This window comes from Sylvia atricapilla, chromosome 3, assembly GCF_009819655.1.
Source record: "Sylvia atricapilla isolate bSylAtr1 chromosome 3, bSylAtr1.pri, whole genome shotgun sequence".
In the NCBI taxonomy this organism is placed as follows: Eukaryota; Metazoa; Chordata; class Aves; order Passeriformes; family Sylviidae; genus Sylvia; species Sylvia atricapilla.
In genome coordinates, this window is record NC_089142.1 from 94,596,023 (window position 1) to 94,668,111 (window position 72,089).

At 38.4% G+C, this 72,089-nt stretch overlaps 1 protein-coding gene across 1 annotated transcript; it reads left to right on the top strand.

Moving 5' to 3' along the window:
* The first annotated feature begins 18,254 nt into the window (after positions 1-18,254).
* Positions 18,255-45,108, top strand: LYPLAL1 (lysophospholipase like 1). Its single transcript, XM_066316214.1, is given in 7 exon segments — positions 18,255-18,401; positions 23,079-23,192; positions 24,009-24,015; positions 34,013-34,157; position 34,772; positions 44,138-44,253; positions 44,854-45,108. Coding segments are annotated over 7 exon segments (708 nt in total). The 5' UTR covers positions 18,255-18,316; the 3' UTR covers positions 45,094-45,108.
* The last annotated feature ends 26,981 nt before the right edge of the window (positions 45,109-72,089 follow it).

Genomic DNA, 72,089 nt, shown 5'->3' on the forward strand with positions numbered 1-72,089 from the left:
CCACATTGTGCCTTCAGAACAGATAAATGCTCCAAAGCACCATCCAAAATACCATCACCAAAACACCATATTCCCCAATCACCAGCACATCAGAGAGAAGGAAGCATCTGGAGGCAGAAAAGGAAAACACCTGAAGATGGAACATTTCTTTACCTAGAAGGTGATGAGAGTTTACATCTTCAGTTTAGGTGAAGGCTTGTTCTCCTCTTTGCTGGCAGTCTCCATCCCATTACATAGAAAAAAATATCAGTAGTTCTCAGGAACAGGAGGTCTACCTGAGAAAATCAGGTTGCAAACTGAATATTAAAACATGTTCTTGGTGTGTTGTGCATGTCAGAGACAGAAAATGTGTAAATATTCTGAACTTGAACCTATGAAAACAATAAAGAATCAATCTAACTGCTTTCCACAGAGAATCTCGTCTTATGATTTACTCTCCCAGCTGGAGATAACTGAAAGAGGACTGATTTTTAATAAATGAAAAATTTAATAATTTTTTTAAGTATCTGCCCTGGCTGTAGTCAGATTACAACACAGCACTCAGGTTGGGATTCACAGAACTGTGACTTGTTAGGCTGGTTCATGGTTAAGTCCAGTGAAATAAAGTGATGTTCAAACACTACACTCATTTAGACACATTTAATGCTTTCCTGAGGGAATTTCTGATCAGTTAGTGTTAGAGGACCTTGAATAAGCTGAGATTTGCTTCACTCTTTTTGGAAAATGAGCAGGTTTTATCTGTTCAGGTTGACAAAACAATCTGGCTCAAATGCCTGGCTCTTAGTCATAGTTTCTCCTTTCTTCTATTTCATGATTTATTTCTTGAAGTAGGATCTGTAACCATCAATAAAAGGTAGCCTGGGGTGTTTTTCTTCCTGTAGGCAGAGCATCCCATAATGAACTGATCCACCAGTAGATCAGAGTATCTGATCTACTCTCTAGGTACAGCATCTGACCTCCTCTTTAAATACAGACACATTCTCCCATCTATCTATATTCAGCTCTTTACCTGTACTATTTACACATATGTATCAACTTCTGCATGTGTTATTTAGAAGAATAATATACAATTTATGGTATATTGAAATTGTCATTCCACAGTATCCTTAGATTTGTAATGGAAAAATCCAGATCCAAAGGGAAACCTAAGAAGTTGATTAATACCAGAAAAGGAATAAATAAGATTTGAAACAGAGTAGATGCTTGAAAATCTTACTTGCTTCTACCCAGGGTCACTAATTTAATTTTCTCCTACCGTCCATGTGGTTTTTGTTTTTTAATTTCCAGGAATTCCTGACTGTTTATTCTATAGTGAACCAATGGTGGTTTGAGGCCATGCTATGTTGTGGGAAATGTCTCAGTAGTATGTGTTCTTTGTTAAAAGTTGCAGAGGAGTTGCGTTGGTGTAATCAAACAAACACTAACTATCTCACTTTTAAAAGGGAGGATAATCTGCTCATCAATTAAAGCCAAATGTCTGCTTAATGGTTAAGACACTGCTATGTGTCATCCTCCCAGTATTCATCAAAGAAGTGTTCCATAAGTGCCTTGAAAGCTAATTGCCAGTGTTAAGAAAAAAATCTTCAAAAATTTGTGAAGGCAGATGGCTTGTTTATATACAATATTAATATGAACAGGATTTTTCTAATAAAATGTTGTGTGATTTATCCAACATGTACAGCACAACAAAGGCAAACAAGGAGTGGGCTATACACACACACATCACTGGGTTCTGGTTACACAAAGTGCTGCACTCCTTGCCTGAAGCCTGGCCAGGGCTGTGCTGCTTCCCTCCCATCCCAAAACCTCCACTGGATGAGGAGGGGTGCTGGGGCTTCAGCTTCACACCTGGTAAGATGATGGCCACCGTGATCAGTTTTGCCCTTGCCACATCCCTCCCTGCTTCTAATAAAATCAGGAATGAAGTCACGCAAGAAGTAACAGAGGCGCTGCCAGTTGTTAAATGTCCCTGATCTAGGTCCAACCTCACTTGTCCTTCCTTGACTCCTCCCATTGCTAATATTCCTCCCAGTGCTTCACAGATGTTTTCTTATCATGCTGCTGAGCGGTTATTTTTCAAGTGGCTTCTCAGTGCAGATGTTCTACAGACACGTGCTGTTTAGCCTTCTGTTGACGTTATTTCTCTTATAAAAGAAGTGTTACTGCCACATTGCCTTTTTTTAAAAAAAAGAAAAATAAACCCCAGAACTCCAAATAAAGAAACAAATCATTGGGGTTTTTAAACACCTGCTGATAATCTGATACTATTCCAAGAGAAGCCTGGATGCTGCAATTATGACTGTACATTTCACAAAGCAGCTCTTTCAAAATGTATCTTATTCAGAAACGTCTAGTCCTTATCCAGTTGCAGGACAACTCATTTAATACTTAGCAATAAAGATTGCATCAAAACCAAAATGCAGCACAGGTATGTTTAGACATACACTATTGCACAATTATATTTTATTTATTTTTTTAACACACAGCCCCAACCAAAAAAAAAGGGTCCCAAAACAAACTATGCATAATTTGGTTTTATGACAGCAAGTGAACCCATCCATACTCTGTGAATTTTATCTCTATCTCTTCTATCAAGTTCATATACCAGAGCATGTTCTAGTTACTTAGTCCTAGCATCTTTCTATTCCCCTTTTTATAATGTGTTTCCTTCCCATTACTATTACAGATATATTTACTTGCTGCAGCTCTGCTCAGGTTTTCAAAGGGTGTTTGGGAATGCTGCACTTGCAACCCACTAGTTCTCAGGTCAACACTTGCAAATTCTATGGAACAACTCATTGTAGAGAAGTATTGTTGGAGACTGATTTTCAAAGAGAAATGTGCATCACAGCAGTCATGTGGAAATAAAGCTACATTGGAGACACTATCTGGGTGGAGAAAATAAACAAATATTATACAAGTCTGGGAACTGTAACCAGTGTCCAGATTTTCCCCAACAAGTATAAAACTGGAATTGCTCCATGAATTAAAACTTGGTTTCATGGGAGCTGTGCCAGTTCAAGCCAGCTGAAGATCTAGCCCACAGCCCACAGCTTTTGGCTTTGACCAAACTGCACATCCCTTCACTACATGCCCTTGATGTGGAAGCACTGCCTTAAAGAATGAGCACAAGAGCAGAAAATCTTTACTCGAGCCTCCTCATGCCCCTGCTCCAGTTGGCCTTTCTATACAACCAGCTCATTAAACAATACTTCAAGTGCCTGATTCATCCTCTTTTCTGTCAGTGAAATTGTTGGATCCAAGCCAGCATAAAACTGGAGCCACGCAGAGCTCAATTAAGCCCAAAGGTTTTGAAAGGGGTGATCAGCTAAAGCTTTTACAGTTCCTGTTAATACTAAGCACAAAATGTGTTTAACCTGCAGAAATTTTTTTGACTTCCAGAAATTCGGGACATGAAGCGGTGGGATAGTGGCAGTATGACAGTGACAGGTAACTCAGTGAATGGGTTTTCAGTCAATCCACCAGGCAGCTTTTTGTAACTCTCTGACTTCTGCTCTTAAAAGGCAGCTTCAGTTCTGCACTCATCTGTTTAGGAAAAGCACATCCAATGTTTTCTGTTTACAGTCTCTCCCTCCTTAGCTCAACATCACTCCCTCCTCACTGTCCTACATACTACTAAAACATCTGGGGTGGTGGCCTGTGCCAGAACTCACACCAAGTTGTCCAATTAGTCAGATATCCCCAGGGTTTGGACAAATGCCTTGTATCAGATGTCTCTCCATCCCACTAACAGTTCTTGCTACACAAAAAAAATAGTGCCATGGTTAAAAAAAAAATCCATCCCAAAACACAACAGTGGAATATAAAAAGTTTGGAAGCTGAGGTGAGGAAAGAAAAGATAAAAAAAAGAGTTAAATATAGTTTCCTGTGCGCATGCATGTGCACAAATATGCAAGTGCATATTTACTCACACACATACATGCAATGTAACATTTTTTCCAAACCTATGATGGCTGAGAAATGTCAAGGGTGGGCATGAAATATTACCAGAAAGCATAAGAGAAATAAAGTAGCTAATTTCAAAAAGAGTGGAAAGTACTTTTGATTGGAGTTCTACTAACTGTGGGAAAGCAACTAGAGGAAAAGTGGGAAATGTTTAAGCAACTGTTGGAAGGAGTGCAGCTGAAATTCTTCCCACTTCAACCTAAACAGGGAAAAGTGCAACATAGGACATTGTGGTTAGGTAAGGAATGAAATGCAAAGAGTTTTACAAGCAGAAAGCTGAAAGCTTTTTAAAAAGATAAACAAATCTGGTGCAGAGGATTTGGAGGCACTGTATGTAAAAATAAGCAGAAGTAAGTTAAAGGATCAAATTAAAGGAGCAAATGGAATTACTGAATGCTAAACTACATAAATATTTCAAGTGACAACAATGAGCTCTTTAGACCTTCTCACATTAAAGAAAAGGAAAATATAATAGTGGTCTCCTAAAAATGCACAAAAAAAATGAGAAACAGGGACAAAGGAAATGGTTTAATAATAATACAGTGGAGGAAGGGAAAAAACAAGAATTATATTACTTTTCCTGATTCAGAGCCCAGTCCTACAGGAATTGAAATGCAACTCTTTACTCTTATTGGCAGATATTCATCTGCACCAGGTAGACAAGACAGAAAAGGCAAGATAAAGCACACCAATTTCTCCACCTTTTCTCCCAATTGTGATTATGGGTCAGGCTTAGGCTCTCATGCTTTTAAGAGAAGACATGAAACTCCTACAAATTTCACCTGGCCACAATGATCCTAAAGATGCCTTTCTGGTATTTGTGAATCACTGGGACTCACTCTTTTCTGATGACTTACAAAATTCAGCCCAAATTGATGCCAAATAGCAGGGCACATACTATAAAGCCATTACGTGATTTAACAACCTGTACTCCAGAGAAATCCCAAGGCAGCTCAGGAACACTTAGGTAACTCCCCACTTATTTTGTTTACACCTAGTGTCCATGAAAGGAAAAAAAAATAAACCTAAGCATTAAGAAACTATTAAATATCAGTATAACAGGTTGTGCAGAGCTATGAATGGCAGACAGTCAGCGCCACAGAATTTTTGGAGCTGGAAGACTTTCTACTTTACATTACTCTCTTCTGCCATATGGACATTTAAAGCAAAGCATTTCTGAACATTTACAGAGGGAATGGGGTCTGAAGATGATTGTCCCTCCTTTGCATCAGTATATGCTCGTGCTGTTTGATGGAGACACACTCTGCACTGAAGTGGATAAACCAGTTGATTTTCCCTTCACTTTTTCTCTCCCCATCTGGCTCCACACCTGTTGTGTGTTAAGTATATTTCCAGTGAAGACAAAAAACATTTAGGATGACCTAATAGATGTATACAAAATAATGAAGGGAGTGATAATGATGTATATAGCAAAACATCCTCCCATCCAAGAAGCCCAACAGCCATGAAATGTGGCAGAAGCATCCTAAACACAAACACAAATAAAATCCAGTAACAACCTGGTTCACAAAGATAATGAAACACCTGGAATAAATGGTGGCACTGGACAATAAGAAATTGCAACAGTGTTCTAAGTATTTTTGTATTGCAAATAAAAATGTAAACCACTGAAAAGCAGGAATGAGATAAATATAACAAGAAAATGAAAACACTTTGGGCACATCCATGAGCAGGCTGCATACGTAATAAAAGCAACTGTGAAAAAGCAACTGTTCATTATTATTGTATTCATTCTCCTCATACAAAAAGTATATGAAGCCAAAGCCAGATACTTACAGTGGAATCAAGTACATCCATGCTTACAAGGTCTGCAGAAACAAGTCCTGATTTTCCTTTGAGCTATCACTGTTGAAGGTGTTAGCATTCACATATTATGCCACTCAGGAAGGATGATAATCTCCCAGAAATAAGACCACTGTTTTCAAGAATATTTCCTGGTTTGAAAAACCTGACTGACCTCTCAAAACTGATTTGCTCTTTTTAAAGTTAGCTCTGAACCCCAAATCCAAAACCTTGAAGGAGTAGTTCTGTCATTAGTTTTGAAGCTTAGCCCCTCCTGTGAGCCTGGTTCTCAATTGCTTTATTGGAGCCACATTGATTTACACTTGCTAAGTGTGTGAAGTTCTCTAAAGATGAGCTGAAAAAGCACATGTATCCCATCCCCAATATACACGCATTTTGACACAGCTTTTGAAAGGAGTGTTAAATCCTTAATATCACTAAAATTATATTTGATTTCTTTTTCTTCAATACTCTAGGCTCTCTCAGTTCTCCTAATTTCCACCCTGAGGCACAGCGCTCACACGTTCAGATACTGCCCAAACACACTGGATGAGAGCCCTTTGTTTACACACAGGACAATCCTCAGCCCAAGTTTCCCTTTCCAGTCTTCAGAAGATATTTTCATGTTGTTCTCAACAAAGTGTGTCTCGGGGCAAGAAGCAACAGGGTTTCATTAGTGCTTTGCTTGGAAGACTGTTGATTACCGCCCACTGTGGATGTGGGGGTTTGGGCTGTGTTTTGGCCCCAGTGTGCTCCAGCTCTGGCCCCATGCTCAGCAGCCAAACCAGTAGAAGATGGTGATGTTTGTCACTCCCCACTGCCCTCTGCCAGCTTGGAAACCATCCACTGAGAAGCTGCATCTCATTACTGCTGCTGGACAGTGCTGGGCCGCATTCACCCACAGTGATTAATTCAGTGAATTTGGCATGCAGAAAAGAAATCTCTCAAAATTGCATTATTCCAGCGAAAACACCTGGATACCCTTAGGAAACAAATATAATAACAACACTAGTATTGAGAAAAAAAATTGCTAAGGATTTTAAGAGGGGGAAATAATTTGCAGTCAGAGATTTCATGGATCAGAACCAGCTTGGTAAAACAGATCCCTTTGTGGAGTTATCAAATGTTCTGGTACATGGAGACATGCAAACTGCAGGTTTCCTGTTCTGCTAAAATATTAGGGTGTGACTTCAACAACCAAAGGTTTTATTTATTATTAAAAATGTCAATAGGTGATTTCTATGCCATACATAGAAAAAAGTTATACTTTTATCCTCCATAAAGTAGATCAAAACATACAGTTTTGACTCACAGTACATTATGTTCCTTTCCCCCTTTCTCCCCCCTCTTTTTAACAAGAGAAGGCAGCAGAGAATTTGAGCACCACTCAGTTTTTGGTTTTTTTTTTTGCTTTTCCATTAATAAAACCTAGTAAAATTGAAAGCTTTAGTAAATTTACATGCCCATCTTCATGTATGAAAATGTGCTGGCAAAACTCGGAAATCAGGGTGTCTGAAACAGTAACTCTCCTATATTTTTATCAAAAAGGCTCTAATATTGATCACTTCAGCTGATTCAAAAGTATAATGATTTAACTGTGGCCCAGATTTTTGGAGCCTTTCTAAACTTAAAGTTCAGAATTACAAAGGGTCATAAAATGCCAGAATCAGCACAAAACCTTTGCCAAACAGTCCCACTTAGATTTTAAAATATTTCCCATAAGGAATGATAGTGACCAGGATAGAGAAAAGAGAATTTCACTCTGAAATCTATCAGACAGGACTTTAGTTATTGTTTCAATTAAAAAGAATAACAAACAATGATGGTGTGTACTCAAGATCCCCACTCTGTATCTCTCAGTTACCCATTTGAGGACAATACCCATTTGAGGACAATCTAATTTCAGCATTCTGAGCTAATTGAATCAGGGTCAGAGAGACAAGTGTTTCCAGTACTTTTCTGCGGAAATGTCTCACAGCCCATTCTATCGAAAAAGAAAGATTGCATTTACATCTTTAATTCCTCCATTCAGTCAGCAGAGTTAAGTTCACACATGATGTCATGGAACAAAAGTAAGCAAAAGTGATGATGTGAGACAGGTACTTTTTTCCATGTTCCATTGCTGTGAAATCCTATCTTCTCAGCTCACTGCCTATAATATCAATTTAAATGACATATAACAGGACACTTCATTCTTATTCTGCAGCTTTTACCCAATTTTTAAAATCCTTTGATTTTCAAATTCAAATTCCTTATTTACTTTTCTGAAATATTTTTTAATTCATCTGTTTCATGAGAAGACCATTGTCTTCACACCATTTGTCTTCAAAGGTCTCTAGATTACTTCTCTACTCATCAACCAATTACCACCAACCATCTATAATAAAATTACAAAAAATTCAAAACAGTGGGTTTTTAAGTGAAGTATAAGGAAAATTTGCACTTACAGTCACTGTGTTATGTGTACATAGTATGTGTACAAAATACACCAGAATCGGAGTTGAACCAGTCTTGCCAACACAAGATAAATGCTTGCACCATCTTATGGGCCTCAGGACTTTTTCATTCTTTGTATTTGAATAGCAAAACATGTAATATAAAAGCCACATGATGAAAAGAAACCAAATTAAACCAAAAAGTAACCAAAGTAAATTGAAATCCTTACAAATTCAAACCAACATTCGAGCAATTGTAAATCAGGATTTGGTAGTGCAAGATGTTACTGCAATATTTTGGGTGAGACTCTTCACCACAAAATACTGGTTTTATTAATTATAATACAAGACTATGACAAAAATCTCTTACTTGATCCTGTACTGAACTTTTGCTTAGTTTAAAATGTTACAGCAGCCACATCTGTTTCCACAGTATCTCCAATAAACAGATACACTATTTTAAAAAAATTCACCCCAAGTTCATCTTGGTCCTCTTCTTAAAAATTAAAAAAAAAAAAAAAAAAAAAAAAAAAAAAAAAAAAAAAAAAAAAAAAAAAAAAAAAAAAAAAGCAGCTTTTTTTTTCCTGACCTTTTTCCTAGAAAAGACAGATAGAGTGTGTGCAGAGTTTATTACGAGATCGATCAAGATAATTGAGGTATAATTTTCTCAGCTATTTCTGTCATCATTTTTAAAGGCAGAGATGATTATGTTTCTCTTTCACCCATCTGGGAAAGCACACTGTGTTCCCATGTAATTTGAACGTTTCAGCAAGGATGTGAGACCATCTTTTGGATGCAGCTAATAGCTCTGCCATTAGGCCATCCTCTCTTGAGACTTAATTTTTCCTATTAATAATTGTCAACACTATCTCTTTTTCAGAAAAAAAACAACCACACCTAAGTCTTTGCTTCCTCCCTGGCACAACGCCAGCCAATATAAAGTTCAAAATGTTGTTACAGTTTTCTGAGGCTCTTTACAGATTCACTTGCTCCTTATGAGAACCTTCACTGACAAAACCTTTCGTACAGCGCACTTTTTTCAAGAATGATAGCTGAGCATTTATGTGATAAGAAGCACGCTTTTTTATACAGTCACCCAAAAACTAAACTCCAAGTCTCTTATTTTTGCAGAAGTGACCATGCACAAATTCTCTTCTTATTTGTGCCAATCTTCCAATTCCATAATTTAAGTGAATTACTTTTAATTGCATCTAACCTTTCAGAAAACAAGATCCTGTCTGTCTGCTATGTTAGTTCCGCCCCCCGCCCCATGGTTTGCCATTCCATTATTCCATTTCTGGTAACACTGATATCAGTTACCACAAGAAACATTCCTGCTGTGAAATGCATTTTTTTGTATCCAATATTAGATAATTTTTCCAGTCTGCAATGATAATGCACTGTTTCACTGTGATCTCTTATATTTCAATCTCCTTCAACCACCTGTATTCTACCCTATATTTGTACAGGTATTTTCCAGCAGTCACGTTCGGTCATTAATGCTTGACTAGTTAAGACTTCAAGTCAAAGTTTTTGCTTCTGTTCACCATTAAGGCAAAACCAAGACATTAAATAGTGTGTATTACTGCATATGTTGTTTGTATTAGTGGCTTGAACCCTGACTCTGCTGTTTTTCTAGAAGTCGAGAGAGATAAAATGTTCTTACTGCATTTAATCCCAGTGATTTTCAACTATGTTGGTGACATAAAAATATCTGTGCTTCAGTGTCCACACCATATAAGAGCATCTATTCCCAAAGATTCTTGTTTATATATATATACAGAATCTTTGATGTACCTTTTACACCAAATATAGTAACTCTAGTCACAGAGCTGCCTGCTCTACATTTGACTGAGAGTAATAATATTACTCAATTTATACTGTTCCATCTTAGTCTTTCACAAGGTTCTTTTTTCCTTTATTACCAAAAATAAGGTATCTGAGTTGAATTGTTTGGCTGAAATAGTTATGAAACTAAAGAATCAGATCGAACTAAATAGTAAGCTTTGAAAATTTGGATCTTAACGGTGGATTTGGTCAAGCAGGACTTTTTCCAGGACTACCAAAATCTCTTTGAATAGGAATCACAAATTATTCATCATCTATCTGGGAAGTTCAAAGAACTTTAACATTTTATCCAAGAGTTTGCCTGCTCTGAGTAGCCACAAAGTAAATACAATGGGTGGTCTGTTTAAGGCACCTGTCCAAGCCCAATCACATTACATTTCCACAGTATCAACATTTGAAAACACTATAGCTGTTGCATCAACAAAAATGCATGGGAATATCTCCAAAGCAGATGGCAACTAGCACATCACAAAAACATGCAGATTCCTGAGCCAGTTTGTATAGCAAAACAGTATCTACCACAGAGCAAAGGGAAGAATAATTAGCATATTTAAACACTCAGAACTTCCCAACATCCCATGGTTTGGGCAACGGACAACGAAAAGTAATTGTTCTCATGTAATACTGGCTTTCACTTGGACAGGACCTATTTACAGCAGGATTTATTCAACTGAGTAATTCCCTTTGAATCTGAAAGAATACACAATTAATTTGAAAATATTGGCTAAATTTTGCATAATGGAAAACACAGGAATCCAAAGAAGGAACTTTTTAATGAGAACATTTCATTATTTCTGAGTCAGTTCTTATAAACTAATGTGGTTCTAATGTCATGAATATATCAAATTTTATTGTAACTCACAGGTATCTAATATAGTCCACATTTCAATACAACATTTAGCAATCTGCACCCATATAAAAGAGAACACTTTGTGCCAGATTTGTTCATATATTCCATGCCTAGGTCTCTTTGCAATTGTTTCTAAAAACACTGATAATGTTATGCAAACATAACCTACAATGTTTCCCATTGTCTGAAAATCTAATTATATCATTTTCTACATAATTCTCTCTGTGTTAATTGACTCAGAATGGAGTTATCCAGAGGTGGCTGATTTTGCAGATTTCACGTGTGAGAATTCATTCAGATGCGTAATGGAAAATCTGCCCTACTGCTAGGCATGCTTAGAGCAGATCCAACACCCTGTGGATAACCTTTCTACAGTGACCTGTTCATATTTTTCATACTCCAATTCCATAGTTCCTCTGCTTCAGGAAACAAAACAAATCCCTGTTATTGCTAGCTTGATGGTGCTGATTTGAAAAATGTAGGTACATTTCAGATACAACAGAACTGGCTTTTAACTATTTTGTGGCCACTCAGCCACCATACTCACCCAAGAGTGTTTACAGATCCACACTGGGACCCAATTAAATTTCTGAGTGACATGATTTTCAGTGGCCTGCTGATAATGCTATGCCTATGACATGGAATCCAACAATACAAAATAAAACCTGAAATTTAGGATGTGTTTAATTTAATCTCACATAACTTGAGACATCCAGATTTCAGGCAGATGTAGCTGAAACCAGGACTCTTTACAGACCACAGAAAAGACTCACTGCCTCTAGTGACTACAGAAGAAGGACAAGGTTACAGATTCCTAATAAGATACATGGGTCCTTGAAGGCCAACTAAACAAAAGAGTAAGGACCAGCCACAGATTTTATCCTCAGCGCACAGAAAAACTGTACACACAGAACTTGTTTACAGAGGTTACAGAACTACTCTTTTGGGATATTTAGTTTTATGAAATTAAATAAAACATAAAAAAATGTATATATCATCATCATTCTGCACCCTGCTTTCATATTCAAGCATAAAATCATCTGTAGGAAAAACGTATTGATGCAAAGTGCATGTCCTTCTGCCACCTCTGGTCTATGACAAAAAAGAGTCACCAGAGTGTTTTACTCTAAGGTACCATAAACATCACCTTAAAAACCTGGAGCACAATATTGTACTTTTCATCCTACCCTAGTATTATATACGCATTTGTTTATAAACAAGCTGCACACTGCTTTGGAAGAACTTTGTGCAGTGACACGAAAGTTATTTAAACCACAGCACATTCAATGTAAAGAAATGGGAGTTCCATTAATGCGCTGTCTGAAAGTGGAACAATATCTTTAGGACACCCTCTGGTTTCCAGTCTTCCAAAGGTCTTGGTGGTTGAGCTTGTCAAATAGGCACAACACAGTACTGGAAATGTGAACAAAATATCAATTTTCCCAAATGAAATGCTACAAATTTAGGCCAGTGTAAACCCATCAGAATCCCTCTATAAGTTTCACCCCAGGGTGTGGTGCTGCACAGCTGAGGAGCTGAGCTAATATGTGTTGAAAAAAAAGGAAAATGCTGCTTTATGGCATCATGTAAATTGGCACTGAAAATTGCCTGCACCTACGCCCCAATCTTGACCTATAACAGCCAAAATGTGGAAGCCATACAAAGTCCCACTGGTATGAAAACAGTGAGAAAGAAATGAACAGCTCTGTCAGGGAGTTCTGTATTATATGTTTTCAGTGCACATATAAATTTCTACATTTCACCTGCTCAGGCTCAGAAAAGGTAAATTAACCAAAACCAACGTGAACACAATTACTTTCTAGTTGCATATTAAAAAAGCACCTCCTGCCATTTCCGTGTTCTAGTGGCATCACAAGACTGTGAGCCCAAAGGACCTTTGTTGCATTCAACTTACCTTTGGATCAACCAGACAGTTACTCTAGACTGACAGTAATGTAACCCAAACCAGATTTTAACATTAAGAAAGCAAATGTCTATTTTGTTGTGACTGTATTAAGTCTTGCCAACATATTTATATGAGCAAAGCTCTCTTTCAGACTTCCAATTTATACTGGCAAAAGCACTCTACATTGGCACAAGATGCTTCAGTTGGATAGACTGCATTTCTGTGGAGAAAAGGAGAGAGCTTTCTCGCCTAGCTGTTATTTGAGAGCGTGGCATGTTCAATATGCTTGATTCACGTACAGATGAAAGCAGAACAGTGCAGCAGCATTCTAGGCACATCCCTTTATGAACTCCAGTGCAGAAGTGTCACTAGAATATTCCTATTAATTTCAAGAATTTCTGTTTTGAAAATCAGAACTTAAAAAATTGAATCAAAATTTTAAGAGTTTTAAAATAGCAGTCTTGGGAGTATTTTCATGCATGTCTGGATTTTAAGGCTCATGTTTGCACAGATTCCTTCTCCATTTATAGTACCTATGTCCTTTCAAGGCAACAAGTAGCTGAGATTTGTCTTCAGTAACATATATTCAAGAACACTGGTCCTCGAGAGAAATACCAAAACACAACAAAATTATGAGGTGTAACCAACTTGCCACATAAACAGGATAAACTGATGAAGGATCTTTCCTTTTCCCTTGGAGCACTTCCCTTCCATAGCACTTTAATCTTCTGCAGAAGATCGCCCATGCTCAAGTGAGTTCACTACCAAGGAGAAGAGTATTTGAAATAGTCTGATACATAAAGCAGCCCTATACTGGCAACTTTCAAACCCATGTAAAACCAGTCACACCAACATATTAAATAAAAGGCAGACTACCTCTAGTCCACATATTGATAGAAAGTAGCTTCACTATCTGCTGAGAATACTGTTAATACAATTTTCGGCAAGTCCTAAGCATATCTGTGAAATTCTTTGGGGAATTCTCCCCAAAAAAATTCTCCCTCTTTGGGGAGGTCTGGTCAAGGAACATCCCAGCAGGCTCTGAGCTAAACAAGATGAGCCAAGGAGCTTGCCTGGAAGGTGCCTGCAGATGCAGCAGCTGAGTGGACATCCAAATGGCTCAGAAATAGCAACCTGCTGTGAAGAACAAGCAGAAGAAACACACAGGCACCACAAACATAGTCAAGCCTGAGTTTCTTTTGGCAGCTTGTTGGCTAGGTGCAGGCCCAGATTCCTGAAGAAGCGAATTGCCTCCTGTTGCCCCTGGGACAGAGTTCTTGTTTGTTTTTAACAAATTGGACAGCCTTCAGTAAATATCTGGCTCCTGCGAGCAAAATTATCCACAAGACCCTAAATACTGATTGTCTCTTGGGCCAAGAAGACCATGATGTGTTTACTTATTACCTGTTCCGGTAACTAGAAACATTGGGTCAAGATCCCATGCTGCCAGACAGTATTCATACTTGCTTTTCTCTTGTGGACCGATATCCCTTACACAGCTCCACACTAAATCCTACCTATGATGCACAATATTATTGATGTCGCCCAACCAGGGGTCTTTTTTTTTTCTACTAAGGAACAGGAGAATGCAGCCCCAAAACTTACTTCTCACTGGACAGAAAACAACTTTTCAAAATCCACATATTTTGAAAGTTGATCATTTGCTAAAGACTCAACTGTTCAACTAAAAAGTATGAATGGAATAACATTTTTGTTTGGCTTGGTTTGAGTATGACTAGTTTTGCATGATAAATGGACCAGCAGGTTGTGTGCCTGTAGTAATTTCTGTGGCACTTCCTACCTGTACTGTGGCAGCTGTGCAAAGAGCTCTTGATAAGAACTTTCAAGAATAAACTATGCCAAGATATATACTGAAAGCAGAAACATAATATATAAATTCATTGTCATAGCACTGCCACTGAATTGCAATACATGAAACCACCTGAAAATTAGAGGACAGTTTCTTGCTTTTATCAGACCACACTAACTGGCATGAGGTCTAAAAAATAGGGGACAGACCCTTAAGCCCTGGAAGAAGGGTAGGAGAGGGAAGAAATGTACAGAAGAGTGAAATTCAGCATTTAATTTTAACACTCAATAACAAGAAAACAAGTATAGGATAGCTTCACTCAATTATGCCATCTCCTGATACGGTGATGATAATGCCACACTACTGAGAAAGAAATAAAGGGGGAATGTGAAAAGTTTCAAACACCTGATGTTTTTATTTCCACACTAAGATCCCTGCTTCTGTCAAAATCACCTATATATAATAATTACATAGTAATAGAATCATAAATCTTATACAATACAATCAATTAGAAATCAGATAAATCACCAGTGAAGCATCTGTGCATTAACTCACCTACTAAAAAACCCCAACAGTAACTGTACAATACCTGAAAACTATTTTTCAGTATCAAGTGCAGGACCCTTAGCTCTGCATATACAGCTGGAGCAGCGTTTCTGGACGTTATATATGTACACATGCTGAATATAAAAATTACTCTGCAACATAGTGCTTTTATCTAAAATCAATTTTAAAGTGCAAAGCCATTTTAAATGAGAAAAAGTATCAAAATGATTTCAAGTAAATTAAAGTCTTCTGTTTATTTCTGAGCAGAGTCAGTGTGAGACAACAGACCCAAATCACTTAGAGCACTTAGAGCAAGGGCTTATACTAAGGCACATAGCAAACCTCACAATTAACATTTAATTTCCTTGGAAAACTTAAATATGGCCATATATTTATATTTCCATATTTATTTAACATTTAAGTCACAATGTAATCCATTTATTTCATTAAGACCAGAAAAAAATAAAAGGAGAAGCAATTGCAACAGAATATGTTTTTAAGGGTGTAGGATCACGTTTTATTAATGCTGTGAAATGTAATAAATTCCTTTTGGAGATGTTACATGTCAGCAGTGAAAGACTCATAAAACACCACAAGCATTAGAACTTAAGCACATGTTAGTTTTAACAAAATTTGCAAGGTATTTCCATATTGCCTATAATCTTCTACAGTTATTAACATACTATTAATTTTATCCAGGACAGTCCTTTCAGTTAGTAAAGTCTTAGGAGCCATGATTTCTATGGGCTACATCTCTCGCTTCACTGGCTCTACAGCTTTGGCTCAGGAAAAGTTATAACCCTTTCCTAGCTCTTACTCCAGGCAGGTTTCCTCCTTCCCCTCCTTTAGGTAGAAGGCAAAACTGGCAGGGAAGAGGACTCTTATACCTCTAACAACAGAAAACTCCCAGAAACAATAGAATCATGTAATGGCCAAGTCCGAGAACTTGATTTCATACTCATTACAGTATGAAGGGTTTTTGCTGAGGGGCTGGTTTAAAAAATTTAACTAAATTTCATAAAGCATTAAATGTCATGTAATATCTTTAATAATCAATATAATTAATACATTTCAAAAGCAACCCAAGAAAACATTTTCCTTGGCTATAAATAACAAGTTATTACAGTATATTTGTTGTCATTTGAATTGTAAGGCATCGCTCTTCCAATTATGTTTGTTCAGGGCTCCTAGTCTATCACAAGTTTCTATGTAGCTGTCTGTTTTGTCCTTTTTTAAAAAATATTAGTCTTTCCCCTGAAGCCAGCCCTGTAGTCAGGGAAAGATAAAGTTAGCTTTTTCTTTGTTTTCTGGAAAAAAAAAAATCTTATGCTTGGACTGTTTCTCTTTATTAAAAAAAAAAATGCAACACACAAAATCCTCCAAACCTTGAGTACTATTTTTACACGGTGTGATATTTTATTCTTTGTTTTGTTCCTGGCATCAAGCTTTATTTGTTGGCACAAAGAAATCTTGTACCTCCAAGCTTGTAACTCAGAGGCAGGGAATGACAATTTATAAGCTTTAAAAAAACTTGATCATGGTTTGTTGCCATAACTGGGCAGAAGAGCGTGTCCAATACCACCCACCACTGATGTACCTTTGTTTAGTAACTCTTCACGTATAATAACCCTCAAAAAATGATATTGCTCATGAAAGATGGCAAGACAAATTAAAATATTGCAAATAAGCATTATTAAATGAGTGATTCTGTTTTATAATAATGACAACTAAATTTTCCTTCTAAGTTAATAAAATAAAGGTTCAAATACCACACTTGTTTTTGTGTACTGGAAGTCAAAGGAAAAGAAAGGTGTGGCTCAGCTACTAAACACCATCAAAACTGACTTGTTCATTTTGGCGCTACATTGCTGAGATTTGGCATTTTTCCAACCGGGCAACCGACACTATAGAAATTTTAGATATACCTTTCATCCCTTCCTACCATGCAATTATTCATTTCCCGAACTACCAGATTTTTTTTCCTTCTCTTTACTTCTTGGCCTCACTCGCAGAATGCTTTCAGATATACTAAAAATACAGCTGCATACCTTCTAGAAGGGCAAAACAACATGCTGTTCGTTAGTCTACATTTAACCAGCGCCCTAAGATTTCATGGCCTAAATAAACAGGAATAGAGTAGTCAGGACAGCATTTGAACAGAAATACAAGCACAGCATGCTCCTCATACTACACACACACTGATGTTTCATCTACTTAACCCACAGGCCATTCTGAAGGTAATAACGTGCTACCTCAAGAGGCTAGGGTTTCATTACATTTTTAAGAACTAGCAGGTGCGTCCCTGCGGCTTGCCAAAACGCCTTGTGATGAACTGAAAAAACTAATCCTTGCTCTCGCCGCTCACCCCGGGTCGCCCTGCACCTGGCCAGCGACACGGCAGCAGCGCGCTTCACGCCGCCCATCCGTGTCCCACTGTCGCCGGCCTCAGAGCGCTATAGCAGGTGGCTAATCTGCACAGCACCAGCGGAAAAAAAATAAAATTATGACCTTGAACGCGCATAAGTTAACTAGAAGTGCGGAAGTAAGCCCGTGCTCCTCACACCCTTATGGCAGTTCAGTAGAGACTAGCAAGAGCAATAGTTCTGCTGAGACATGGATTAAAGTCGGGCAAGTTCTCCAATGTCTGCGGGACGTTTTTCACGGCTCTCCTTGCAGGTCCCTGACTCTCTGAAGGAGCCACCAGCGCCACTGGCCTCCCCTCGGCCCTCCTGCAGCCAGGCCTTGCCCTTAGAGGGCTGCCTCTGAGGGCTGCAGCCCGGCACCTCCCGCACACGGCTGTCAGGAAAATCCACAACCGCCAGAGGTTTATGTCAGAAAGGAGACAGAGGAGTCCTTCAACTTTATCGAATAAAGGGAGAGAGTCCACTGCGGCACACGCCCGCGGGGTTTTCTCTCTCTCACGTGTGACACCAAAGGGGCGGACGGGTCCCTGTCACAGGGCACGGCCTCTGGAGGCGAGTCCGCGTTGCCTGGAAACAAGCTTCGCTAAGCCAGCGCAGAATCCAGAGCGAGAACTTCCCCCAGCCCGGCGCCAGGAGAGCCCGGGCGCCTCAGCAGAGGCGGGGGGCGGAGACAGGGCGGCCGCAGGCCCGGAACCGGCAGGGCTGGCCCGGAGGAGGAGAGCGCTGGGCATGGCGGCGCCCGCAGCGCTGCAGCGGAGCGTGGTGTCCCCCGCGGGCAGGCACACCGCCTCCCTCATCTTCCTGCACGGCTCAGGTGCCTGCCTTCCCTCCCTTCTCTCCCCGCTGCCCCTGGGCACGGGGCGCTCCGGGGAGCAGCTGAAGCAGGGTCGGCCGCTCCGGTGCTGCGGGAGGGCGCGGCGGGACGGGGTGGCCGCGGCGGCCGCCAGCACTGGGGAAGGGCTTTGGGGTGAGGCTGTCCCCGCGGCTCTGCCCTCCTCGGGCCCCGAAGGTGGAGGCGGTGGGCGGCAAAGCCGTGTGCGGGTGCCCGGAGAGTGTCCCACAGGGCCAGCGCCGGCTCACAGCAGAGCGGCTTCCCTGGGAGCGCCCGCCTTCCCGGAGGTCACGGGACGTGCACGCTCGGTTGGAAGGGGCACATCAGGATCATCGCAGGCCCCGCACAGGGCACCCTGAGAGTCACACCCCGTGCTTGAGAGCAGTGTCCAAAGGCTTCTCGGCTCTGCCAGGCTGCCCACTTCCCTGGGGAGTGTGGTCCAGTGCACAGCCTCCCTCTGGGTGAAAAACCTTTTCCTGATGCCCGACCTTTACACTTCACCACCGTTTCCTCGAGTCTCGTTGCTCCCTAAATTGCCTCTCTCAGAGGGATTGCCCCATTCAGAGGATGACTCACAGTTAAAGTGCCTCTTGCTGTTCTGGAATCGGCATGAGAGTACTGTTGGCACCCTTGAAAAGGCAGTGTCATTTACTACTGACCTGTGATTGTTCAGAAGGGCCCTGTCCATGTGCAGACGGGTTCATGGCCACCCACTGCAGAGGGGACTTACCTACATCAGTGACTGGTCTGAGGGCAGGAGGGCGTGGGTTTCCTTGGGTTTAATTCCTTAAAAGTTTTTTAATGATGTAAATAACAACGACAAGGTCCACGTAACATTAAAAAAGAAAAGAAAACCCAGTAATCTTAGGTCTGTACTAGATCAAGGCCTTGAGAATCAGTACTACTGAGCTAGCCATGTGCATATGGCAATATGGACAACACTTTCTCTGTCTTTTGCTTACTTTTGCATTTAGCTGGTGCTTCTGTTTAGTTTAACAAAGATGTGTGTCCTTACTAAATTAGTTTCATTTCTATAATCTAGTTTAATTTTGCTTTGTAAAAATTCTGTGAGTATAAGAATGAAAGCGAAAGAGTTTGTGTTCAGCCCTCTTGTTAAGCTAATGCTTTAATGTTTGAGGAAATAGTTTTCTCTAATGTTGGAGGGAGTAAGGGAAGATTATGGTTAGAGGTTGGTTCCATATGTGGTTTAAAGTACTCTACAATTTTTCTTTTTTTTTTTTTTTTTTTAATATGATTTTGTTCATAATGTTTGTAATGGTGTGGTTTTATTTGGTTTTCTAGCAGTTTCACAGAATAGAATCTAAACCAGAAGTCGCCACAGTGCTGTTGCTGTGGGCTGTCCTGTAAACCTGAGTTGTAAACCTTTGTACAGCACTTGTAATGGAAAGTAGCAGTCAAATGGCATGAATCTATTTTGTTCATCATGCTTGCTGTAGATAAACTATAACAAGTGCAGAATATAATACAAAGTGGTATAGAAAAATATTAGAACCATCCTGGTACTGATTTATTAAAAATATGGATATTGATCTAATACTGATATCCAACTGTGACGGACAAAGACTCTCTAACAGTTTGAAGTTAGAAAGGGTATGTTTATTACGACGCCGGGCAGCGTGAGGGATAGCTCCCAAATACACAGCGCAATTACAGATGCTCACAGGGTCTTTTTACGTACAAAAGTGTTGAATACCCAAAACCAACGCATATTCATAACTCTGGTCCATCCCATTCCCCGCTTCTTATGGTAATTAGCCAAAAAGCAGTTGAGCATGCGTAGTTTGTTCTCTGAATGGGTTGGTGGTCCTTCTTATGGGATGGGGTCTCAAAATGATGAAGTAAGATGGGTCTTCCTCGCTTTGACTTTTTAACCTTTTAGTGTTGGTGACACCTGGATCCTGTTTCTCAAGACTATTTGATTTGTGATCACATTGTATTCTTGGAGTCTATTGATTAGTTGACAGGCCTCCTGATTTATCAGTTCCTTAAATTCGGCTTCTGTTAGCAAAGGGAAGTCTACCTCAGCAATATCTAGTTTAACTAAAGTTCTTAATTCTTCAAAATTAAGTCAGTACTGTGCATCAGATTTAGGCAGAGGTTCCATTTGGTAGCTGGCAGGGAAGGCAAATGGACATAGCAAGTATGTAATAGTTTTTTAGGCTGAGGATTACAACTTTGCATGTTGTAACTAGCACAGAATCATAGGCTGGAAAAGACCTTTTAGAACATCAAGTCCAACCATTTACCAAACGCTGCCAACTCCACCACTAAACCATGTCCTTAAGTGCCACATCTACACATCTTTAAAATACCTCAGGGATGGTGACTCAGTGACTTTCCTGGGCAAGCCTGTTCCAATGCTTGAAAGCCCTTTTGGTGAATAAATTTTTCCTAACGTCCAGTTCTACATGTTGCATGTTGTTAAATTTAAACTGTAGAGAAATGAAAACTTGGAAATACAAAACTATATTTGAAAGCAAAGAAAGTTGTATTTTACTTGAGGAGAGAGAAGAAGATAATATAGCTGCCATCGGCATTTTTCAGTAAACAAAGAAGGATCGCCCATCACTTGCTTCTTTTGGTAGTGTTCAGAACATATAATGCTAAAATTTCAGAAGAGGTTTGTTGGCTTTTGTTTTGATGTCAGTCTCCTCTTTTCCTCCCTCTCCTCCGAGCTCTTTTCCAAGCAAATGAAATACATTATCTAAGCATACAATTGCTCACATGTTTGAGTGGCATTTGGACCATGGCAGTTCTTGACACACAGAAGTTGTAGTTAAATTTTCTCTTACTGAGTTTTCTATGACCTTTTCAAATTGTCTTCAATAACTGTAAATGTTTCTGCAGATCTTTGCGAAGTTTCAGAGGTGGGAATAAACAATAGAATAATGATTTGTTTTACATCATTAAGGAATTTGTAAAGAACGTTAAGTCCCAATTCTGTAATCATTCAGATAGTTGGTTGACTTACTCAAGGGTTCATTCTGTGCAAGTATTTGCAAGGCCTAGACTTGGGCTTTCTAACTGGAAAAAGAGCAGTGTATAGCAAGAAAAAAGTAAGTTCAAACCTCCCTAAGATACATTGTTTATAAGAGAGGTGATAACAGCCTTGAGGAAACCCTTGTATGTCAAGAGTGTCTGTGAAGAATCAGAGGTGTTTGGACTTCAGACCACAGTACTTGCATAAGCAAAGTGCTTGTGGGGTGTGTCTGAAGCATCCAGTTGAGGAGGTAACTTTGATTTTACTGTTTAACTTAGCACAGGGTAAGATTTGTATTAGTTTTGCAACTCTGTTTTTTATTTATTACCTGAAGAGTTTAGGTCAGAGAACAGTTAGTTCTAGTTAGGCTAATTGTGTTTACCAGGAAATAAATTGCTGGCTTTGAGTCCTTCTTGCTTTCTGTTTTAATTTTGAAGATACATTATTTAGGTTTGTAAATAAAACCATTAAACTTTGAGTACTTAAGAGCACATTTTCTCCATTGGGGAATTACAATAATTTTAACAATGAATTGGTATATTCATGTGGCATTGTTCAGATGACCCATACAGTGTGCCAGTAAGCCTGGCTAAGGACAGTGGTGTTTTTTTCTTTCGGTTTGGCCATTTTATTGAAAAGAATGGGATGACTTCTAAAGTCAAAGCAGACAACTTGAGCTGAAGTAATAGAGAGTATTAGCAGTTTGAGTTGATATATGGGAACCTCAACTTCACGCAGAAGTCCTATGGCATGAGTGGCAGTAATGAAATTCCAGTTTGCTGAGCCCCCCTTCAATTTTTTAGGTTGAACATCCTTCCTGCTGTAAACTGTATTCCTTGATGCACCAGTTTCCTTAAGCTGGAAGTATTTGTATTACACTGAGGACTCGTGTGTGGCTGGTCTTCAGAGGGGTGGCAGTGAAGTTATGGCTGAAGATACCAGTGATGCAAAGACAGGCTGGAGACACTGGTGTATATGGATATTTGTTTAAAAGGAGAATGTTATCTACAGAATTCATCCTGTTTGTAGCACTTCAGTCTGCAGGGGGTTTGGCCATAGGCAGTGCTGGTAAGACTAGGAAAAAAACAGATTGGGAGTGAATCTCAACTAGTTTTCAAACAGAACTGTGTGGTTAAGGTTTCTTTAAGAGTCTGCTAGATACTTGAACTGAAATTATCTCTTTACAAATTGTACTTTTCCCTTAAAGCCTATGTGCAATGTTAACATAATTAAATGTGGAGATTATTTTACTGGGTTCTGAAGTGGGTTAACATAAAAATTCTCCAGTAAAAGTAATTAACTTTTGTAAGGGGAAAAGTTAACAGTTATTTTACCTCATTTTTAAGATGTTTCAAGCATCTAAGATTTTTGTTTATCACTTAAGAGCAAATGTGGTAAGCTGCAAGTAAGAGATAAGGCCTTGTGTCTATTTGGGAGATAGTTAAGTCATTGAATGTAGTAAAGTATTTATTTAAATAGTCTTTTTCTGGGAAGTTTTGCATCCATTGGAAAGGGAAGTTGTTCTAGAAAGTTATTTTTTAGTATTTTAGTGTATTCACTTCGTAATTTGAAATGAAGTAAATCTGAAGTTCATTTGACATTGTATAATTTTCTGCTAAATGCACAGAATAATTTTTGTATTCTTCTGTGTCATACAGGTGATACTGGCCAAGGAGCAAGAGCATGGATAAAACAAATTTTGAATCAAGACATGGCATTCCAGCATATAAAAGTAATTTACCCAACGGCTCCTGCCAGGTACCATTTAATATGTTGTAATTGTAGATTAAGTTCCTCTCTTCCGTGCAGTAAAATAGTTCTGAATATTGATACAGATTGTCTTAACAATTCTTCTTCTTTCTCATGTATATGCTTTTTGACAAAACTGAAGCTCAACCATGCATTTTTGTCCAGGAACTGTGATTTTAAGTGATTAAGACTCTAAATGGTTCCCAGGAGTCACAGCCTCTTGTTGAAATTTGGGTATTGTCCTCATTTCCAAGCTTTCCATTTCCTTCATAAAATAGAAGATGATCCTGCAATGTGTGTTATAGTGGCAGTAGAGAGTCATGATCCAGATCCTATCCATAATAACTCCTATATATAACTATTAAAATATGTTGTATTTAATGCCAAGTTTCAGTACTGGAGGTGGTCAGTCTTTTTGGCAAGTAGGATGTCAAAGATCCTCAGGTCCTGGAGAGAGGACTGGGAATTCAAAAACGCGCATTACTTCTTGTTTGAATCCTGGCCCAACTATTTCAAAGAGAATTGAGTTCACATTTGCTGTAAGCTGGAGTCTTGTTATTAAATGACACTGTGTGTTCAGTGGTAGATGGAAATATAGATAAAAAAATTTCCTGTAAGAGTTTGAAAGTTTATGTGGTCAAACCTAGAGGCTAAAAAGCTGGACAGCCCCCCATGCTTAGCTATCCAAAGGTAATATTAATATAGAATATATATATATTGCATATATATTATGTACATATATTAAAATATAATACTAAATTTCAGAGGTGTTTCTTTTTTCTTAATACAATTTTTTAAGGTGTCTGTGGCTCTAAGTTAGGAAAATGTTTCCTTGAAAGGTAATGGGTTGAGTTTCTTTCTGAATTTGTGCATAAGTGCGGATGAATGCTGAATGGAAAAAGGAAATTGTGACAGACTTTTGAGGTACAGAGGTTTCAAAGTCAGAAAAAAATTCTTGGAGGGCATAAACAAGTAATAGCAGATTTTGTCTGGCGCTCACTAGTACATGAGAAAAAAAAATCTTTTCCTTGACCATTTATTTGTTATGGTCTACTTAGGCAGGAAAAGCAACTGAGAGATTGCGGTGTGGATGTACTCACTGTGTTACAGAAAAATCAAGCCCATGAGTGGAGGAAGCATTTGAAGCAGTGTCTTCTGAGTTGGCAGGGAGTGAATGCCATTTTCTATAAATAATAAGCTTGTTGCTTCTCTGATGACAGGCTAAAGTGATGCTAGAGTTACAGCAGCACATCACACATGCTGAGGGGGTCCACTGCTTTCCTACCAGCACAGCAGGTACTGGGGAAATGGAGGAGGAGTTGGTTTCACTGGGAAATAATTTTTCTCCCTATTTAGATGCAGCCAGAGCACCTCAGACCACATCTGCTGGCCCAGTGCTTCACTTTTCCATCCCACTGCACTTCTGAGGTCCAGTCCTTTTCTTATTTGTTCTGGTTTCTTTGGGTAACTGCAGATGTAAACGATGTATGAATGATTAACCAGCAAGACCTCCTGACTCAAATGAAGGAATTTGTTTTTATCTTACCACTTCAAATTTCAGTACTTTGGTAAACAGATGGAAAGATACTGTTATTATTAAAATATGTGAATAAACAGTTTATTTCATTCTCCTTTTTTTTTTTTTTTTTTAAGTCGAGGTTACTCTTGTTCTTTTCTAGAGCAGGTGGAGTCATGCATGAGCTGATTCAGAAGTAGCTTTTAGCAAAACAGAAAAGTTATATATTCAAAGAATGTAAAATACCCACACTGTTTGTCTTTTAACTGGCAAAGCACTCTTGTGTACAGCCCTCTGTTGCTGATAAACAGGCCTAGCTGACACAGTAAGTAAAACAGATGCTCCTAAGCACTGTTTGCCACTGTTTGCAGCAATGCTGACGTTTGTGATGATACATGTCATTGGTTGAAACCAAAATAACAAAGCATTTACAGACCTATTTCATATTGTTTTGGTAATCAAGAACCAACTACACCATGTTTTTTGAAATGGTTTTGTAACAGTTGCCTTCCTTTCCTTTACAGAAGATAAAAGCAAGGCCTAGAACTTCCAAACTTGAATGGCAGACATTAAAGTAATTAATCTTGAATATATATGTTGCTTTATGTATGTGTATATGCATATATGTTTTGATAAGAATTCAAAATGTTTCTGGCAGCAGGGGAGGAATTCAGCATCCTTGTTAATGAGACCTATAGCTGGGTGGTTAAGGGCATGCAGATCTGCTGAGAAGATTCTGAAAGCAGGTTCCTTGTTCACGTAGAGGCTGAGGAATGTGCTGGCTGAAAGTCAGGCTGCTGAGAGAGAGAGCCTCTGTGGGTCTCTAACCTGCCACTGCACCGTCAGTGCAAAACTTGCCTGCAGGTTCTTGTGCTGATGATGAAATCAAAGAAAAGCTTGAAGCTTGGCAACACTCTCCTAGGATTCGCTAATGTGTTCTCCTGGCAAAATACTGTTAGTATGGATGTACTTCATATCCAAGCTCCTGGCTTTTCCAGGATAACTCTGCACATGCACATTGAATGTTCTCTGTCAAAGTAGTTATGCCAGTAAAAGCAGGTTTGATGATATAACTGCAAAGCTGGGGACTTTGGCAGGATAAACTTCAGGTCGGGAATACTTCCTCATATTTGGATGGAAATTATCTGCTGATAGGTGCATAGATATGGTCTTATACATTCTTCACATCTGTTCAACAGTTTTGAAAAGCAGTGGAATTCACATTTTTCAAAACAACATTGATTTTTTTTTTTTTTGGTGAAGGATGGGGTTTGAGTTATATTCACGTTTTGTTTAGATTTTATCCCAGGTACTAAACATGCATATTTTTAATTTGTACAGCATCAGGTTCAGGCATGTTTTGATTCAAGAGTCACTGTATTTGAAAATTATTTTGGAAAACCAGTCCAGCATATAATCAGGAAGAATTCTGAAATATGTTCTTTGGGTTCACTAGCATTGATATCAGCAAACACTAGAGAAGATTATGGGTAAAAACAGTGGAATGTTACTGAACTACATTTTATAAAACTGTACTTTGTAGGTCTCTGAAAAAGTCACACTTCTTTTTTTACAAGAGATTTACTTTTCTTTAATAATTTTTGTGATATTCGGTGTTTGTACAAAAAGCAATCACCTGATGCCCCCTCAATAACCAGTTTGCAGCATTTTGTCTCTCTTATCCCCCATCACATTGGAAAGCGCAATGAGTCTCATATTTGCTTGTTTCCTGAGCAAAAAGAGCAGAATGTGGATTGTGAAATTTACAGTTAAAAGAGAAGAACTTGCAACGTTACTAAGTAAACATGTGGTAAAAAGCATGCTTAGATAAAAATGGAAAAAATACGTGGATTCGAAGGCTTGATGTGATGTAGTGAGAGTACTGACAGCTGAATTTGGAATATGTCTGCATATTATTAGTTACTAGTGCATTTACTTGGGGCATGCAAATTTTGGTTTACAAATTAAAAGTTTTACACATTGCTTGGAGATTTAGGTTGTTGTTGTTTTTTTTTTTTTTATGTATAGTCTACTGGGATACTTAAAAATGAGTAAAGAACTTGTTTTAACTGTATCCAGCTTTCTGTCAAGATTAGTGCTTCTGCACATAGATTAAATTTGTTAAACACAACAGAACTCTTATTTTCTCTCCATTCCATTGTAATGCTAATATATATCTTAAAAAAAAAAAAAACAAGCTCAAATTGGAGCCCTAGTAGCTGATGCAATCCCTAAAGCCACGTCTACACTACTAGTTTTAAAGGAAAGGGTTTCCTTTTTTCCTTTTTATTTGGGTCAGGATGCCTACAACTTTAAATACTGTTTCAGCTGCTACAACTGTGACTTAAACATTAGGTTTCTATTGCATTTCTAAACAGAACTGAATACCACCCAATTTAAACTTTTTTTTTTTTTAATAGAAAGTGATAGTTTAAATTGGCATTGCAGGAGCTAACGTGGTAAATTTAAAACCATTTAGGCTCTGCTTGTTTTAATACATATACCTTGCTTTCTATAATTCCCTGAAAAAATCTAGGCCAAAGATTCTTTGCGTTGTCTTGCATTCCATTCTGACAGTCCTTCTCTTTTGCTAGTCAGAAAATCAGCTATAAATACTACTTTGGCTATTTATGGATCTTTTTGACATTCACTCAACAAACCTTTCTATGGGATGTATGTCTCTGTGCAGAACTTTTCTGGGGCGGGGGCCCCCAATTTATTTTAATTTCCATTATCTTTGTGTGGCTGGTAAGGACTAAAAGGCCCACTACTCCACCTTTTCACCTAAATTCACATCTTTGCTCAGCTCATGGGTGGAAATGAGCTTCATCTCACCATAGTCCCCATCTGGCTGTATCACAAAACCACCAGACAGTTTGGCACCACTCGGCTCCACTGGCAGCCTCTGCCTGTGAGAGGCCTCGGATTGGAAAAGCAGCAGGGGTACTGCAGCTCGGGCTTGAGATGGATTGGAGGGGAGCGTGCACAGTGCCTATCACACTGCTTTTGGCTCAGGCAAATGTTATTAATCCTTGACTTTTGTAAGCCCTAACCTCATTCATAAATGTAACACAAAGGAGTCTTTTTTAAAGGTGGGAGCTTGAGGGAGAAATGGGAAAGGTTTGGGTTAGTATCATGGGGTGGTTCTTTCATCTCCTTTAAGTAGAAATTCAATGTGTTCTGCATAATAATGCTTGAAGTATGCTTGGGTAAACTTTGTATTTTCCTTTTATTTCTGCTCTGGAATTAGGTAAGGAAAACTGAATATATCTAATGCTTACATCAGATGCTAAATAGCATGTGAGAATGCACTAAACACTTGTCAGAGATAACTGTAGTTGTGCTTTGGGAAAACATATTAGAAGACAATGGAAATAATCTTGTCTTTCCAATTGCTTTTACTACATTGTGCTCTTAGGCATCCTTCCTCTTGTTTTTCTTCTCTCAACCCTTTTCCAGTACGGAAGAATTGGAGACAGTGGTTTTTATGTCACCCTTCCTGCAAGCAGTTGTGGATTTCTAAGTTATGTGCCATTCTGTGCTCTTGCTTTACAGTCTTTTCAAGGGTTTCTGTGCTTAGCTAGTGTCATTCATCCATCCTCAGTGTTGTTTGCCACCAGCTTGTGAAAGATGCCACTTTATATCCCAGAGTGTCTTTCAGACCCTGTAACAGAGAACTGATGCAGACTGGACCTTGATTTGCCTCTTGCCACTTTTCTTCAGTGAATTTTTAAGGCAGCCACTGTTGGTTGCTGAGGAACTGGAAATGTGTATTAGAGGTCTTTTATGGTCTTTTCAACCATAAAATTATTGCTGTTCTCTGATTAGTACCAATCCCCAGAATTTACACCACCCTCTCTAAAGAAAAGTCCCCCAAACAACAAAACCAACCCAGCAAAGCAACACAAAGAAACAGAAACAAACTTAATTTCTCCCACTGAGTTTTATGCCAGGCTCCATTGCAGCTTCCTTTGTCTTGAATGAATAAGATTTGTCTCAAGTAACAAAAGCTGTCAGCATAGTATTTCGTCAGGTAACTGTTCTGTACCGGCTCAGTCAGCTCTCATTTCAGACAATGTGCATCCAGAACAACTCTATCAAAGGCATTTGCATGTGGTTGAGTGAACAGGCACAGCCTTTTCTGGAGAACAGCCAAAATTGCTCGCATGGAGATGACTCTTGCCTTCCTTTTGATTTTTTTTTTAGAGTATAGTTCTAAATTAAAGCTGCTTGAATTTGGATGCATTATATGTTCTGTTACCACACCACAAAGCTTCATTGTTAAGATATGTTTACCTTCAGTTTTAACACAAGATGTACCTTGAACTAGAGTTTTTGATTTATACTTCTTATTTGACCAGCTGGATTCTCTATTTTCCTCCCTATTTCTTTTAAAATGTGCTTTCTGCTTTAAGCAGACAGTGGGAATTAAGAAGTATTTTGGACCTAAATTTTTATTGAAAGGTAGTACTGAAATTCAGCAGTGACATTATGCTATAAGAGAATTTGGGATTAGGGAGTAATTTGCTTTCATTCAAAAAACCTACCATCAGCTTTAAGAGAATAAAGACTTTCTTCTAGAACCACTCAATATTTTGGATTGGAAGGGACCTTCCAAGGCCATCTAGTTTAACCACCTCAACAATGAGCAGAGGCATCTTCACCAAGATCATGTTGCTTGGAATCCTATCCAGCTTGTCCTTAAATGTTTCCAGGGGTGGAGCATCTACCACCTCTGTGCAACCTGTGTTGGTGTTTCAGCACCCTTATTGTAAAACCAGTCTTCCTCATATCTTGTCTAAATCAAATCACTTCGAATTGAAAGTCATTCCCTCTTGTCCTTTTGCAACAAGTCCCACTAAAAAGTGTGTTCCCATCTTCTTATAGGCCCTTTAAGTTCTGGAAGCCTTCCGTAAGGTCTCCCTGGAGCCTTGTCTCCTCCAGGCTGAACAAACCCAACTCTCTCAGCCTTTCTTTGTGGGGAGAGGTGAACTCATCATTTTTGTGGCCCTGCTTTGGATCTACTCCAACAGGTCTTTCCTATTCTGAGGATTCCAGGACTGGATGTAGTTCTCCAGCTGGAGTCTCACCAGAGCAATGTGGAACTACTGTGGTAGTGTGCCCTGTAGATCTTTTTCCTCTCAGAGCGGTGCACAGTCTTCTGAAAGACAACATTAAAATTTGAGAGGCCCTTCCTCCTAACTGAGAGGATGATGGGTTTGGGAAGCAAGAAAATTTGAGGATTTCAGCAATTTTTATCTTTCTTTGTCTTTATTTCAAATTTAAAGCCTAACTTGACTATAAATTTCCAGTTCTGTCTGACATTTCGGGAAGTTCTGTCTGGCAGCCTGGAAGCCACCAGTGGTCTGGGTTTATATGTCTGCTAATGCAGGGTGAGCATAGTGCTGAGCATGAAGGCAGTGATACAATTGTGCATCAGGAGAAAGAGTTGGGGGAAGAGTATTTGCCATTTATCAATGTGCTGTCTTCTACTCTTACTTAAAGCAGCTAGAACTGCTGGCTTGTCTTCTAACTTAAAACGTTGGATAGGAACAGTGATTTACTGGGTAATGAACAAAACCACCTGTAGGTTTATGTGGATCGCTATGCTAATAGCATCATTTTGGAGATGGAATTTGCTGTGGTTTGAGATCTGAATTTGAACTTTGTGTAGCATCACTGGGTTGCTCTCCCTTCTGTTAAGATAATTCCAGACTAGCTGGCACAATTCTAGACATGAGTAAGAAGATCTAGGGATATATTCATGCTCTGGAAAGGTGGACATATATGGTTTTGCTGCTACCTGCTTTATCATGTTTTCTTCACTGCCACACAACTGAGGTTAGCAGAAGCTAATCTATCTTGAGTTTGTCAAATGTAATATTTATTCTTTTGAAATTTGCAGTGATATCAACAGTGAAAATTACTTCTGTCTGAGATGGAAAGGATGATAAGTACTTACAAAGATATTACAGGATGTATTTTCCTTTTAAGTCACTGAAGTATTGTGTAGGATCTTCTTGAGACTGCACCCTCATGCAAGAGGTCATCTACAGCACCCTTATAAATAGGAGCTATAAAGTAATCAGAAATTATGATTTAGAGTGATTTAGGGATGTTAGGAAGCATTTTAAAGATTCTAATCCTCCTAATGCCTGTAGTTTCTTAAATAATGTTGATATTAGCCATGTCTCCTTTGCTGTCTGTTCTCCTAATTTTTAAATATTAAGAGAGAAATTCATACAGATTGGACTTTCTTTCAACTGTCTCTTAAAAATGGATACAAGTTTGGAAGCTGGATGTACCCAGAGAGAATATTATTGATTCTTGTTTTCTTATATGGATTTGAATCTTTTATCTCCAGAACAAGCAAAACATACTCACCACCCCTTGAAACCAAAAAAAATGCCACCCAACTTGGGAGACTCTATATTTTCATTCCCACTTTCAACAGCACACAGTATTAGAGCTTTATTTCTAGTCTCATTTTTAAAAGAGATAAAGAAAGTGAGGCACAGATGGACTAACGTTATGAGTTTTAATAAACTTTAAAAAAAAAAAAAATTCCAAACTTAAAGCTGACAGTCTGACACTGTCCTTAACTGACCATGTTGATCTTGTTGGATGGAGTTTCCACTCCACTCTGTATTTTTTGCTTTTGCAGATTTCAGTCCAGCTTCTCATGTCACTGTAACATAGGGTTTTGTTGGGTTTTTTTGGTGGTTTAATTGTATGAAAAAATTTGGTGCTGTATTCTTGGACCTGTACAGATGGTTTCACGCCAAACATATTTGTTTACCGTGGTAATGTCTGAGTTGTAGTGTGCCAGCTAATAAAGGGATTATTTAAGGAAAAAGGTGAATGACTAAAACAGATGTGCCAGTTGGGTGAACCATTAAAAGAATCTTACTTTTCAGCTTTATGTAAAGGTTATTTTTAATGCATTTCTGGGAAATCAAGAGTGCTTACAGCGATGTTTTTGAGGCAGCTGAAAGCTACTTTTCTGTTTGCTTGGGGGTCTTTTCCTGTGGGCTTTCAAGACATTGGTCTTTCATCTGTCTTTTGAAGAATTTCCAAAGACAGCAAGTAGAAGTCCTGAGTTTCAAGATCTAATTAACTATTATAGTCTCATGATGAATTTTGATGTGTTTTAAATGTCATGATCTTGTCATTTAGTTGTGGGGAAACATGTTTTCATATTATGGAATGTAAAAGTAAATTTCTGTAATGCAATATAATGTATATATATGTATCTTTGTTCCATACAGGTCCTGAAGATCAACTCACTGTAATAATAAATCCAGGTCAACCTGCTGTAGTAATACTAAAACCTTTCGCATCTTTTCTTACACAAATATTAGGTACTCTGACTTTACTAGAAAATGAAGCACTCTGGCTGCTAAGCATTTTAACCAAGATTGATATAGAAGTGTTTAAGAGAAGCTAAAATCTTGTGTTAAAAGCTGTTTGCCCAGGCATTTCGTCTGTTTTATATCACATTCAGAAACTTCATTGATTTTGCTCTTGATAGATTGACTGGAATGTCTCCTCTTAAAAACTGACTTTTGTGAACTAAATATTTGTAATCTTGTTCTTAGGTGTTGATCAATTCATTTGGAAGAGTCTTGGAGACAGAATTCTAAAGAGAAGACAATAAAAAAAGCAAAAGCATTCTAACACCATTTTTAAATATAGCTTTGGGTTGCTGAGTATACAAGATATTCCCACTTAATTTCCTTTAAATTTTGGAGTTAAGTTTTTAATAGACAAGTAAGGGCTACTTGAAAACTAATAGCTCAATTTTCAAAATTCTGGTGCTTAAGATATAGTTTGTTTTGAATTAAGGAAACGAGGGGTTACTTAAGGCACTTGACCACATATTGTATGGCACTTTCAATAACAGTACATTTTAGGTACCCCAAAGCTCTACTGAAAAAGTTGAACATGTAGTGTTTCTGTTTGTACCTATCTGTTGCTGTTTGTTGCCTCTTTCAGTATATTTTCTTACCAACTTTTAAGTCATGAACTTTTTTTTTGCCTGTTCTTGACAACAGGCAGAAGAAAACCTATGTTCTCTAATTTTTTACTTTTACGACCAAATAGTGCAAATAGTATTGTCTTGAACACTCATCCTAGTGGCAGGACTGGTTTAGAAATAGCTGTTTACATATGTAAACCTATCTGGTGTTAATAAAGGCAGAATTTGTTTCTTCATTAAAAATAACTGAATTAGTGGCCTTCTCATTTTAGCTTAGTTGTGATTTTGTATATCCTAGTATTGAAAAAAATCCAGACACAGCACAGAAGTCGACTTTAGCATTTTCAGTGTGTTCCCATCCAGAAATGTATCAGAAGCTGTCTGTTTTTATGGATGATGATTGTAATCTGATCTAAGCTTAAGAAAAAATGGAGAATTTGCCATGGTTGAACATAGCAAATAAGGGTTTCAAGGGGCTTTGTTTGAGATGATCGATCTCATAGCAATTTGTTTTGTAATATATTGTAGAGCCATTGCAAGGCAATTAGATCACCTTTCTTGGGATTTCAGGGCTCTATTAATCATCTTTATTTAAGACCAAAGAAAAGGCTTCTTTGAATTGAAGTTTTCTTGATTATCCAAGGTTTGGGCAGCCTGTTGAAGCGCTTAAAATAACATTCCAACAACACAGTATTGTGGTGGGGAGTATCATAGCACTTATTTGTGCAGCAGTCCAGTAAGCACATGTCCTTTCAGTTTGTTATGAGATACTTGCCCCATTAAGATGAGGATGGGTGTATTTATTTGAAAAAAAAAAATTGGCAGGTTTTTTTAATACCTAGAGGTTCATAATACCCATTCCCTGTCAGTTTCATCAAGAATTAGGCAATTTAATTCCATTAAGTTAACTCCTGCAAGCTGACTTTGTCATATTCCAGCATGGATTTCAACCCTAACTTTGTTTAGGATTAAGAACCTCTTGACAGGTTTAGGATTTAAAATGTTTAGCTGACCTAACCAACCCTAACACTGAACTGGCTGAAAATTGCATTTTACATAGCTTCCAAATGTTTTGAAGGAGATGCAATGTGCCTGGATGTAAATGGAATTAGACCTCAAAAAGGTTTATTCTCTCCTTTGCTAGAGATATACTGATTTTTTTGTTTTTTTTGGGATTTTTTGGTGGGGATTTTTTTGGTGGTTTGGTTTTTTTTTTTTTTTTTTTTTTTTTGTTTTTTTGTTTGTTTTGTTTTTGTTTTTGTTTATTACATATGCTCAAGTGTTTTGATCCTGTGCTTGGTTAATTTTTTTTTTCTTTCCACCACTCTAGGCCATATAACCTATGAAAGGAGCCTTTCCAATGTGTGGTTTGACAGGTATAAGATCTGTAATGACTGTCCTGAGCACATTGAAAGCATTGATTCCATGTGCCAGGGCCTTACAGACCTGATCAACGATGATTAAGAATGGCATTGCCAGAACAGGATACTCATAGTAAGAGATTTATTTATAATGTGTTTATTCTAATGTTTTTTTTATTGGTTAAGAGATCATCTTCTTTGAATTTACTCTATCCTGAGGGCTCATGAGCATGGCTTGAAACTGCTGAACAGCCTTTTTCCGTAGCCAGTCCTCAGCAATGCTGAATCCTTATTTAAACCCATATCAGATGGGAATGTGGCTGACTGTAAGCATAATCCTCAAAATGCAAACTGGTTTTATTGTCTAGAGTCACTTGTAATCATTATTTAAAATAGAGTGGGCAGTGATCTACTTTGAGAAGTACATAGTTTTTACTATTTCCTTTAAGCCCTTTTCAAGGATGGAAAAGTACACTTTCCAAAAATGACGTGCAGTTTGGAGAATGGAGATGTAGCTATAAATAATCATGAACTTTTCCTTACTGCTCTAATCATTTTGGGTTAAATTAATTCATGCAGGAAAAATGTGCATGTTACATAGCACTAAAGGTTAACACTTGATAACAAATGAAGTATTAGCTGTAATAGTTCATATGTGTCTATCTTTATTTCTCTTTCCACAAATTCCCAGTAACTTTCATAGTACTTCAGTGTTAGATGGTAGGATATTGAGGCACAGGAGTTTAGGGTGATGAAATAGCCTATGGCAAAGAGGGAATGAATTCAAAAGCCCTGGCTCCCTGTCCCATCTCTAGACCACCAACTATTTCAGGTTGGGAAAAAACTCTTAAAGTGGGATTTTATAAATTTATGTCGAACTGATTTATGCCTCAAAACCTTGCATGGTTGAGCCCCTACTATTCAGCCTGGAGTGTTTTCCGGGTCCAGCCCCATGTTCTTCTGTGAGGGCTTGTGCTTGCTTTCCTTTTCTGGCTCATTGCCCTGGCTGCACAGTGCATTGTTTTGGATGGCTGTCAACAGAGTCCCTTGATCTGTCTTTCCTGTGTTGTTATACCTGCTGGCTTGGAAAAGCAGCTGGAGAAGTGCAGGTGCTTTGCTGTCGAGCAAGCTGGGAGATGCTCTTTGTACAGATCCAGTGTGTACTAGGCTGTTTTCCTTTTCCTCTGTAGCCTTCAAAATTAGAAATAGCCAGACTGCAAAGTATGAAGGTTTGTTTTCCAAGTCATAAGCAGAGTGAGGAAGTTGGCATGCACGGACTGTTTCATCCCGTAGATTCTTTGGAAGTCCCCGTCTCTGGTGTGTTTGCATTCCTCACATATAAATCAGAAATAACTGTACTTGTTTTGTCACTCTTGAGAGCTCTATTTCCCCACCTGACAGAGACTACAAGCATACATCCTCTTAGTTCAGTCCAATACTTACACAAGAAGCAAAAATAAGGCAGCCCTGGGTTACTTAGTCAAAGTACAGAAGGGTATCATGTGGATGCATAGAAACTTTGTAGTGGAAAATTGTATCACTTGTGGCTGTGCAAGATTAAGTGTTCTTCCACAAGAACTTTGTGCCTTTTCTGCCCTGTTTTTTGATGATTAACCAGGGTGTGATGCAGTGAAAAATGAGCTTAGAGATCCTCTAAGGTCTGTATGCATAAAGGTGACATTATCATCTTAGGACAGGACTTTGTGCAAATAATTGCCCATCTTCTGGCATTCTTTCTTACAGGGAGTTAGGACTCTTGTAAAAGCACTCTTGAGATTTATTGTATTCAGCCTGGGAGAAAAGAAGCCTCTGGGGAGATCTTGCAGCACCTTCCAATACCTAAAGGGACCCAAATAAAGCTGGGGGAGGAGTTTTTACGACGCCATGTAATGATAGGATAAGGTGGAATGGCTTTAGACTGAAAGAATGTAGGTTTAGATTAGATATTAGAAAGATATTTGTTACTTTGAGGGTGGTGACACATAAGAACAGATTGCCCAGAAAAAGTTGGGGATGTCCATCCCTGGAAGTGTTCAAGGCCAGGTTGGATGGGCCCCTGAGGAGCCTGATCTAGTGGAAGGACTTCTGGTCATGGCAGGGAACCAAATGATCTTTAAAGTTTCTTCCAACCCAAACCATTCTGTGATTTTTTGATCAAAAGAAAATAGCGAGGGCAAGTCAGTATGTCTGCACCAAACTGTAATGTCCATTTGAAAAAGACAAATGTGTGGCCTGAAATTTTTTCTGAGTTTAGGAGATTGGCATACAGGAGATAATGTAATGTTTGATGACTTGCTTGGAATGTCAGATAACTAAGTTCTATACAGATCTTTTTTGACTTCTCTCTGAAAATGTAAGGATATCCACCTGGTACAAGAAGATGAGGCCTAAGGTAACAGATGGTGTGCAGACAGTGGGTTTGTCCACTGCTGGTACCATGGAGTTGCAAGAGGCAGCCTTTGTGAGGGTAAAGGGTAAAACAAGACATTATAGCAGGGGAAACCAGGGTTGAAATTGTGCTGTGAATTCATAGTGCATTCAGTGCTGTTGCGTCATGTGGATACCATCATGGAAATACTGGTACATATCTTATTATGGAAAACAGAGGCAAAATAGTGAGAGAAGCAACTGGAGAAACTTGGGGTCCTGTGAAGAACAGTAGGGGCCTTTTTGAGGAGGGTACAGAACCAAGAGCAGAGCAGTCATATGGAGGTACTTACAGGAAATGAAATTCTCCTTAAAGGGTTAAAAGGAGATTGGGTTGAGGACCATTTTGTAGTAAGTGGGATTTTTAATGACTGGAAAGAAAACAAAATGACTAGAGGGCTGTACCAAGATTGAGGTCATGGTTTTATGGAATAGAGGACTAAAATACAGGCTGAAGGTGGGAGTGTCAGATATTGTTGGATGAGGGCAAGTGAGGTGTTAGGCAAGCAGGAAGGTGGGCCAGCTGCTGACAGCTTCGAGGTGTGGGATAAGAAGGCAAGATCAAGGGAGCACTGTGCAAAGGTGAGCGAGTGGGAAGAAATGGGGAGCAGCAGTGGGCTCTCAAACATGGAAGATGAGAAGCCAAACACCTGGTATTCTGGGGGATGATTCCCCTTCTTGAGCCATTCAGACTTTCCACAAGGCTCAGGATAGTGGGACAGTAAGCATTTTCTCTGAAGAAATGGTAGCCTGCGTTGTTTGCCTTAGTAGCTCTGAAATCCTTAGGTGGCTGCTTCTGGAGCAGAACTCTAACCCTGAGGATACAGTCCAGATTGTACAGAGTCACTCCTCTTTTTTATCAAGAAAAAAAGCTGGTGCAGCCTTGCTTTTAACAGCTGCTCTATGAATCTGCTTTAAAGAAATAAATTACTTAGTCTACTGGATCTAAAGGAAGTCTTATTTTTAAACATCTGTATTAATTTTGTGACATGGCTCATCTACCATTCTTATCCCTAACAGTTTCATGAGTTGCTTTCCTTTTAACACAAGTCTTTTGAAGGAAGTAGACTTCTGATTAAGCTTTATTTCCCCTGACCTTGGAGGAGGAAGGAAGGGAGACTAACAGCAATACATAATTATTCAAAAAAATAATTATATCACCCCCAGAATTTGATAATGGTACTTAGTTTTTAGCCAGACATTCTTGTTGAGTTACTCTAACTGGTCTTCCTGGCTAAAGCACTCCTTACAAATATTCCTGTAAGTAGGTTTGTATTGACTTTGGAGATAAAAGAGTGTTATAAATTTAGTCAAATTTTGACACTTGGAGCTTTAATAGTATCCTTTCTTTAAAACAGGATGTATTTCTTCTTTATAAATGCCTGAATTCATTGCTAAATTGGCCAAACAAGACAGTTTAAAATGTGGGACAATAATTTCTTTTTCTATCTCAAGCTAAGTTGGTTTTTAGGTGGCAGTGGTTTTGTTTTTTGTTTTCATGTGTTGATTGTTCTGTTGTCTTGGAGGTTTTTAACTGCTTCCATAGTAATAGTGCACTGTAAAATAAGTCCACTTCAGTGAAAACTGTTACAGATTTCAACAATCTTATTCAAGAATATGTTAGAAGCTCTTGAAAGAATCGGCCCTCTCATTTTTTAGCATTTGATAGGGCTCACTGTAGTCTACTACATTTTGATGGAAGGCAGTCTTTTTGTTCTTTTTTGTTCTTAATTTAGCTCTGCTTTCCTGCTTTCACAGGTCACTTTTGTGTAGTGCAGAAGTGCTGATCCAAGCGCATTGGTCTCTGCCACCTGTAGTCACTCGTGTAAGCAGCCAGTGAAAATAAACTTTCCATAACAGTCCTGTAGATTTGACTAAAGGCCAAAAAAACACATGCATGATTTCTGACCCCTTGTGCTGTAACAATAACATGAGACACACAACCACTTTTTTGTTTATTACTAGACTTCTTACACAGCTACTGAACCGTGGTGGAAGAGTAACATGAAAGCTCTGTACTTCTTGTAATATTAGCATTTCCTTCTCTCTCAGTGTGTGTGAGAACGGTAGGGGTGGCAGTGGAGAAGTATCTTGGCTTTGACACCCCAGAGAGTGGGTCCTATAAATATGTGAAGATAAAACTTCCATCAATAAATTGTTAAAGTGTTGAACAAACTATTTCACCCACAGTCTCAGTGTTTTATGTTTTTGGCTTCTACGCCTTCTGCTGTCACTCATCCTATCTTCTATCTTCTGTCTTTTTTAGGAGGACATTGTCTTCCATTCAGAGGTACTTACTGCCTTGTTCTTACAGAGTAAATTCATGGATTTTATTTTGCTGTTTGTCTCTGCAATTCAAATGAGATTTCTCTTTCTGTACCTCCCATTACATGGCTTTGTGGTTTATCTAAATTATGCCTGAGATGCTGGGCTCAAAGCAGTACTGTTAGTCCATCTGTCCCATAATACCTGCAACGTTTTATTAATTTTAGTGCATCACTGTAAATTTGCTTTGCATTTATACTTCGGGGTAAATGTTTGCTCCTCTTGGTTTGGAGGGGGGAGGGTTGTATCTGAACTGACCGTGTTTCTCTTTTGGATCTCTACTACTCTAGCTCACACATCAGGAAGTAAAAAGAGACATTAACAAATGAATCTTTCTGTTTCCTTCATCCATCTTTCAGTAGGAGGTACAATGCTAATTTTACCAAGAGTAGTCCACTACTTGTTGCTTTGTTTCCCAGCATTGGATGGTGTCAATATTAATGTATCTAATGGACACTGAAAGGTGATTCATTCCTCAGTATGATGAAGGACAGGCTTAGCACAATAATAGTAAAGGAGTAAATAAGACTCTCAGCAGTAAACTCAAAAATAATTCCATCATGATATGTCATCACATATAAGTTAATGACTTTGGTAAGAAAATAATTATAAAGTGAATCAAGTTCTGATCTTTTCTACCTTACTAGGAACTCTGTTGAAAACATGTCCTTACTTATCCTTAATAAGTGCCTGAATTCAGTGTAGAATTAAATGATGGATGGGCTTTTAGAATGCTTGCGAGTTGTGCAGACATGCCACCATGGTGCAGGTTAACCTGTACTTTCTTCACAGTTGTGCCAACAGAGTCATAGAAGAGTGAGACATCACAACATTTGCTATTCCATTGTCGTGCACCACTGCAGGCTCAGCTGTATTAGGCAACATCCTTACTATTGCTTTTCTGACTTCTAAAAGATCTCTGCTAAAGAAGGTTCACAGCTCTGCAGAACAACCTGTTGTGTGCTTCAGTACTCTATGCTTTAGAAAGCTATTTTCCACTTTCTTTTCTGTGATTCAGTTTATACCATGAGCATAAAGGATAGGTTGTTCTCTTCCTTTTTCCCATGTTGTGCAGTTATGCTGGCTGTAAAAATGGCAGGTAAGTGTTGCAGCAGGGCTGTGCTGTCATCCTCTCTAGAAACAACCAAGAAAATACACTGAGTAAACGAAGCAAGCCCTAGATTGGCAGAGTAACATCTTAATAAAATTGATTTGAGACTTTTAATGGATTTTATTTTCTTTTCCAGTGCTAAAAACTACAACTTCTTAGGTACACACATTGGGTTCCCCTCTATTACCCATAACAGTTGAAAATAAAGTGTAACTGGTTTCTGGTTTTACTGCGAGTTGATATGTTAGAAACAATTGTACAGTTGTTTTTACAAGAAAGTAGTAAAGCTTGTACCACTTAAATATGCATTTCAAATGTGTTTTGACGGTGAAAAAGTTGGGGAGCAAATTGATTCATGTTCCTAACAAGAGCAAGTAGCTGAGGCCACTCAAGGGAAGTTGCCTTTGTTCTTGTAAAGACTCTCAAGTGTGTGCTCTTGTAAAGACTAAGTAACAAACAGAATAACAAGGCTATCAAGATGGAAACTGTTCATTGCAGTTCTATTGGTGTGCAAGGGTTTTGTTTGATGAAGTTTCATGAAGAGATTAAAAGGAGAAAAATCACTGCTGTGAGGAAATTCACTTGAGACAAAGTACATGTTTGAGCACTTAACACAGGAGCAGTGTTCAGGGAGTTCTGTGGAGAAGGGAATTTGCTGTTCCATTGCATTTGTACTCTTTGCTGATATTCATTTGTGAACACTGTTAAATGTATATAATACTTCCATTCATTGATGAAAATGGAAGGTCAAAACAGAAAGTCAGCGGTCTTTGCAGATGATGTGTAGAAGCAAGGGTGTGCTGTTAGTGCTAATAGAAGGTAAATCAAAAGTCTCTAGAGAGAGGGGAAAGTAAACTGGCATGTAGCTTTAGGGAGAAATTCCTGATAACAAGCTGAATTAAGCAACTCCAAGTTGAAATACTAAAAAAGGAGAAATTGAGAATGAAAAATTGCTGTGAGGAATGGAATGGAAAGGAGGCAAGAGTATGTAATGTATTGTAATAATAACAGAACAGGCCAAGGCAATTTCTAACTGTGCTGGTGTAGCCTTATACAACAGAAGAGTGTTTGTCTTGTACTGTGCTGGCCAGGCACGTGTGCTGGAGGACTCATTTCTTGCCACTTTGTTACCAAAGCTGTGATGACAATGTGAAGAAATACAGGAAAGGATGAACTACTACTACAGAGAAAATAGTGAAGAAATATTGCTTAAGACATTTACTCCAACCTACACCCCTACACCCAAGTCCAAATTCTAATCTCATCGAAGTCTGGGGTTTAGCTTCTCCTGTTTCTTTTTTACTTCAAAATTAGTGCACTGGGTATGATTAAAGAACTTTAGGAATAGCTCACTGCAGCCACTAAAGTGGTGCATGGGAGGAGAAGACAGTTTTTAGAATTCTCTTATGTATACAGGACTTGAGATACAAAATAAACTTCTGTGCTGGATAATAAAGTTAGTCTTTTCTGAGATGCAAACACAGACATTGTTAGACAAAGTAAAAAGAAACAAATAAAGCCGGAGTTTGACATAAGGTAAATACTTGGTTTTCTGAGCCCCATATAATGTTCGAGTGTCATCATGGACCAGATTATAATTTTAGACAAATTACAAATGGAAAGCAGGTTAATACAAATCAAGATCTTTTGCAAAAGTGAGCTGGAGCTTTCTTAAAAGACTCCTAGGCCATTTGCAAGCTCTGAAAGGTATATTTTATCACTGAAAATGGCAACTATGGTGAGAGTCTCTGTTTTATTCAATCAGAATAAATTCTGTATGAGAAATTCAGTTTGTGTTCACATTGTGTTACATCATCCTGTGCCTAAGATACTGGAATTCAATTACAGATTATATTCCAGAAAAAAATGTTTAGTTTTAAGCTGGAAGTATTGCATGGGAGTTTCCTTCTGATTCAAAGTCTTTAATGTGGAAGTGTGACAACTGGGTGATTTCAGCAGATCTTTCTCAGCTATCAAGGTGAATTGCAAGCAGCTTTCTTCTTATTACAGAGGGTGTTACCTAAAAATCGCACTACGCTGAAGCAGATTTGAGGTCATAAATGCATCCTTGAGTGAACTTTCTCTGCAACTGCAAGTGTTTACATAATTGAGTCTTTTGTATGTAACTCCCCTATTAGTCTACACATAAACCTCCTTTATGAGTCGGGAAGTTTAAACACAGAGTTAGCTGCTTTCCTGAACTGGCATTCCTGAGCATTGTTGAGGTAACCCTGTTTAACTGTTGTGAAGCATTAATCACAGTTCTCATTAAAATAGGTATGAGGGGAAAAACGGAAAGTGAAGTTAGTTTTAAATTTAAAACCTACTGGCAAACTCTTAACTTCTATGCACAGTCTTTGTGGGTCATGGAAGTAGATTGGTCTCAAGTAGAGTAGATTGGTGAAGACCTTGCAATGTTCTGCCCATCTAAGGATGAATGAAATGTGTTTGTGTCATTTTGATTTTGTCTAGCGCTTCGGACACGATAGCTTAGCAATGCTGTACAGTTTATGTATCTTCATGCTGAGATCATCGTATGCATGTACTTCTGTGTTTTGTTTACACTCTGTCATTTCATACATTTGTTTTGTGTACTATCTGTAACTGCCTCTTATTTTTCCTTCATCCAGAATTTGAATACTTGTAGAAGCTTTTGACTGAGAATGTCTTTTATATGTCATGTCAAACATACACTTATACTGAAATGGTTCTTGTAATTGAAAAAATAGTCTGCATCTATAAATGCTTATTCAATTGTTATTTTGAGCAGTTTACCGTAATGGCATTTACTCAGAGGTGGTTGTGGTATCAGATGATAAACTTCAGTATTCCCATGCAAATCAAATTCGAAGAGCTGTACTTTGTATTGCATTTTCTTGTAGTAGTATGAGCCACATAAAAGAACCATTACCTAATATTCTTCTTAACAGAAGGTGACTGCATTGTCAAAGACTGCTGGGAGTAATTGCAGACAGTGTGCCAGATTGTGGGACTAACTTGGGTACAAATTTTAAGATTAAATCATTTACAAACTAGTAATGACTTTTCAATGCAGCTTTTTTTCCTGTATCTGAAATACTTAAAATGGACTCATTTTAGTGTTGGACAAAGCATTGTCTCTATTTATTTCTAAGCAAATGCAAAATGGTCTCTTAAAGTACAAGTGCTTTCTTTTGGGGTTGGGGGATGACAGCATCTTCAGAATGATCAAAAAGGACATTAAATAAGAAGACATTAAATTGTGCATAAGAAATAACGGAAACTTGACTCTGAGTCATGTCTGGATAGAGTCATATAATGGCCTGTGTACTGGTCTGCATGAAGTAATGTGGTAGTCTGGATTTCTTTCCTAATGAATAAGCATTGTCATATAAAAATCATCCCTGTGGATTATCTCAGTAAGGAATTAGTGTAGTTGAAGAGACATATGGATCACAGAAGGCCATTAATCTCAGACATCCTGTTAGAACTCAGGGGGAGGTACATTGCATTTGTTCCCTATTTATTACATATCCCAAGGTATAACAACAAAAATATCCTCAATGCTAGTTTAATGTGAATGCTCATTGATGATATACACTAGAGATCTTCCATGTGTGAATGCTACTAGCCTAGGGGAGAAAAATAAAAGTACAAAAGCAGTGAGAGTTACCTGTTCACAGAGTTTTACTTCGTTAATGTCAGAGTATTTATGTGGGCCACAGTATTCAGCTACCTGGTAGGAACCATGCACAAATGGCTTCTGAAGCAATGGCATTTTGGCCTGCCCTTTTTGTCAGTACCTCAGTCCCTTATCTTCAGCACTGCTTTAGCTATCGCAGGTGTCTTAATTGCATCATGCTTTGATTTAAACCTCAAGCTATGCCACATAAGGTTCAGGTCTGGATGTCAGAAGGGTACTTCTTCGCAGAAAGGTGTTTAAACTTTGGAATGGGCCTATCCAGGAGGTGCTGGAGTCACTGTCACTGGAGGTTTTCACGAAAGGACCAGAAGGTAGACTTGGTGCATTGGTTCCTACTTGACAGAAGGTCATGTTGGGATCATAGGTTGTGGCTTTGGATGATCTTGAGAGTCTTTCCAACCCTAAGTCCATTCTGTGGTTCTAAAAGGCATTGTAACCTTTATGACTCTCAAGACGGTTTTTTGTTTTGTTATGTATAAAGAAAACAGTCTGAAGATATAAATGGTACATGCGTTGCCAACGACTTATAGTAGGAAATGCAATCTTTGTTTCTTTTGTTGTATCCCAGGAGGCTTTTCAATGGGAGGCGGAATGGCAATGCATTTGGCATATAGGTTTCATCAGGATCTGGCAGGAGTCTTTGCCTTGTCTAGTTTTCTCAATAAAGACTCTGCTGTTTACCAGGTGAGTGTGTAGTAGATATGATAGAAATCCTGCTTAGCTACGTGGAAAACATGGTGATTCAAATTCAAGATTCATATTTATATATTGAGGCAGTGGATTCATATTAAACTTATGCTGTTTCTGGGAAATAGATAATCAGAACATTAGCAAAGTGAGGCTTCAAAGCTGTCTTTAAATATGTTTTTTGTGCTTTTTTGCACAGACAGTACAGCATTAAAGTGTAGAAGGAAATTAACAAATTAAATGCTTTACTAGTTGTCCTTAATTGTTAAAGAGTCTGTGTAAGCATAACTATTCTTTGAAAATGTGTGATGCATTACAATACTCATAAGCTCCATTTGGTGTCATAATTTTTTTCTGTTTCTTTTATTTGGACTGGGGTAGTAGACCTAAAGTAAACCTTACCATTTGTCAAGAATTACTGTGTTGCAATTTAAAGGGCAGTTTTTCCCCAGCATTTCCTTGTTTACTTCTATAGAGATAATAAAACATGACCCCTAAAATACAGATCAGTAAATGCAATAAGTTGTCACCATGTAATAATAAACATTCTTTTAAAATTTTTGGCACTATTTCTGACAGTGTCTCCTTTCCATCTAGGCTTTGAAAAGAAATGAAAGTGCTCTTCCAGAATTATTTCAGTGCCATGGAACTGCTGATGAACTTGTTCTCTACTCATGGGGTGAAGAGACCAACAAGATGTTAAAGTCTCTGGGAGTATCAGCATCACTTCATACTTTTCCAAACCTCAATCATGAGCTCAACAGAACTGAAATAGAAAAATTAAAATCCTGGATTGTAAAGAAATTGCCTGTTGAAGCACCAAAGGCAAATGAATAAATGAAGATCCAGCCACATGCTTTCTGATTTTTCATAGTTTTAAAATCATGTGTGACATATATTTGGGTGTCCCATATCCCTCACATAAGCACAGCTTCAGGCAGGTACTTTTCTATTCCAAAAAGTTCACTTAAGTGGTGAAAAAATGGTGCTCACCACTAAACCTCACTTTATTTTATGGGTTTCTTTTCCTGTTTTCTTGTCCAGTTTTTAAGCACACATCAGTTTACAAAAAATAATGACTGATAATATTAAAACCATATCTGAAATAATCAAAGCAATATTCAGGAAGCATTGCTGTGAATCTTCCAGATAATTCAGATAATTTTTTTTTTTTTTTTTTTTTTGAGTGGGGGGGGTTTGTGCAGAGAGGTGTTCTAAGATGGAAAAAATATACAGTGGCACAGCTGTTTCTAATGACATTGCAGCAACAAAAAGACCAATTACAATTATTAAAATAGTGCAGTTTTGCTTGTAGAAATGCATACATCTATTAAAGTTAATTTAGTGAGAGGAACTGTATTGGCTTCAGTTGGATTCTCAGCAAATGGGAATGAGCTTGCCTCAAAGCAGAGCTTTGTATGTCGCCTGAAAAAAAATCAGGTTTGTGTTATATTTTAAAAGTCCTAAGTAGCTGTGTCTAGCTATGCCACAGGTCCTTGTTATTGCTCTTGCTCATTGTTTTGTTACTCAGAGATCTAGGTTTGTGTGAGTTTCTTGAGCTCTCTGTGGTTTGCAGTGTAGATTTAAAGAGAAAAGAAGTACCATCATGATTGCTAAGACCTATCTTGTTTTTGAAGAAATCATTCTTTGGGCCCTGTTCCTGTAGAAACTTATTTTTGCCAAGAGTTTTCTTTTGGCCTGCAAGACCACATTTTAAATTAAAAGATGAGAATACTTGACTCCTCTGTGAATATTTAAAAGTTGTAAATAATGATTGTGATATAAAGAAAACTCGTATCCCTTATTTTAATGGTGGATGATTCATCTCTCTGTCAGTTTGATAAATTAACTCAGAGTATAAATATCTATTCTTATGTAATTGTAATGCTTTTTTTATTTCTCCCCCCTCTGCCCCATTTTCTACTCCCCAATTTCAGTAAATTTTTTAGCATTACAGGCTATTCAGCCTTTTGCCAAAGCCAATAGATCCAAGTCTCTTGCTTAATCCTCTCCTTTTCCCTTTTTTGAGGAGTGGATCTGGGACACTGTTGTTTGCTCTGTCACAGCAGATTGCTGCCAGTACTGACTGTGACTCCAGAAATATCAGCCAGCTCCCAGGGACTAAGTTTTATTCAAATCCTCATGCCCTGAGACCTCAGCCAGCTTTTACCTATCTTGAAGAGTAAGCAAGGGGAAAAAAATCACTGTTCAAGTACAAGGCATGTAACTGGCAGTAGCAAGTAACAACTTCCTGCTGCTAAAAATATTTTGCTGTATTTCATTTTCCTAGCATTAGCAAGTCAGCAGTCTGTCCTGAAAAACAGCATTTTAAATGGCACATGAAAACTCAGCTATTTGAAACAGTGAGTGAACAGCAGTTTTTTCCTGGTGCCCTAGGCTTCCTAATTACTGCAAATTAAATTGAAACAGGTGTGTTCAGAGGCAGCTGAGCTAACATTGCCTTGGCCCAACTTTAGTTGCAATCCTTGACAAGTGAAGTAGCAGCATTTTAGGGATAATGCATCACTTTTGCCCCATTTTCTCTTCTGCCTGAGCTTCTGTCAGGTGGCTTTTTGAACCACTAATGCAAGGTGGCAATTCATTTTGGTGACAAGTGCATTCACATGGGAAAGTGGCAGGTTTCTGGCAAAGTGGCTTTTAACAGGGTCAGAGAATAGCATAAAACAGTTGAAGGAATATCATAGAGGGAATAGGAAATATTACCAAACCCAGCTCTTTCAATTGTTTTTGAAATGTCAGTAGTTGCAAATACAGTGGATACAGGGTTTGGCTTAGTTTCCTTGATATAAATTGAGAAGCAATTACAAATGTCATGACATCCTTAGGAAATAGTAAGTCCCCAGTTTGCATCTATTTTCTTTCATCTTCTTGGCTTGTGAGTGAAATGCCAACTAATCAGGAGATGCATTGTGACATAAGACTGGAAATCTGTTACAACATATCTGAATCTAATTTCTGCTGGATTACCAGCTGAATTTAGATTCAGATATGTTGCAACAGAGTCCCAAATCTCAGAGGTTTTGAGGCCCCTTTTGGGATGTTGGTGAACTCAATAGTTTTCCTTCAGTCTGCAGGAAGTGAGGACAGTGGGACTCGCCCGTCCCTTTAGCTGAGGATGATGTGGCTCTGTGCCCCAGATGGTGCCAAGCTTACACAAACAGTTTGAAGTTTAGCCCAGAAAAATTTGGGTTGCTGGTTGGTATTGAGAAGCAGCCAGAGGCAATATTAGTCCTTGAAGACAGTGGGCGTGCTGTTAGATATCTAGTCAAATGAAAACCTTAATAGTCAAAATTAGCCCAGCTGCCTGACAACATGCTTCAGAAGGAATTCAAACAGTTCTTTGACTGACTGGATTCTTTTTTAACCTGGACCTTTTTTTACTACACTTCAAAAAAATTTTTTAATTTGAAACTGGAAATAAGTAAGGGTTTGTTTGCCCAAAGGGCATCTCTGCAATGCTTATGGCACGGCAGCTCCAGGACCTGCCCGTTGATTTTTGGGTAGAGTTTAAAGTGCTTTGTAGAGTTTTTAAGAATCAAAAAAACTTCCCTTTTGACTAAATGGTTGCCTGTTGTTGGGACTGACTTCCTGTACCAGGTGCCAGGGCATACAGGGCCCGAACTGGTATATCTTACCAGCTGAATTTAGATTCAGATGAAGAGAATGATAAAGAATGCAACCTTTCTGGTTCATCCCTAACGTTTCACTCCTGATCATACAAAAATGTTAAGGCGAAAGATGCCCCTCCCTTTTAAGAGCAGTCAACTTGAGGTGCTTTCCTTTTTTTTTTTTTTCTTTCATACATGAGCTTTGTCCTGTTTCTGTACTGTTTAAGATACAGTCCTGAACAGTATTTTGAGAAAGAGGTTTCAAAATTCAAGTGCCAAACCTGAATCTGTACTACTTACTACTTGAGCTACTGAAGATACGAGAACATAAACTAGAAAGAGGATGGCTCTGTCCTGCTCCAGAAGAGGCAGGAGCAATTAGTTGGCAATGCTGGTTTATGTTGTTACTGTAACTCTTTTGAGGTACTTTTTTCTTTCCTTTCAAAGTTAGATAAGAGTTTGGCTCTAAAGTGCAAACTTTTAATACTGTTTAAAAATGTAACTGGAATAACTGAGTAAGTCCATTCAGATTGATAGTATTTTCTTGGAGCTTGGTACTGTTTTGGTGAAATACATAATTCAGTAGGCAAAAGAAAACTCATTTAATAAAATCTTTAACTCTTGGGCTCAGTTAGTGTGTTCCATAGTGCTTCAGAAGTAAAGCACTAGTGTTTAGACCTTTTTTTTCTTTTTTCTGACATTACACATTTGTATTTCAGATGTTTGAAATTTGTGAGTAGATCTGTGAATTGCTGTGAATGTGGGTGTCTTCTGAGTAATTAATGTGCTGGTACAGATATATAAAGCCAGAGAACAAATATGAATAAGGCAGAAGTTGGTGGAACAATGTGTGAAGCCAGAAGTCATCGGTAACATAATTTTGACATTAAAGCAAGAAATTCTCAAATTAATCTCTTCTCATGTTAGGTCTTTCACTGCTTTTTAAGTAAATCATCTTTAAAGCCATTTAACAAGTCTCTACAGATGAAGTGAGCCAAGTGGGTGAAAGTAACGAGTATTTATAAAGATGAGATCCAGATGGCAGAACACGGAAATGGAAACCCAGTGGACAATGTTAGAACAAAATTTGTTAAGACATAGATGGAGGAAAGTGGGTATGAGTTTACTTTGCAGTTGACGCATGTTCTAGAACAGCTGGGAAGATTGTTTGGGAGATCATAGAAGAGAAACCTGTTCCATAAGTTTTCCAGCTTGACTCAACCTTCATTTGAGATGCAGCTGGTTAAGGGTGCTCTAGAGAAAGGAAATAACAATTACCAATTCAGTTTCCTACTTCTGTTTCTTTTCCAAACCTTCCACTGTGTGAAGCTGATATCACTACTCAGATGAGAAACTAGTGGCTCTATTTTCAATATCATATCTGTTCAAATGCTTCTCTGCGCACTGCACTGGAATTAGCACCCAGCTGTGCCTTGGGTGAGTTCTGTATTTACTGAACAGTTAGATTAAAAAGTCATAATTTAGAAGAGCCAGGGATGGGATTCCAGAAAGGCCTCTTATTCCCCATGGCACAGCACTGAGCCTGAGAACCGTAGCTAACCTGGTGTCATCAAGATAAGTTTTGTGAGCTTGAATGACAGAAATTCCACTCTTCTGTTAAGTGTATGAGGGCTGTAGGCACTGCCTTGGTGAGGAGGCACCTAAAATCTTCTGTGGGTTCAGTGTGTGAATATGCAGGATCCTTTAAAAATGCAAGGAAAAGTTGGTATCTCCTTTTTAAGTGCTTAAAACCAGTTATGTAGTGAGTGTTAAACATTACTCTTGAACCATTAATTGCTAATGACAAGGAAATTGTCATTTGTCATGATTCCAGAGAGCAAAGCCAATGAGGCTTTGTAACCTGTCTTAATACACATTGGAAATTGCCAAAATAGACCAGAGTGTACTTAGAACTTTTCCACCACTTCATAGGGCCAGTACTTCATGGTTGGTGGGTATTTTACCCTGGTTTCTTAAAAGTAGTGTTTTAAATTAAGTGCAATTTGAAGCAGTAATTATCTAATAGTCTGCAACTGAAGTTGACAGGTCATAGTTTGAATCAAAGAAGCCATCAAGATACTGTGTCATGTATATAGTAGAAAATCTATAAAATTATTACTTCTGCTGCTTCTTGACCTTTAAAATGCAGAAATGTATCAGACTACAAGCGTTACCTGCTGTCATAGTTGGTCTTAGAGAAAAAATGCTTTCTGGGTCACGTTTCAGCCAAATACTGCTATTCAAGCATGTGAACAACCTCTGCTGCCTTAGAGCCTATGGTTCCCACTGATGGATCTATGTAGAAAGCCTGGCTTCAAAGATGAAGTTTGTTCTGTTTGAGTTAGGAGGGTTGAAGGGGTGAAGTCCTTAATGTAGCCAAGGTCTTGTGAGAGGAAGCCAAAATAATTATGAGTCTTAAGTCACACTAGTATGCCAAATTGCAAAGACAGTGATTTAATGCTTCCAGAGTAGTAAGAATGGTGAGTGCTCAACAGTGCTCCCCCTTCCACAGCTTCCATTGCTAATCTCTAGTCATGTAAGGTATCTTTATATATCAGAATCTGTCTTTTGTGTTTGACTTTTTATGAAGTGGAAGTTGGGATAATTTGCAGGTTAATGCGATGCATGATATAGGCAACAAATTTCATCTACATTTAAAACAGAGCTTCCCTTTTGTCTTTGCACTCCAGAAACAGTAATGGCTGACTGATGACCTTCTGGGCAAGAACTATGGCATTTTCATCACTAGGATTTTTCCAAATACATGATAATTTAAATCAGGTTTAGCCAAAGACCCATTTTGGCTTAAGCTTTGAGCCTGCTATTTTCAGAGGAATTAATGTTTTTTAGTGTTTCCACTGAGCAGCTTACATTCTAAATTGGCTAAATAAATGGTCAGTGAGGAACTCCGGGTTCAGAAATGGAATTAGCCTTACTTTGGTTTGCAACAGAATATTTTTCAGTTAGGAGTTACAAGTGCCTGTCTGACTGCCCCCTTTCCTTTCCCACTGGTTTAGGAAGAGGGAAGAAGATTGTTTAGAAGTAGGTTCCCTTTCCTTTCAGGCAATCAGCCTGTGAAGAAACATTTAATTTCATAACACATCACATCAAATGTGCACTTGGAACCATGCAGGTTTTTGTACTATGGCCACCTCTTGTACAGAGTGGCATGGCATGCCATGTGCTAATTAACATAATTTCCTGAGAAATGAACTGGAGGGCAAATAAAGGATAGTGCTGCCTGTATTATTGATATATTGATATGGTTTTTTTTGGAAGCAGTGTGGCCTCTGCTTCTTTTTGTATTTATAATTTAGCATGAATCATATCCAGAAGTTAGAACTGTGTTGGTGAAAAGAATGGATATAAATATTAAAAGTGCCAGGGCAGATTTTGTGTATCAAAAACTGCAAAAAAGACAATTTGCAGAGATTTCAGTAAGAGCATCATTAAATCATCCTGGCTCCTTCTCAGTTGTTTTTTTTGAATGATGCTTCTCTAAGCAAAAATATAAACATGTGAAGCACTGAAGGTGACTTTCTTGGAAGAACTGGATTTTTTCCTCACTAAGGAAATATATTTTTTCTGAAGATGTCCAGTTGATTAATGGCAGACCGCATGGAACTGCTGAGTGAAATCCTCAAGATGTTTTAGTGTTTTTATAGCACAACTTGGTTGTCAATGTTTTTGTGTATATGAAAATGTTTGGCAGCTTTGTTGACCAGATAGGTGACAGTATGTGAATTTCACATTTTATATAAGGCCCTTGGTTTCATATCTGCAATTAGGGGTTTGATATTCAGTTGAAACAGTGATTAAGTGATTGCCTTCATAATTTCTGTAATGTCATAAGAAGGGAGAACCTTGAGTCATGTTCCACTCCACCAGCTCTGAATGTTTGATTTTCCTGAAGTCATTTCTAGACCCAGCAAGCTGTCAAGCCTGGAATTGCCTGTAGTCTTGCTGGCCTCAGCAGCTCTCCCCATGGCCCATGAAGGGACTTAAATCAGCTCTCCTGGTGATAAAAGCAAGTTCCATCCTCGTAGTAGGGAACCCCCTTACTATGTTGGCATGAGCAACACTGAGAAACCTACATATTGTATAAATTCTCTTCTTGAAGTACTACCAGTACTTTGGTTAAGCCACTGTAAAACTACTGGTATGCATTTGTTCATAGTTTGGAAAATACTGTTTTCATTACGGTAAACCAATATAAACATCAGCAATATTGCTATCAAACAAATTAGTTCTCATATGAAATGTATGGTAAGTAAATTTGTTGTGTAGCTGAATACAGTGTTATTTAATGGAACTTGGTTTGGTGCCAAGCAAACATATGGATCTTTAAATGCTTTCCCCTTGGGGCTATGTTGAAATCATCCACCAATAACATGGGCTGAACTCCCTTCCAGATTTGCAGGCTGGCTGCTCTTATTGTATAAGGTTTGAAATGCAACTAATGGTGCAACAATTTCTGGTTTTGTTAGTTTTGGGTTTTTTTTAATTTGCTTCACTAAAGTTTTTGCTCTTTCACTCCCCCCCCCCATGCCCCCAACAACCTTGCTTTTACCCTGGAAGAGAGTTTTATTTTGTCTTCAAAAGCCACAAAATTTCTTCGTTCCTTTGGGGATTCTTGTCTTCATTTCTCTTCTAGTTCTTTCCTTTTACCAGGGAAAATTGATATGAGGGGAGATAAATGGAAGACAGGGTAATGCAGGTAAATATTCTTGTCATTGCCTCTTTACAATACTAAAATTATTACTTGAGGAATATACATATATATTGGATTTTTTTTTCAGAAAATACTGCCATGTTTTTAGTTGTGATAATCTGTGTTCTTTAACAGGAAGCGGTATTGACAAAGCTACTTCAGCCATCATGTTTTTAACCACAGGAATTTAATGGGCTGCCACAACAGGTTACATTACACTTGCAGCAGAAGTAATAGCATAGATTCTCATCTGTGATCTTGCTGTTGTGTGTACTTGCTTGCCTGCTGGATGTAGTAGCATTTGAAATCTGTCATTCCCTTCTTGTAGTGAAACTCATGTGTTGAAGCTTAATGCAGCAGTGTTCCTCTGTAGCATTCACTACTTAAGTAGTATTTAAAAAATATTTAAAAATTACTGTAATTACCTCAAGTCATTCAAATTTAACTCACTGCAGTTTCTTAAAAACCTTCCCTTTGTACCTAATCAAATGCTGAAGTGGTGCTAAAAAAGGATGGGCATTTTAAATTTGTCAAATTCCCTCCAGTACTACAACCACAAGTGAGTGTGTTAGAACCATTTACTTGTACATCTGCATGTGCTGATGTCTCTTGCAGGCAAAATTGTGTTGGCTTACTGAGACAACTAAGTGGCACAAAATGTGTTCCTAGATTTGTGCCCAACATAATCTCCAGAGCTTTGAATATATTTGCCTTCTGGCTGGCTGGCCAGACCTGGTAAGGTTACATGGTGGTGGCACACAGAATTTTCAGGCATTCAAAAACAGCTTAACGTCCATGTCCAGGCACTGGATGGAGACCACCTTGGAGGGACTTGGTTTTAGGAGAGCAGCAGGAAAATAAAATGTTCTTTCAATAAATAATTAAGAGGACTGTTAATGCTATACAGAGTAGAGCAGAGTTGTCTTTGCCAGTTCCTTCTGTAAATTGGTGGAGCTCATTTAAGACCAGTTGAACTGTGCCAAAATACATCAGACAACGTCCTTATATGAGTGGAATTACAGGGGGCTTGACCCCGTGTCATTTGAGGATCTGCTTCTCCTGTATAGTACAGATGCTATCAAAAAGTTCAGTGGCCTACTTGTTATTTTCTTAGGAACCTAAAAAAATGTAGGTGAAATGGTGGCGTAATGCTGACAGCTGGAGAGGGGGCACTTGTGTTCACATTCATACAGCCACTACTGGCAAGCTGAAAGATGTTCTTACTCCCTCAAAAACAGAGTTAGGGGCTAATTATAGACCACTGATGTAATGAGAACATTCTGACCCACCATTATAGTCCTAATCATAGTTGTAAGTCTGGTAAATTACAAAGTCTGTTTTTCTTGCTTTCTGCCTACAAATTCCATTTCATAATAACATTTTGCGTTATTTGGGGGACCATGCAGGACTCTGAAGGTGATTAAAGTTACTCAGCCATCAACAGCATGACTTGTAACCCACCCAAAGGCTGCTTATAATAGTGTTGCTTCATTTTGTTACTTCTCTTGAAAATTTCTTAGCTGAAGGTGAGATGTGGTCTTGGAAACCTCAAGTGTTAGACTGAAAAATTAGAGCTTTGTGCAGCTACTACAGCCTGCTGTCTGTTTTGTTAAAATCTTGGAGGGAAGGGGATAATGAGGAGAAGGAGCAGCCTCTGTGAAGTGTGGAGCAGTGTCTGTACTGCAGCTCTATGCTCTGTGGGGCTCTGTCCAGAGCAGGACCCACAACAGAGGAATCTGTGCAGCTCTGCAACTTCACTGTGTAAATCCAAGCTCAGTCATCACGTGTTTGATGGCACATGGACTTTGTGCACTGTTTTTACCAGGTAAGTGCACCAGGTCTGGCACCTGATACTTAAACCCAAGTTTTTGCAAGAGAACTCAGCTTGCGACTGAAATGTTTCAAGGCAAACCCAAACTTTCAGTGCAGTCTGTAGTGTCAAAGACCACTTAAGCTGAATTATTCAGCTACTCACCCTAGGTTCCATTTTAGTATCAGGGAAGAGTTATCTAGTCCCCTCCCAAAGTGTTTTCAGCTTGGAGCCCAGCTCTCTCTATGGCTGCTTTGTGTAAGCAGTGTTCTGAGCTCAGAGTAGAACTGAGAGTGGAAGGGCAGGAGCCAAATTTTCACGAAGTTTCTTCTGCCTGCAGGGTCATGATTGGCACATGGATGACCAAGGTATCACATGTGGGGTTAGCATCAGACTAAGGTGAGCCTGTCAACATGCTTTGAGATTGGCTGGCTGCGGGTAGGTTGTGATCTTGCCCGTTCACTCAGGGATAAGTTGGGCTTTCCTTGCACAGCCCTGATGCAGAGACAAAACCTCCTGTTCTTGAGTGTGTTTGGATCTGGTGTTGCAACTTGAGACCTGAGGTCCACTGAGAGATGAGCTGTCATAGCAATATGCATGGATGAGAAACAGGATCCCAGAGGATTTGACCTTCTTGGAAGACAAATAACATGTACTGCTCCTTTGTTTTGTGGGTTAGTTTTGGGGGTTTGGGGTTTTTTTTTCCTTTTTTTCCTTTTTTCTTTTTTTCTTTTCTCTTTTTTTCGTTTTTTCTTTTTTCCTTTTTTTCTTTTCTCTTTTTTTTCCTTTTTTTTCTTTTTTCTTTTTTTCTTTATTTTCCCTTTTTTTTTTTTTTTAATAGGATCAAAAGCAATGAATAGTGTGTGGAGCCAGAATAGTGTTTGAAGTTGGCAGTCGGTACTCAGATATCAGAGATACCAGGCATGATGTCATTCAATGAGACATACTTGGAGGGGGTGAGGGAGGACAGCAGAGATGGTGAATAACCTTCAGAGGAAAGACTCTGAGGGACATAACCACATTTCATAAAGATGTAATATTTAAGGGGCAAGAGGGGCAGTAGAAAATGTCAGAAGCTTTTGAGAGGGCCAGAAGGTTATGATCTGTTCCCCAGCCATCACTTGGAGATAAGCTTCTATTTAGGAGAGAATCAGAGATAATTAAAATTTATGTGATGTGCATTAAATAAAGTGCATTGTCAGCTGATCTCTCAGACAAATTTTAAACATAGCCAGAAGCTTTTCAAAGCTTTGTAATCTTTTAAATTATAAATCAGTGTTTTTACATTGTATTAAAATTACCATAAACTCCCAGCCTTTGTGATAAACCACCGGATAAATGAATAGAAGCCAACAAATATTTCCTGCAAATAATTTCAGAAGAAGTTGTTAATTCTTTCCCAAAAAACCGAAAACATTGATTCCCAAATTCAGTTCAAGCTGGTGTGGATTATTGCTGCTTTGGATATATAGGGTATAATTCTTTGAGTAAAGGCTGAAAGATTGCTGGTTAAGACACTTGAAAGTATGTTAGCTTAGCAAAGTCAGACAAAAGACACTGTAACAAAAAGAAACTGCTCAGTCTAGTTGCTCTGTCCCAAATAAAATGTGGAAAGTAAAGCAACTGCATAATGGACTAAATGCAGAGCTAAAAACTTGTGTCATTCTATTGTAAATGTCATGATTTTGTGATGTATTTCATAACTCATTTAAAGTCATGGCTATATGACAATTTTGACTTGTTGGCATTTTAAATTTTCAATCTGAATTGCATGAAAATTGAAAATATACTCTAAAAACTCTAGAAATCCAAAGCAAAGGAAAAAAAAAACCCACAAATTATCTTTAGTAAAAAAGATATTTGTGGGGATTTTTTAAACTGATCATAAAACCTCGGGGTATATATCTGAGTGCTTCAGAGTGCTATATCTGAGTAAGCTCTATTTGGGTGCTGGATTTCACCACCAACTTCAAAGTGATTATCCAGCCTTAAGAGGAATATTTGCTAAGTAATATGACCAGGTCAGTATGAGGGTGATTCCTGCATGACTTCACTGCCATGTGAATTTACCGACATGTAACTTAAAGCTTCACTCTTGCAGATAAACCTTTTTTTTTCCTATGCTTTTTGAAGTGAACCTGGAAAGCATCTGATTACCACTCTCCTTACAACTTTTTTTTTTTCATATTAGAGAAATGGTTGTCACTTATTCCTTGATATTCAGTTCCCAGATGAAATCTAGGTTCTTCAGCCTTGTCTTACGTCATGTTTTACAGGCCTATATAATTTCTATTGCTCAATGTTGAATTTGGTTGGAGTCCTCTGGATGAGTTCTTGCAACTGCAATGTTACCCAGAATAACTACTGCCCACCTCTTAGGAATGTTGTTCACATTTTTAAGTCAAACCAAAAAGAGTTTTGCCCTCTTGCAGCATAATGATAATGAATTGTATGTGGTTTCTCATATGGTGTAACTCCAAATCCTCCAAGATCATCTATAGTTTGTGATAGTATAAAAATTAACAAAAAAATTACCTTTTTTAAAGTCAGTTGGCTTAAAAATAACCAAATTCAATTTAAATCTCTGCTTAGAAAAAAAAAAAGGGGGGGGTGGGGGTCAGGGAGGAGAATTTTTTTTTTGGGTGGAGAGCTTTTATTTCTAGCTTCATACCAAAGCAAATTTTTATGGCTGAGTTATAAACCCCTGAAAATTGCATTCATAATGGAAACATTGGCAGATGCTGAACGGCGCTGCTGTAAAGTAGTATGAAGCTTTAAGTTTTTCCACTTTTAGACCTGGAATAAAACTAAATTACAACACTTTCCATACAGGCATTTGATTTTCCCCCCAGTAATTTCTGCTGGATCTGTCCAGTGTTTCCTGACTTCCTATGTTGCCATTGGACTTTTTCCTATTGACTCTGCAATTGGTTTCATTCAATCGGTAGATTTACCGATGGGGATGCTCACACAGAGTGTTGCTTTCTGGGGCAGAGGGTGTTGGGGAATGTAATGCTGGCTTGAGGAAAGTTACACTGAAGATTTATGGAAGAAATTTACAGCAAATGGGGTTGGAATGAGTGTTACGGGACTCACAAAACATGTGGAGTGATAAGGGTTCTTACAATATTGTTCTGCAGAAAAGAAATGTTCTTTCAGACTCCATCCAAACCCATTGACCAAGTGGATGAAAAAGCACTTCAAGATGGGAATATCAGGATTGTTTTTCTTTCCCAAGGCAGGAGAAGCAGAGCAGCAATGTGATTTTTCATAGCATTGCAATATGCTAGAGTATTCCAACAGGAGCAATTTTATCTGAAAGTGGATATGAAAGCAAAAGGCAGAATGGAAGTCAGCAAGTGGACAGGGCTTTTTTCTGGAATTGTTCCTGGAGTCATTTCTCATACTGGCGCAGGCTGCAGGAAGCTGAAGATCAACATGTGGGTTATTTATAGCCATTTGCAAATGATCTGTTTAGCTACTTCAGTCCTTAGGGCAAGACTGGCAGAGCCACTTTTTTGGCCCCATGGTATTCCTGTTAAAAATTATGCAGCCAGGGCATAAGCAAATAATGTAGCCTTGCTTTTCTGGGTTGGGTCTCTCCTTGAAGATGAAATGTTTTGTTTATTATTACTGCTTTTACTGCATCCCAATGGATTTTTGGTGCTTTCTGGCATGAACAACTCAGTGACATGATATATTCCTAGCTCATTTGTATTTAGCTATTTTATATGGGGAGTTTTGCCTTCAGCCTGCCAACTCCCCAGGCTGTTGGGGCACTTGGAACTTCTGGAGTTCTCCTCGGGCAGCAGGTAAACTTTCTTGGACTGTAATAGGAAGGATTTTAAATCAAGATCCAGAGACAGGTGCCTGAAGGTCATAGATAAAGACCCTTTTAAAGGGATCCAGATCAGGAGATAAACACTCCTGTCCAGATGTGGCTGAAAGTTGTACTTACCTTTTTGCCAGAAATTACAGTACCTGTAGGTCTTTACTGGATCGAAGTGTGTGAGAGCTCCATAACCTGCTGCAGGAAAAGCTCTTTAGCCTTCACTGAAGAACTGAGTTATTCCAGCTGACTTTGTAGGAGAATTCCAGTAGCTGCATCTGAAAAACTGTGTCATGTTGAGACCCCAGTAAGGAAAGTGATGAACTGGAGCAAGTCCAGAGGAGAGCTGTTACAGTGGTTAGAATGATAGAGCATGAGAGGCTCTAGGAATTCCTGATGGAACAGGGTTTGCTTAGTTATGGGTGGCTGAGGGGACCCGATTGCCATTTCCATTATCCAAGGGTGTTTTTGGAGATTTTTTCAGACTCTCTGAAAGACACTATAGCAGACAGATAAGAGGCAATGATCACGATTTTTAACAAAGGAAATTGTATTTGGATGCAAGGAATCTATTCTTCATCATGAGAGTGGTGAAGAACCATGAAAAATCAATCCCTCCTCGGGGGTTTTCAAATCTCAACTAGACCAAACCCCACCTTGAAACAGGTGTTACTCTGAGAAGTTGGAGCAGGTGACCTCCTTAGGTCCCTTCCAACCTATATTTTTCTATGAATCTGAATTCATTTTACCAAAGGTAGTATCAATATAAAAAAAAAAAAAAAAAAAGTTGCAGAATTGAAGATTTGAGAAACAGGCATATATGTATATGACCAAATGAGAAAAACAGGTTCCCAAGTATTTATTTTAGTGGTTTAGTTTTCCTTTGGAAAATAAAATTAAGAATAGTCTGAAAGTGAGAAATACAGTTAAATCAGAAGAGCATAATATTTTTAGCTCCTGTTTTTCAGAAGTAAACCATTATTTTAGAAGAGTGTATTTCTATTGCAAAGCAGAGGATGATTTTAATGTTTCTTAATATAGAGTGAAAAGTACAAAGATTACACTCTGCAAGCTTTTGTGTAAATGTGTGTGTATTAAATACTTATATATTGATGTATGCATTTTCAGTCAATGTACATAATTTTGCATTTTAAAAATTGTGAGCATGGAGATGTCAAATAGGATATTTTAGAAAATAGAACTCTCAAAATATTATACAGCATTATGAAAAGCTAAGGTGGTTTACACTTAAGAGTGACTTTTTATTTTGCTTTAGCTGAAGGACAGTTATGGAGAGCAAGAAATGTGGAGAACTGGGTTTTTGCTAACACCTCCTCACTACAACAATCAGCCTTGTAACTTTGCATTGGTTTTACTCTAAAGCTTGCCAGAGAGATCACCTGTCCTACAAAACAGTCAGACTTGACCAGATGAATAAACAACCAGGGACACAGTAATAGTTGGTCCATGGTGCCTATCTTGTATGCCAGGAAGCATATTTGGGAGCAAAAGCCAGGTCCTCTCTGGGCTGGTTTAACTCACTTTCCTCTGGTCTGCTCTGTGTATTGTTGTTAATATAAGAACCAAAATCAACCGAAAGCAGATAACCTTGTGTTACAGGATCCTGATTGTTTTTAAACACTGATAGGAGCACTTTGTAAGATCAGCTTTTGATTTGTAGCTGTTTACATTTGGAAGAGACTGAGAGATGCTAATGTCCCTTCTGGCATTTGTAGCTATTTTGTTTTCTGAAGATTTGTGGGTTTTACATGGCATAAGATCAAGTAGTAAGAGAGTTGTGACAGGCAGGTTGGCTCTTGAGGTACAAAATGAGCCTTTAGGCTCCAAGCAAGTTGCTTACTTTGCAAGTCAGTGTCTGCTCTCTCCAGTGACTCCTTCTGCATAGAGGGTCATCACTTTAGATGGAAGATTCTGTAAAAAAATACACATCAGGGTTACATCTGTGAGTGGATGAAAGATGACTTTGAGCTGGGATTTCTTTTCTGCTCAGGTAAGACTTCTTCTTACACCATAGATGTCCTCACAAGACAAGCAAACATAGTCTGTGTTACTGAGCCAAAAGGAGCAGATAAATCTGACAAATTTTGCTCTTCTGCTGTTTTTCTCCTCTTGGTTTATGAAAGGTCACAGTGTGAACCACTTCAGTGCTTTCCACTGTTTTCTTTTACATTTCACAGTACTTGCATGATCTCAGTGAGGGAGCACATTTATTGTGCATGCCATTCAGTTTAGATTCAACTGCAGCACATGATTACAGCGACTTAGAGGAAAAAAACTGGAAAATAAGTCCCTGATGTAAAACTGGTAACTGAGCCAAAACAGTAGTGCCAGTTATTTCAGTGCCTCGTATAGTGATTTACGAATTCGCTGCAAACACATTTAATGATTTATTGGGACAACTGTGCATATTAACCAGCCCTGTCAAAACCTTGGATGCAAACTTCTTTTGATGATAATTTTTCCTTTTAATATTTTACAGAGAGGCATTAGAAGGTGACACTAGTGAAAGCTTATGTTTGCATCATACTTTTCAGTGCCACCCATGAGTTTATCCCTTCAGTCTCCACTGTATTATTTTATTTGGGAAAATATATGCAATGTCTCATGCGAGAATGAATACCTACAGGACTGATCTGAACCCTATAAATATTTAGTAGGCTGATTCATAACCATTTTTTTTTTTCACACACACGTATTGCACATGCATGCACCTACTGCCTACGTGGCTCTTTTAGGCTGCTGAAGACTGTGAGAAGTAGTTTGTAGTTGGCATCACTGATTGTCTTTCAGCCTTTGCCTAGTCTTTCCTAACTTGCACAGATTAAATCTATAGGATTTAAAAAACAAGGCATGGCTGAATGGACGAGGATGGAGGGTTATAAGTAAGGAAAAAGAAATTTTTTAGGAAATAAGGAATTTAACCTCTTCACTTTGTGGCAGCTCATGCACAGGTAGGTTTATTTTATTTCAGGCAGGCATTTACTGAGCCTTATAGTAGTTTCTATCACAAGCTTCTTGTCCAAAATAAGTACTTTCAAATAGTGCTTGCCTTGATGGTAAATACAGAAGCCCTGTCAACCTTTCAAACTGTGTATGAGGCACCAAATACCTTTCCACAGGAGAACATTATGGCTGTTGTCTTCCCTACTAAACCTGCAACAAGGAATGACTAAATGTCACCTACAGAAAGTTTTAAAGGTAAATAGAATTAGTGAAAGCCCCAGGTTATTTATGCTCAGTTTAGAGCCTGAGAGAGGAAATAGGTCAGATTCTTTTTGATCCAATCCCACGACCTTATCTATGTGCTGGCAAGGTGAAGCAGAACAAAGTGCCAGCGCAAAGCAGACAGTGAGAGCTGTCTAAGGGTGTAGGAGGAAGTTGGAAGTAAAGACTTGTTTTTTACCCACACTGAAAAAGCTTGGTCTTTTTCCTCCCTCATGGCTGGTTATCTGCAAATAGGCCAGATACCATCATAAACATTTTGGGAGGTATTCTTAATTTTTTATAAATGTTCAGTGTGGTTTGGTTGGTTACAACTCTAGAAAAGATCCTTTTATTCTCACTGCGGCATGTGTCTGGGGCTCAAGTATCTCAGTCCTGTTGCATATCTATTTTTAAAAGCCATATTTTTTATAGCTTACATACAGTCTCTCCAATGCACGTTTATGTGCTACAATGAGGTCATTTTTCTGGATAATTGGGAAAGTCAAGTAATTGCTAGCAAAAGTAAACATTTCTTCTAACGTCCATGAAGCAAGTCTTAGAGCTGTTAGATACCTACACTTTTGAAATTAAACAGTGCTTTACATCAATGTGAAATCCATCTTGAGCTATGTTATGATGTCATCTGGCAATACCAGGGCATGTGTATGCCACTTCAATACCCTTCATTCGTGATGGGGATCCTCATTGTGATTTCACTTTTCCCTTAGACAGTGAAAGGTGATCTATAAAAGGTGGTATTCATATGATTCATGTGTATTTGTAGCATGCCTGTTGTCAGCCTAAGACACCAGTGGGATAGGCCAGCAGAGTTTTCTATTTTTTTATTACCTTTATGCTCTCCAAAGTATGACTTTGTGGCTTTAAAGTAACTTGTCTGGTGGCAGCAAGATACTTTGGATTAATCCCCTTTGTTGCATTTTTTCCAGACCAATCAGAGCAAATTTGGTCTGTGTCTAGGCTTCCTTATTTTGTGTAGTTTGAGGTCATCATTTCCTATTTCAGCTCTGGTGGCCATTGCAGCTTCTCTGCTGATACACCCAGCTTAGTCTGGGACCCTTTAGTACCTTACTCCATGGAACTTCCCACAAATTTCTCTTAGTTCATCAGTCTTGGGATAGGTTGTAATTATAAGAGCAAGAATTGTCTTTCCATGCCAGAAATGTTAATTCTGGCATTACTGTTTCTAATGTAGCATCACAATCTTAATCACTTTTCTGTTTCCACCTACTCTCTGCAGTTTTTGTTACCTTATGTCATTCACTCCATTCTTCAACTCAAGCTCAAGACCACACAAGATTTGTCTTTTTTTTATCTCACAATCTGGTGACCCAAACTCTGACTGGGATGTCATTTAATTATTTTATTCCCAGTAATTAGTGGTATGTATTCTAATCAATGAGAAAGGAATGAATTTAGGTAGCATACAGCCAAATGCCATTGTGATGAGGGAAGGACAAAGTTTATGATTTAAAGGAACAGATTTCAAATTTTGTTGCAGTGAAGATGAGTATACTATATAGGAGAAAGGGAAATAATATGGTTGCAGAGGCTGAGATGTTGCATACAGTGGAGCCCTCAGTTACATCATGAAGGCTGAGAACAAATGAAAATGGGAGGCATTGGCAGAGTGGAAAAATAAGAAATAGAGGATGACTTACTGCAAAGGCCAGTGAAGAAGAACCATGGCAGCTGAGCTTGAGTAGTCCTTCTTGACAACAGGGAGCAAAAAGCAAGAGAAGAAACAGAAAACAAGTTCTGGAAGTGGATCCTCAGCAGTAGGCACTGATAAACTCTGCCCTCTGATGCATTCTTCAAAAGGTGCTTACATGTCCATTGGCTTTGACTATTTCTCAGTACTTCTTAGGTTAATATTCAGTACATTTTACTTATCCAGGATGTGATAAACAGTTGCTTAATCTTTTTGTTTGATGCAGATTCAATTACTTTCTCCAAAGGAAGAAAATTCTGGCAACCTCACAGAATTTCCAGCCTCTCTGGATCTCTCTACTGGTAATAGAAATCAGTCATTTTCATTTTTGTCTTTCTGATATATCAGAAATACCTTCTCTAGGCTAAATAAGCTTGTGTTGTCTGGGAACCAGCTGACTGCAAACATTGTGTTCTGACTCCTGGAAAGGTTATATCTTTAAAATCCACATGTTCCCTCAAAATCATTGATTAGATTTGCCACTGTACCTTACCATATTTCTATAACTACTTAGTATGATGCAGAAAAAACCTTCTAGTGCAATGCTTCCTCAAGTTTTTGAAAGACACTTACACACAAGTGGTGCAAGTTAAGGATAAATTGAGTAAAAAAATTTCAAATAAGAAAACATCACAATAAACATTTTACTTTTTTTTTTTTTTTTTAAGAGAGTTGTAGAAAAGCAGGGATTATAAATGACTCAGTTTACCATATTATTTCCCTTTCTCTCATGCAGTGCACTCATCTCTACTGAATATTTTGTGTGCTCTCTCTAGCTGCATCATTTGCTTACTGCTGGAATCTCACTTTTTTAATTGCTTTGGGTTAGCATGAAGCAATTGTTCATTCTCTTTGTCATTGGTCTTACAAGTATAGAGTCATGGTTAAATATAGGACTTCTCTAGCAAAGAAAGAAATTAGAATAATATCTCATTAATTGCAGTAGCCATGTTACCAAACAGATCTAGAGAGGTGAAATCTTTTCCCAGCAGTAAGCACTAGTGGGGTGTGTTGGTTTAGCACAGATGGTGAGGAGCAATAGGTGATTTCCTTTGAACTGACAACCAAAATGGTCCCCTGACTGGGAACTGAACCAAAACCACTGTATGAGTAACTCTCAGACTTGGATGTTTTCTTCCATCTCTGCAAGTGCTCAGTGCCAGGTTGGATGTAGCTTTAGGCAACCTGGTCTAGTGGAAGGCAGTCCCTGCCCATGGCAGGAGGGTTGGAACCAGATAATATTTCAGGTCCCTTCAAAACCAAACCATTTTATGATTAATTTCTTGATCAAGACCAATTTCAGTCTACTGATTACTGGGGAACAGAATTTTAAAACAAAAACACGCTCAATTTTTTAAAACAAAAATCCACTTACAGTTACCATTCAAAACATTGAGGTCTGTGGAACAGGATCTTTTCTGGTTTGGTTAAAGTCTTTGCACTCCCTTCTATCACTAAGCTCTGGTGCAACACAAGCATTTAAAAGAAAGCATTGGCAACCACAGAACCACAGATGGTCCTCAGACTGAATTTGTGTCTCACTGTTTCCCCCTCATTTCAGGAGTGATCAGGAGCTGTGTTTTAAAAATGCGTAGTCACAACTGCAACTACAAGTCTTGCCAGTGAATATTTTCTATTTCTACATGTATAAAATTGTGTTCATTTTCCATTTGTTCATTGACACCTAATCAAACCTGACTTATATACTGACAAAGTAGTTTTCATAAAACTTGTGTTCATGAACACCAGAGAGCCAAACAGAAAACTTAGGCAGGTTTTTTGGGATTTACTTTTTTTTAATACCTTTCTTGAATTTTTTTATGTTTTCTTGGACTATATTTGCCTTTTAACTCATTTTTTGTCCTTAACTTCACCTGCTGACCTAAGAGGTGATGCAGAATAGATTTTTTACTATTGCTGTGCAACTATCTTCAGATGAAACCCTGAACTTGTTCCAAACAATGCTGGTGTTGGAGCATTGCAGAATCAGGAAGCAAAAATTGCCTTCCATCTCCTGGCCCTCTAGCTAAATGACAGGTAAAACTAGAAAAAGGTATTAAATTGCCTATAATGGGAGTAGTTATTCAGTTAAATACAGCTCTGGTTAGGACTATGTGCCTTTCATCCTACACAAAGTATTTTCAAGAAAGTAGGGATTCACAATTCTAAAATTCTATGGAATGTAAGGAGCTGGTTGATATTGATATCCTTGTTGATAAACCATTCTGGGAAGCTTTCAACCTTATTTGCTTCACCGGATATCAAAAATAGAAGGAGCACCACCACAGTGAAGGTTTCTGGTGAATTGGCATCAATATTGCACTCCAGAGCTCTGGTAATCTGTGCTCTGGAAAGATTAACTAAATTACAGCATGCATGTTTTGGGAGGAGAGGGTAAACCCTGGTTTATCCAGCACAGGAAAATGAGAATGATGACTGATCTGTGTGAGCCAGTCATGGGGATTAAGGGGAAAGGAAAGAATTACTTAGAGGATATTCTTGGCCCGTGAACAAATGAGCTTGAACAATTCATGAATAAACGAAGCTTTCGGAAGAAGCTTAAGTACAGGGCCTGGAACAGTGTTTTGGTCAGGAGAAATGGGTGAAACACTGACCTACTTTCAGTGGGAACTTGCTCAGTTACAAAAGGTGCTCATATAATGTAGTTATTGAGAAGCCCAAGAGCCCAGGAGGTCCCTCTCCAGTCTGTGGTCTGTATTACAGACAGCAGAATAACAGCAGCAGTGTCATAACGGGTGGTGATGCCTACTGCACTCTTCAATGTTCTCATTGCTTCTCATCTTTATTCTCTGATTAAACAAAACAAAACAAAACAAAACAAAATCACTGCACTTCAAATATTTTGCAGTCAAAACCTTTGAATAAGGGAACAATGAACAAAACTATTTGTTGAAAGAAGGAATAAAAAAACCAGGAGAGCTGTCTTTCTTTTTCCTTAAGTTTTTCTGCTCCTTGTACATATTTGTTAATTTGCCAAGAGCCTGTGTTACTGGCCAAGTGCTCTCAATTTTTAGTAAAGTGGAATTAAAAAAAAAAACAAAAGAGTCAAAGATATTTGCATGGCCTATGTTTTTTTTGCAGAGTGTGAAATGAAAGCTTTCTACGCTATGATTGCTAAAATTGTATTTGCATTGTGAATGATTATAATTTCTATCTAGTATTGCAGATGCATTCTGTCTAATGATCTTAATCCACTTTATCATTGGATAAATAGCAGGATCATCAATCCAGTCATCTGCAAAATGCTAATTTACACCCTTCAAAGCAGTTTTAGCTGAAACCAAGTGTGATTTGGGCATAGGCAAGCATTAATAAGCACAGAGTTTTGTCTGTAGCAGTAAGGTCATTCAGGGGAGATCAGAAGTACAGTAGATTAGCATCCCCATTATGTGCCTGCCTCCTTCCTGGGAAAACCTCTGGTCAGGGCAATAAAGCAGCTTCAGTCCCATGGCTGTTCTGCTGAAGGCTGTGTCAGGGCACATATATCAGCTTTCCAAAGCAGCAACAACACATTAGCTCATTAGTAGCTTCACACAAAACAGATCTGCAGTCTCTCAGTGAATGGGACATAGCTGCCTTTGTGCAGGCGGGATTTTGACAAAGCACTACAAAGTGTTGCTTAAGCTCCAAGGAGGAGTGAGACAGTGACAAAGAAGAGACAATAAAACATGTCATAGATCCAGTGAGATTATTACTATAAACATTTTTTCCCTGATTAAATCTTTCTAAAACATCCATAATGTCTCAAGACAGGCACCCGTATCCTTCATTCAATGATTTGAAGTAAAAAAAAATTGAAAACACCACATTTCACTTCTCTGATTCCCTTAGGTGCTAGAGATTTCTGTGAGGCTGAGGCTTTTAAGTGTCACTGTTCTTTTTTCATGAAAAGAGAATTTTTGCCCTGTCAATATAAAATAAAGATGAAAATATTTTTCAGCCCAAAATTTCACCCTGCTGTTCACAGAAGCTAGGAAATTTTGGTGGAGGAAGAGAACAGGATATTTTGCATCTTACAAAGTATTTTGAGATATTTGATGTGGAAAGCCAGTTGATCCATCTTTGATGGATTCAATTTTATGTTTAATCACTAACAGAGACAGAGATAGTGAGATCCTGATGAAACTTTCTTTCAGAAAAATGATCCTATATGTCTAGACACTTTTGGAAAACCAGGTCCAGCATGTCTGCATCCTTAGAAAAGCACCTAAAAAACCATTGAAATTTAATTCTAAGATGTTCTTCTAATATGCTCAAAATCTAGTTCCTATATATTTCGATGAAAATATAGCATTGATTTTCTGTAGGATCAAAAAATTGCCACCTTCCACACAGAACATGTTTTGTTCCAAAGGGAGTGTATTTGCTGCAAGCATATATTTAATGTCACAAATAAATGTTGGAGCTGTTACAAAGTCTGATAAAAAAAGGAAAGCAACATCACTGTCACACAAATCTGAGAGCCATGGCAGGAGTTTAATTCTAAAATGCTCATGGTAAAAGAAAAATCCATTTAGGTGATGCAGATTGTAAAACACTCACCTCATGGAGTACTCTCAAGAACTCTCAAAAGGTAAAGGCTGAAACTGTTTGGGTAATGCAGAGGATGGATTCTCTTACAGTGGAAAAGGTTTAAAAAATAGCATTCATTTTCTTTGGTTTGTTCTGTCATCTCAGCAGCACCTTTTAAGCATAATGAGTGAAAGGAATAGTTTACTGTGAACAGGTACAATATTGACAAATGATGGATTAATGAAAAACAAAAAACTGCATTCTTCCTACAGAAACTGCAATTTCATGTTCTTTCTGAAGACAATACAGAAACAAAGAGTGACATTTGAAGTTATTCAGCCCCCAACTGATGCAAATGGATTCCTAACCTCATGGGACTGGTTTAAGCATTAGAATTTATTGTAAAGGCTCTGAACCTAATATTTTATTTATTTATTGTGTGCCATGGGGTGTTTTGAAAGTAAGTGGTGAGTGCAATGGAAAACAATGTGAAGTGACCACAGCCAGTCATCCTAACCCCAGAAGATTTGCCCACTGACTTCTGTCCCTGCTGCCAGTTTCTGTGAGCATGAGTGTCCCACTTTAGTCATTTCCTGAGTGTTTGTCTGGTCTGTAGGGCAAGCTGAGTGTCTCAGCTTAGCCACTCACTGCAGACCTTTCCATTTATTTAAAGATGATACCTTAGCTGTTTTTAATAAGACTTTCTCAGTTTGAACTCATCAGTGTCCTTGATTGTGAGAGGGGTCTACACATAAAACTTTAACTGGAATCATGAAGTACTAATGATAAAACATGATTTACACCTACTTCACATTTGGTAGCTTTCATCTGACCTTTGCTCAAAATTGTTTGGCTTCATTTTTTTATGCCATCATTAATCTGCTGAGTTTCAAAACATTTGCATGAGGTAGATGATAATTTGCAGACAAGGAAAATATAATACAGATGCATCTCCTCCTGGGAAATACCAGTAACTCAGCTACCAGTGCTGCTATTATCAAGGGAGGTTTTATAAAATTTCCTGACAGAATAAAAATACTGAGGGACTTGTCCACGAGTCACAGAAGGAATCAAGTTTTTAAACCAGAAGCTTTATTACAGCTCCATGTACTAACCTTAGGCAGAGCTACCACCACAATTTAATTACTTAAATCAAATTATGATTATTTTCCAAAATAAATATCGTATAGCTTATTTTTAAGTGCTGCAGTAATCATTTTACTTCTTCCTACACAGAAATATTAAAAAAGTACAGAATCACTTCTTATCTGAAGCAAGATTTCATTCAAGAAACCATGACTACTATTCATTTTTTTCCTTTTCTTTTGTATTCCAGATAGGGACCTTCCTATGGCATAATAGCTAAGCTGAAGCTTTGAAATACAGAATTACAGTGAGTTGGGCAACAGCAAACTCTTTGGTTCTGCTTTTTTAGTTTGGTTTTATATTTGTATTTATTTTTTTATATTTTTTAGATTATGGTTTTTATATTTGTTTTCTTTTAATAGCACATTACAAATTCTGTCTTTCAGAAAATAACTGTTGAATTTTAAGCACATTTTTGCATTTACATAGAAAATATTATTTTGTTAAGAAATTGTAGATCTCAGAACTAGGGATGAGTCATTCTCAGAGGGTTTTTTAATATGTGAATGTACAAGATGTTTTAATCTTAAAAAATATTCTCATTTTTAATCTCTTACCCATAACCTGAAGTAGTGACTATGTCTGTCAACCCTCTAAAACTCTTTTTAAGTCAAGTGCCCTTAAGTCAGTTATGGGTCTCTTATGACTGTATATAGTTGAGCTAAAAAAAAAAAATTTTTTTTTTTTTTTTGGTAGCTTTTCTTGCCTCAAATACCTTCAAATTAATTGTAAATGATGTAATGGCATCTTTGGTCCTGAACCTAGACAGAAACAAATGGTGGAAATTACTTGAAGTTGCAGAAATTGTTAAAACAGGATCTGATCTGCCTTCCCTTATGTATCACTGGTATTCAGAATGGAACTGGAACATAATCATCACCTTATTATCATTGTCATGCCATAATTTCCTAGAGATGTCTCAGGTGTTTTTACAGAAGGTTTTGCCAGTTGATTCAGAGTGATGTTGGACAGTATGAGACAATGTACCCATGACTCTTTATTAAGATGTAATTACAAAGGAAAGGCCTGATTCATCTTCTGGTGCAGACAGGAACAGGTCGGGAACAGGCAGAAATGAGGAGTGAAAATAACAGACTGGTGGGAACTTACAAAGGACAGAAAAAAAACCCCAAAACTGAACTGTGATGACTTTTTTTCATCCTACCTGCCCTCTTCCAAAAAAATCTTAATGCAAGAGAAAAAAGACCTCTCTTCCTCTCCCATTCCCCATCAAGAAAATGTTACCACTTTCAGGAAAGTACAAATTAATCCCTAAAAGCTCCTGCCTGAGTGCAGAAGTTGGAATATGTGCTAAGAGCTGTAATTTGTTCATCACAGTCCAGTTCCCTTCCATAAATCAGGATCTGCAACTGGATTATATCACCCATAAAGTCATTTGCCAGAAGTTCCAGGGTGAACATCTCTCCCCTCATCCCAGGTGGTGACCTTGCTGAGAGCAGTTTGGTAGTAAATAGAACATGGGTTGTTCAGCTGACTATCCAGCTTTCTGCTAAAAGGCAGGTACAAATGTCAAAGTTGGACACTCTGGAGGGTGGGAGGCTAGCACAAGAAGACAGAGGTAAGAGTTCACAGTATTTTCACAGTAATCAGGGAAGAGAAGGAAGAGATAAACATTTAGAAACCAAAAAAATCCCACATGCTGTCTTCTTTGAAAACAGAGAAACACACTTAAAATGGGCTTTTGAATGTTCACCATTATGTTGGTCTGTACTGCTTGTTAGACTTACCAAGCTGCTTTAATCCTCTATATGATCATCCAAAGCGTGTGGCAGTAGCAATCTCTTTCACACATGTCCTAAAACTGTTTATTTTCCTGTCTGAGAAGATGCTTTGCCTCTGCCTGCTCCCACTGGGGTGTAGACCAGACCTGCACAGCAGCACAAGAAATGAGAGCTTGGGTTGAAGCTTAGGTCTCAAGCCCACAGTCCCACAGTCTACAAAGAACCTACAAAGGTCATTAGTCATGGCTGGCCTCTTCATTTAACCCCATAGTACAGCAACTGGTACAAACCCCAACCAATGATCAACCCCAATCAATGATCAATGGTCAATGGGAAATTCCAAGTGTGTCTCCTCAGTCCTGCCATGGCAGGGTTTTGCTCCTGTGATCAGAATGATGCAAAGAAGGCTTATTGCAGTCTAAAGTGAGGCATTAAAAAAGTAGCTTATCATGACCGACAGTAATGTGCAGAACCTTGGTGACAAGGGAAACCCTGAAGAATGAAAAATCCAGGACAAGGTAGCAAGTCATCCAGGAAAGAGCACACTGCCATGACACCGGTGGCACATCACTCCTTCCATCAGTGACTGCAAAGACACGCTATTCTCCTCCCAGCAGTCCAGTGTGTCTCTGCCAGGGGAGTCACAAGCCAGGAAAGCCATCCTCTGCAGGAAGAGTGTTGTCTGGTCTCAGCAGGTGCCCTGTAATCTCTGAGGTGATGACTCTGTCTGAACTGTGATATGAGGGGCAAGTAAACAATTCTAATTTTTCTTCTTAAACAATATTTCACAGAATGGGTCAGGCTGGAAGGGGCCACAGAGGGTCACAGGTCCAACCTCCCTGCTCAAGCAGTCATTCCAGAGCACATTGCATAGGATTTTGTCCAGAGAGTTACTGAATATCTCCAGTGAGGACTTTCCTACTAAATTTAATGCTTGTGCATTTATGATTTGCTTCTTCTCTGTAACTGTATTATTTTGTTAAAAAAATCTTCATCATGACAATTTTGCATTTAGAGACAATAGGAGGCTATTGTTACAAAGTCCTAGACAGTGATGGTAGGTGTAGTTAGAGAGGTGGGAATGAAGAAATCACTATGTGAGAAAGTATTTATTTTTTAAAGATAGTTATGGATTTTTTTATTTGATTAGCAGGAGTTAAATGGCCTGTTTATTTGACAGCATATTTTAAAAGACCTTTGAGAGCAGATCACTGAATGAGTTACCTTTGAGAGCAGATCACTGAATGAGTTGGATGGAGGCCACCTCTTGTCTCTGTTGCAAATGGATGGATGGGAGGAAATACATTTAAGACAAGTTTCCTGTGCCTCCATTCAGCAGGGAGGAAGGAGGCCCCCAGTGGACCCAGCTTTCAAACCCATAAGCATACTTTTGCCTAAGCAGGACAAAGCTGAGCATGAGTCAGCTCAGGGTAATTTGATATTAAGGTCTCTGAAACGAATGTACGAACAACTTTTCTT